A 52,304-nucleotide genomic window follows, 5' to 3' on the forward strand; every position below is an offset into this window, starting at 1 on the left:
GTGCTCATAGTCCGGGTGCTGGATGTGATGTTCCCCAGTCTCACCTGCTGGCTCCTGTCAGTCAGGAAGTCTGTGATCCACTGACAGGTGGAGGCTGGCACAGTGAGCTGGGTGAGTTTGGTGCTGAGGATGTTCGGGATGATGGTGTTGAACGCCGAGCTGAAGTCCACAAACAGGATCCTAGCATATGTCCCTGGAGAGTCGAGGTGTTGCAGGATGTGATGCAGACCCAAGCTGACAGCATCATCCACTGACCTGTTAGCCCTGTAGGCAAACTGCAGGGGGTCCAGCAGGGGGACTGTAATGTTCTTAAGGTGGGCCAACACCAGTCTTTCAAAGGACTTCATGACTACAGATGTCAGGACGACGGACCTGCCTGTCATTTAGTCCAGAGATGGAGGGTTTTTTTGGGACCGGGAAGACTGTGGAGCGTTTGAAGCAGGAGGGAATTTCTCACAGCTCCATTGATTTGTTGAAGATCTGAGTGAAGATGGGGGTCAGCTGGTCCGCACAGATTTTCAGGCATGGTGAGACACCGTCAGGTCCAGGAGCCTTCCTGATCTTCTGCCTTTGGAAGAGGTGGCTCACGTCCTCTTCACAGATCTCGAGTGCAGGTGAGAGGTCAGAAGGAGAAGGTGACTGTTTGAAGATGGTGTTGGAGTGGGGGAGAGGTGTGACTCTGGGCTTTTCAGATCTACAGTAGAAACCAAGAGTACCAGCAGTGTTGGGGGATGGTCTCTTGTAGTTTGTGAGTGTCCGTAGGCTTCTCCACAACGAAGCGGGGTCGTTGGCTGCAAAGCTGTTATTTAGCTTTTCAGCATAGCACCTCTTTGCAGCTTTGACCTCTTTAGTCATCGTGTTCCTGGCCTGGTTGTACAAGACTCTGTTCCCACTTCTGAAGGCCTCCTTCTTGGTCTGACGAAGCTGCCTGAGTTTCGCTGTGAACCAGATTTTTAGTTGTTGTATGTGCGGAAGGTTTAAGTCGGCACACACATGTCCTCACAAAAACTGATGTAAGATGTCACAGTGTCAGTTAGTTCGTCCAGGTCAGTGGCTGCAGCCTCAAAAACACTCCAGTTAGTACAGTCAAAGCAGGCCTGTAACTCCAGCTTTGACTCGTTGGTCCATCTTTTCACAGTCTTTACAACAGGTTTAGCAGATTTTAGTTTTTGCCTGTGTGTCGGGATAAGATGAACCAGACAGTGATCAGAGAGTCCCAAGGCTGCACGGGGAACAGAGCGATAGGCGTCCTTTAATGTTGTGTAGCAGTGGTCCAGTGTGTTAGTGTCCCTGGTGGGACACATATGCTGTCTGTATTTTGGAAGTTCATGACTGAGGTTTGCTTTGTTAAAGTACCCAAGAACTATGAGCAGGGAGTCTGGATTTTTTTTCTCCACGTTAGTTATCTGGTCGGCCAGGTGTAGTAACGCCTGACTACTGACACAGGCCATATGTAAACGGCGACCAGAACAAACGAGGAAAACTCCCACTTTATAAATAATGTCTCTAGGTGAGGCCTGCATGATTTCTTCAACACTGTGACATCTGCGCACCAACCTTCCTTTATATAGAAACAGAGTCCGCCTCCTGTTTTTCCTGTGAGCTCCGTTTCGCAATCCGCGTAGATGAGATTAAATCCCGGTAGATGAAGTGCGCTGTCCGGGATGCGCTCAGTGAGCCAGGATTCGGTGAAATAGAGGGCAGCAGATCTGCAGAAGTCCGAGTTAGTTCTGTTGAGTAGCAGCAGTTCGTCCATTTTGTTGACCAGAGAGCAGACATTCGCCAGGTGAATTGAAGGGAGCGCAGTGCTAAATACCCGCTTTCTCTGCTTAACCAGTGCGCCTTCACGTTTTCTCCTGCGCGTTTCCGAAGGATCCCAAACAGAGCTGCTGCTCCTCCAACTAATAACTCCGGGAAAGTTCCAGGGTCAATAAAGAGCGGTGGAATAGTATGAGCAGTTGAAAGTCCAATGTTTAAGAGCTCTTAACGCTGCTGTCCGGACGGCAGAAAACAGCGTTAATTAACAAAAACACAAAAAGCACTACGGAGCCTAATCCCGATGCGGCCGTTTCCATTATATTCCATTACAACTAGAACTGCAAGCAGTTATAAGCGGGGTCCAAGCGTTTTGCACAGCCCCTCAGGGGGGCATGCCAAATAAGGTCCTCAAGTTTTGTGTTGATCGGCCTTTCCAAGCCTGAGATATGTTATACTTCCTGTTTTTAGCGTTTTTGTAAATATTTGTTAGCTTGTTAGCAATTGGGCCATTTTTTGTCGGATCAAAATTCCCTCTACAAACTTTGTTCGGCTCGGTCCAGAGATGGTCTGTGCCAAGTTTTGTGCCGATCGGACTTGCGGGTTCGGAGGAGTTAATTAAAATAGGTTTTCCAGTTTTCGCAATTTCGTGAAATGAAAACGTCATCACACAGAAGCGTGTCCTATACCATTGGAATCGGCAGCATCCCCCAAACATGTAGACAATGAATGTGCAATGTAGTGAGCCGTAGTTATTTGGTGTCAAATTTGGTGTCGATCGGCCATTCCAAAGCGAAGATATGACATAATTTCCTGTTAGTAGCATTTGCTAGCATATAATTGCGAAATTTTTTTCCGGATCAAAATTTCCTCTGCTAACTTTCATCAGCTTGGTCCAGAGATTATCCGTGCCAAGTTTGGTGTCGATCGGACTTGCGGCTTCGGTGGAGAATTAAAATAAGTTTTTCAGTTTTTGCGATCTAGCGAAAAGGCGGAAATGGGCGTGGCCTATACCATGAGATTCAGCTCGGTCCCCCGAATGCGTGGATATAAGGTTTTTGATATCCGCCTTCATAGGCGGGAGCTCCAAGCCCATACGCGTTGACCTTACTTAGCGCCCCCTAGAGGTAGAAGTGTGCGGATTTTTGCGCCTGAGTTACGTGCAGTGAACTGGACCTACCCTAGGAGTTTCGCGTCCCTAGCAGTTACCATCTAGACCGCAGTATGAGTTTTATGCTCGGAAGAATAAAAAACAAGAACGAAAACAATAGGGTTCCCAACCGCGATGCCTTGCATTGGCAGGTTCCCAGCCCCATTCAGGCTTGGACCCCTAATAAAAACGAGAACAAAACAATAGGGTTCCCAGCCACTTCGCGGTACTGGGCACCGCGATGCCTTACATTCGCGGGTTCCCAGCCCCACTCGGGCTTGGACCCCTAAAAATAAAAATAATAAAAATCCGAGCAATTACAATAAGGTTCCCAGCTCCGCTGGAAAAAGTCTAATAGACATATGTAGAAAAAATGCTTTGCAGATTATGAAGTGTTCAACCATTGTGCATGTAGTGACTTACGCAATGAACTTATGACAAGATAGACAGAGAACCAGTATACTGTAATACATTGTGATCAACATGACATACAGTAAGCAAATGATAATGTAGGAAACAGCAGACAATTGTACATAATCATCTGCATAAATGTGTCAAAGACATTTTTAAAAGACTGAGAAATTGCTGTGCACTAGTGACTAGATGATGTGGAGGTTGAACAAGTAGAATTTTAATTCTGATCTGAGAAAGTGACTGAGAACAACTGTATTCTATAATGAAATACTGATTTATGTCAAATTTCGAAGATAAAAGTTCTTCAAATTTACGTAGTGCTTCCTGTTAGTGTTTTGAAGGTCAGTGTGTTATGAGTGACAATGAATACTTTCTGAGTGAGAATTGTTGCCAGTGTTTTGGTTGAACGAGTTTATTTTGACACTTCTATGAAGTGTTTTGGTGGTTTGAGTGATTTTTGGAGGGGAGATTAACTGTATGGCCAAGATGCACATTGGTAACGCAGACTGTGTGAAGAGTTTTAAAAATGTAGCTTCGGTTTTGACCGTTGCATCTTAGCAATTGAAAAAAACTGTAAAAAAAATTATACCTGAGTTCTCATTACAAACTAGAATCTGGTCAATGGCTGTAATATTCTGGTGTGCGCAGACCTTGAAGGTGTAAATGATTTCTCCCTAACAGGTGCAACAGAAGATCCAAACAGTCTGTAGGCTCCCACACAGGACTGAGAAGAGCCCTGATCAAGAAGTGGAAACACCTGTGTGGGTGGACTGTGGCTGTGCAGGGGCTCTAACGCCAGACTGTGCAAAAGTGTCTTGTTCTCTCAGTAGTGAGGAGTGAAGTGAGATTTTTAATCATCATTTTGCGTTATCACGGACAGATGTGGTGTCTCATGACTATAAATTAATCATCTATAAAGTGTGACACACTGTATTGCAGGACTGTACAAATGTGTTTTCTCATTGTTTTACTTTAGTAATAAAACCACTGATACGTGTGGCGTGCTAGTAGTACAGGTAGAGAAGAGTCAGTCAGTGATATCTATCTATAATGTTGCATTAGCTTACATTAGCCACCTGAAGCTAAACCCCTGAGTGTCTCGTGAGGAACATACAGTAGGTGTATTGTTGTGTAGTGTGTTTTAAACAGTTAAAGTTAAAGGGGTAATATAGTTTTCAGTGGCCACTAGCGGTGCGGTTTTAAGATTGCAACCAGGTGTGTGCTTGTACGTGTGCTTGTTTGAACTCAGGGTGTGAATTATACTATGACAAACAGGGGGGTCAACTTTTTTCCCCAGGTCATAAAGGAAATCCAGAACAGCGCAGAAGCATGCTTCAGTAAACTAAAATTTAAAACTTACAATATCCTTATGTGTGCATTCTGTAGATGATGATAAATCAAATTCATCACACCAGTTCATGATTTTCTATTCTAGAGCAAAGCTGCCAACAAGTCAGACACACACACACACACACACGCACACACACACACACACACACACACACACACACACACACACACAAAATCAGGATTAATCCACCAGGGGGCCCCGGTGTTCACCTCTCAAAACACCCAGTACAGAGCAGACATTGTAAGGTTTACTAAATTATATTAAAGGCTGTAGCAGGAAAGAAAAGCAGTAAGTTTAACTGAGACAACCATTATACTTGAATATCTGCAGTACGGCTCCGACAACCCAAAGATTTATTCAGTTTACTGTCAAATAAACCAAAAAATATTCACATCTAAGAAGCTGGAACCAATTATCGATTATCAAAATAGCTGCAGCTGTAATGTGCCACTGGTCGTGAGATTGTCAAAAAGCTTTCATTGATTTTAGAAAATGATCGAGCCACCACCCTCGAGGCCTGTAGGGCCACTTCAAGACAAACTACTTTTCTCCTTCAGCCTATTACGATCAGTGATGGAGTCCGATAGGAACAGTTACTGCAGCTTTGGTCATGTCACATTAAAGACAGCATCTGAATCTGATGACAGCTGTTGTGTTGATGATCAATTAAATCTGCTCAAACCACACCCACACAGTCCCGATGAAGCTTTGACTGAGTTTCTTAATATTAAAGTCTTAAAATATATTACAGAAATATTCAGCTGATGTTGGCTGCATTATCCATTTCCTCATTCCACCATACACCATGACACACAGTTCAGATCTGTGTATCTCTTCTTTTCTTTGTCAGTAGAAAGGATCTTTAAAAAACCTCCTGCAGGTCCATCTCCTCCAGTGTCCTGTCTACACCTCAGCTCTGGCTCTAGTTTGCTGATCTCTGATGCTATCCAGGGATGACGCTGACAGACAAACCTGCTCAGGAAACGCAAAGCCACAGTGTTTCTGCCACAGCGACACGTTCTGTCCAACATGAGCAACGTCTGCCAACGACGGGAGTACAGGCAGAAGGGAGACAGAACAGACAGGCTGGTTCAGTTCAGTGAGTTATTGTTCATAGAAGAGCTTTCAGGAAGGTACAGGTAGCCCCCCCCACCCCCACTTCACCGTTGCATAACAACTGCTGATTTGAATAAGTCCCTGAGTTGTGCCAACAGATCTAATCTAAGAAAAGCAACCTGACTACGAAGTCATAGATTGCACAAGACCATTTTTAACGATTATATCAGTTATAAATAAAAACACTCCTGCTGGCCGTGATCTTCACACTGTCATTAACTACAGGCACTCAAACTCAGCAGACGGGAGGAGAAAGAAAAGTGAACCCACTGTGCTAGTGATACAATGGTGCACAGAACGGGTCGAACAGGATGATGCACAGGATGTGGTGTAACGGTGAGGAAGATACAAGCAGTTAGAAGAAGAAGTCAGAGGGAAAGTTTACAGTTATAGCAACAGTGTCACCTGGACATTACAGCCTTATGTGAGTGATCAAGGAAGAGAGATGGAACTGGTCACAAGTTGGTCCAGGTTCCACGACTAAAACACTAAGATGTTCCCAAGGAATTAGTCCAAAGGCAGGACAGACTATGGGATGATTGATCAGTTCTCCTACTGGACTTTTTACAGGCATCTAAAACATCCGACTCTTAGGAAGGGGTCGAGGTCTCTCTCTCTCTCTCTCTCTCTTCTTTCTCTGGATAAATGCGTCTATGTTTATGGGTGGATCTAAGCATAGTTCTATGTACAATTGTGCTCAAAAGTTTGCATACCCTTGGAGAATTGGTAACATATATACCATGTGTAAAAACACAGCTTCTGTGCAGAATAAAGCAAATTGTCTGCCAGTATTATCTGATAACATGCAGCATCCATCTTGCCGTCAATTTTCACAAGATTCCCTTAGCCTTTAGATCTCACCCCCAAAACATCACTGAGCCACCACCATGCTTCACAGTGGGGATGGTATTCTGTTCACTATGGCCCTCTCCAAACATAGTGCTTATGGTTGTGACCATAAAGCTCTATTTTGGCCTCGTCACTCCAGATTACATTGTGCCAGAAGCTGTGAGGCTGTGAGCTGTGAGGTGTCAAGGTGTTGTCAGGCATATTGTAACCGGGATTTTTTGTGGCATTGGCGCAGTAAAGGCTTCTTTCTGGCAACTCGTCATGCAGCTCATTTTTGTTCAACCACATCGTCTTTTTCCAGAGCAGCCTGTATTTGTCCTGACGTTACCTGTGGCTTTTTCTTTGTATCCTGAACAATTCTTCTCGCAGTTTTGGCTGAAATCTTGCTTGGTATCGAGAGAATTTTCCACTTCTTAAAAATTGATTGAACAGTACTGACTGACTTTTGATATCTTTTTATATCCTTTTCCACCTTCTAAAAGCTCCAATGCCTTGTTATGCAGGTCTTTTGAATGATCCGTATTTAGATAGCGCCTTTCTAGGCTTCACTCAAAGCACTGTTACTCTACATCACATTCACACACAGAGCCTAAGTGCTCAAACAGAAACTAACATTCACACACATTCATACTGGTGGGACATCCACCAGGGGCAATTCGAGCCACAGCTGCCTTTGACAGTTCTTTTCTGCTCCTCATGGCTCAGTATCTAGCCTGCTCAGTGTATCCACGTGAGAGCTAACAAACTTTATACACAGACACTAATTGCAATTTAAAAAAGCCAAAGGTGTGGGAAATTAACCTTTAATTGCCATTTTCTGTAACAAGGCCAAACATTCAAGGGTATGTAAACTTTTGACCGGGGCCATTTGGGTGATTTCTGTTATCATTATTATTTCATTCAAACAACTATGTAATAACAAATGTCTTCATATGATCACTATCCTTAAGTCAAAAACTTATGAGCACAACTGTAGGTCTACAAAGATCTGATTGGTTGATTGTTTCTCCAACATCCATTAACGAGCCCGAGACCAGACAAGGTCAAACCAACATGTTTCAATAAGAGTGCTTATCTCGTTCCATCTGGGCTGGGGAGAAGGCCTGTGAAAAAACTATGTGATGTCAGGCTCATGGAGACTAAAATCTTGCTCCACATGATTCAAAGGCTGAATGTGATTTACGTGGAGGCTGGTGTTACTTACTTACATGCTCATCTGCTTTAAATGTCGTAAAGTAGATGCGTAGATGGAAGGATCTTTGCATGTTAATCCAGTCCATGCAAACACGTGTGCAAGTGCCCAAACACCTGCACACAGCTTTAATAAATAAAGCTCGCAGAGCTTCAGTCACCTGATATCTGCTAAACTTCAGTGTGAAGATAAATAAAGTATGAATCAGGATGTAAGAGAGAAGCCGGTTTAAACTACAGTCATTTATTTATTACATTTGTTATGAAAAAATAGTGAAATACTCAGTGATCAGCTCCATTGCTCACAACAAGCAGTTGTTAACACTGTGTTAACACTGCTGATGGTGTGTTGGTGTGGCTTTATAAAACATGTTTGTTCCGTGACATTAACACCAAGCTGAATATTAGAAGTGATGTGAGTAAAGAACTCCACCCAGGTCAAAATGTTTTACTTCCTTTTTTCGGCTGTCTACATGACACGACTGCAGCCTGTAATCTCTTCACAGCTGTGACATATCTGACCTGAATAGGTTAAGGCAGCAAAAACCACTTGGTGTCGGTAACACTAAACATTTACTTTGTTTCACACTGGGCTTGAACCCCGTTCTCCTGAGCGAGTCCAGGGCTTGACCAGTCCTGCCTCCTTACATGGACTGTCTTTTTATAATATGTCACCCGACTTCATCCTTTGCTTGGTCTGTTAGAGTCAGAGCTATGCTAAATTGTTCAGGGGGCCACATTTTCAAAAAGCTAGGGCCCTGCCTGAGCTATTATTATCATTGTGTATGTTCACGGCTCACCACACAGCACCACATTCTCTATTAAAACTTTAATTTCACTACCTTGCAAACTAAAAAAGAAAATCACAAGCCCTCCTTCCGGAAATTAGACAAAGTGCTTCATGTCATTTTCTTTGCAACACAAGCTGTGATGAAGCCCCAACACATCAGCCGTTCAGCAGATCATCTGCTCAGTTCTTTTATCGAGCTTCATCTCAGCATTTCCTGTAAACATTTAACACCTTCTCTCTTGTTTTCTGTCTTCTTCTCTTATCCAATGAACTATTTCACTTTAAACAGACACATCACACATTACAAACACAGATCAGCCTCCTGCACACCTGAAGGCTGTACTGACAGAGAGAGCGCTGATTTTAATGGCGTCCATGTGAAAGAAGCTGGATTTGCAAACGACAACAGCAGCATGCAAAGGAGCGCTTGTTTGTGTCATTTTCTTTCTGGTTTTAAATTGTATTTATCTGTAAACAGGACTGATCACTGGTCTGTCTATGTTTATTAAACATCTTTTATTTAATGTATAACAACAACACTGGACTTCAATGTTTTAAGTTTGATTTGGTTTCTCTTGTTCAGATTTCCCACCTTTGTCCCTGTTGCGCATCCAGCTATTCAAGGATCAGGACCTGTCTTTGAATCATGTCTCCTTCTATGTTTTATGTGCTACATGTATTGGAGGTTTGTCTTCTCCTTGGAGACCTTGAGGCTGTTGTTGGCCTGCAAAGCCCACTGAGACATTAAATGTGATATTAGCTCAGCTAATAATAGCCACAAATAAACTTGACTTGACTTGACCCAGCAGCCTCAGAATGACTGGCCCAGAGAGAAGTTAGCTTCAGGCAGGATGAGACACATCCAGCCTGTTCAGATATTTACTTTACTTTATTTTTATTTAACCTTTATTTAACCAGGTGATCAGTTAGATTAAATATATTTTGCAAGAGAGACTTGGCCAAGAAGCAGCATAACACAAAGGACATGTTTCAAACGTATAAAAGACAGAACATAAAGAAATACACACAAGCCTCCCAGTTCACTGAAAAAGGCAAAAAACAATTTTATAAACAAAGACCAATATTCACCTGCCTTCACAACGCACAGTGATACACAACATCCACTGTCTTTATGTGTTGGACACTCATCTATAACAGATCACCATAATCTAATATGAAAAGTTGGGGCGGCAGTAGCTCAGTCCGTAAGGATTAGGCTGGGAACTGGAGGGACGCCGGTTCGAGTTGCGGAGTGCGGACTGGTAGCTGGAGAGGTGCCAGTTCACTTCCTGGGCACTGCCGAAGGAGGCCTTGAGCAAGCCCCTGAACCCCCAACTGCTCGGGCCGCCGCACTGGGTGGCAGTCCCCTCACTCTGACATCTCTCTGTGTGTTAGTATGGGTTGTGTTTATGTGTGTGTCTTTCTGACCTGTGTGTAAATTACTAACATAATCCCTCGCGGGATTAAATAAAGTATATCTTATTATTATTTTCTATGGTCTGACTGCGAACACAAGCAGACTCTGGATATATTCAGCAGGTAGACACAGACTGACTGGTTTCAGAAGCTGATGAACAGGTTGTACAACACACACACACACTGTGTTGTCTACGTCACTGTACTTTGGTTTAACATTGAAAGAGGAAATCCCAGTCTGAGACTGAAGTCCGTCAACCGCACACTCAAACATGCGCACTTCCTCATGTACGTGCACTTGTTGCTTCACCGTTACTATTAACAGCTCGACACACAGCCTGCTGGGAGGAGAACGCTTTTAGCCAGGTGTTCATTGATGAAGGACTAAATCCAAGTTATGATAGAGTCTTAACGTCAGCACTGGATCAGCTCAGACTAATGGACCAGACATCCCAGCCAGCGCAGGTGGTGAGTGTAATCCTTAACCTGCACTTTGTTCTCAGCTCCTTGTTTGTCTAAGTTCAGCAGTGACTAACCTGCTTTTTTCATGTTCACCTCACCTTCGATCAGAAATGAAAGTGCAAATATTCTGTGCAGTTGGTGGCAGTTAGGAAAGCAGAAAGACAAAGTGCAGAGTGAAATGTAAAGCTCATATTTCCTGTGAATATCACATGACAGGAGGAATAGAGAACTTTGATCTTGACAACCTCACTTTTACTTCCTGTGGTGAGAATTACATTACAACGTGCACACCATTATGATGTTCGCTGTGGGTGGAGGAGGGGAGGGTAATGTTTTTAACTCAAGGGTAAGCATATGTAGACACATGAAGCCACAAAATATTGGTAACCTTAAGTATGGGCTATTGCAACTACCTGCACACCTGCAAATGAGCCGCAGACAGACTTCCCTTTATTAAAAACATTCATAACCTTTGTGATTTATTAGGAAGTGAGCATTTAGTATTATGATCATGTTTAGGTCATATTTTAACACCGGCCAAAGGCATCTTTCACATTATTGTATTGCTGATGATGATTTATTAACCACTCATACAGCCATTTTATAAAGCCTGTAGACTCTTTTCAAAAGCTGCCTTATTAGAGAACAGTACTATATAAAAAACTACCCCACTGCTAATGTTTCACATGTTATCAGCCAAACAAAGCTAGCATCTGCCCCAGGACCCCCAGCAGCCCCAGTACCAGGATCACTGTGTGTCATTTGGTTTGTAGTAATTTCATTATTTGCATTTTCGGAACCTGGTTAATTCCTTCACAACTTCTCACTCCCTAGTCGTCACATATGGACGCATGGTCAAGACCCATTGGCGTCAGTTTGTAACGCACTGGGGACCCCCTTAGCGTCACAGTTCAACACAATGTTAAATGTAGGATATTTAACAATAAGACTGAGTAAGGAGGTTGTTGGGGTGGACAGTGGGCCAGAAACCTGACTTGTTTGCTGTGTGAAACAAAAAGTAAAAATCTGTTTTTTTCAAGTTATGTAGGTTTAATTAGGTTGCGTAAGTAATGTTACTTAACTTACATAAGTTACCTAACGAACGAAACGTAATTATTTTAACCCAAACCATGACCCTTTCCTAAACCTAACCAAATTTCACAACGTTAATCTCTAGATTTATTTTGACAGTCTAACCAGATGTTGCACGGAGCCCTACAAATCCGAAGACTACGCTAAAGGGTACCCAGGTCGTTGTAAAGCTACGCCATGGGGTCTTGACCAAGCGTCCATATGTGACGAGTTGGGAGTGAGAATGTGTTGTTGAGGCACCATCATGCAGAAGGGCCCTGATAGAAGATGAACAAATCCCCCAAAAAGACTTTAGTTTTTGAGTTACAAGTAGTTTTGGTTGTATAAAAATATTTTACATTTACTCATTTGGCAGACACTTTTATCCAAAGCGTCTTACATTTGAGGAACAACATACAAGCATCAACAGAGCATCAAATACAGATCTACAACTGACAATACATACTAGAAACATACTATATTTTGCTGCAAAATTAGTTTTTTTTGGTTGATGTTTGATGCTCCCCAAATCCGCAAATTCTGAAAACATAGTCTTTTCCAGGGGGGACGGCGTCTGCCTTAACATATGTGTCTCTGGAAATAATGACCAGAGTGTCACCACATGTGGACTGGATGTTCACAGACAGGCACTGCATACAAAAAGCAAATATTTGATCAATACATTTGTCCTTCTTTGAAATTTAAACTCTTAAACGCACATGAATTATAGACAGGAATCGAATAGAAATAGAAATAGAATAGAAATTAATTAAATAAGAAATTAAGAAGGCATTGTCAGCTCAGTTCAGTGTGAGATTGATCAAAAATGACCTGCTAATCAGTGGATTAACTGATTAACTGTGAACTCCTTCTGAATGGTCTCTTGCAGGTCGACTGTTCACAACACATCACTGTAAACACGCTGTTTGATTACTTTATCCCATCATCTGTTGCCATAACTTGGTAACTGTTTAGTATTATAACATGTAATGCTGGTCTGAGTCCAGAAGTTCTCCCACTTCCTGTACACTGTGTGTGTCTTAGTTTGTAGTTGAATTTGTGGTAACTTGATAAAGCAAACTGGATTTTAACTCTGTCAGCTTTATATAAATAAATAATAAATAATCTTTATGGGAGATGTGCTGCAGCGCATTTACTCAACTACTGTACTGGGATTAAGTACAGATTTGAGGTAATTGTATTTACTTAATACTTTTTATTTCTACTCTCCTCTATACAGCCCCCACCCTCTGGAACTCCATCCCCACAGAGATCCGAAATGTTCCCTCTCTGGACACTTTCAAAAATCTACTAAAAACCCACCTCTTTGCCACGGCATTCAGTCTAGATTGACCTTCTTTTGTTGTTCTGTTGTTTGTTGTGTCTCTGTAGTTATGTGTAAAGCGTCCTTGGGTCCCGTGAAAGGCGCTAAAAAAATATAAGTTATTATTATTATTACTCCACTACATTTCAGTGGAAAATATTATTCTTTTTCCTCCATGACAGCTGTACTATATACAGTATGTACTGTATATTCTGGTTACGTTGCAAATTTTGCATATATATGCAGCTTTTACGAGAAAAATATGTAGCTGGTATATTTCAACTAATTTCAATGCAAATTACTGCAACTTGCCTTGGGCCTTGTTGTTTCGAGAAGCAGACACTTTTTTAAACATTTCTATTAAAACAAGTTGATGTTTTCAGACTGCAAAATAAGATTTATAGGATTTAGTGACAGACAGAAATGTTTGGAGGGTTAGTCTAAAGTATTTCACCAACTACAATAAAAATGCTCTTGTGTAAAAAAAATCCTATAACATGACAAAAGTCATGACAGCTTCTGTTCTACATCTACTTTAAGTATCAAGTACGATTTTTAATGCAGGACGTTTACTTGTAACAGTGTACTTTTGCATTGTATTACTTTTACTGAAGTAAATGATTTGCATACTCCTTCACCTTTTGTGAACCTGGAGCATTCAAGCCCCCTGAGGGTCTGTTGTCAGTTACAGATGAAGTACTTGAAGCGCAAACCACATCATTTATTACTCACAGGCATGGTCACTACAGCCGCCTGAAGCCGTCTGTCCTTTGAAGTAGTCCTATCTGAATGATAAGTCTTATCTGAATGACAAGCCAGAGGGGGGACAAGTGTTCACAGGCCTGAAAGCCCCCCAACGGACGCTAGCCACAGGGCTGAAAGGGCATTTGCATTTTGGTGGTCTGATGTGGTTTTTGGAGAACACAGCAGGGTCAGATTTCATGTAGAACTTGATTGTAGTGTCTTATTCTAATGATTGCTGCTGTATAAAGACTGGAGGGAGGGTAAACAACCTGGCTCTGTCCAAAGTTCAGTCCACCAACACCTCTAAAGCATCTGCATCATGTTTGTTTAATCTCAACACAAACAACGTACAGCTGGAGCTATGTGCTGGAACTATTTCAGCCGGCTTCAGTCACTATCAACCCAAGGAGGTTATCAGCTTTGGTACCATCAAACCAAAACATGAACTCACCGACAGAGATGCTGCACTGAAGTGGATACACTGCTGTTTGTCAAGAAATAGTTCCTAAAAGTTTACAATTCATTTTTGGTCCGATTAGACGGTGTGTTTTTGGCTGGCTGTTTCCCCCTGCTTGTATGTAACCATAGCCTGTATAAAAGAAGTGGGCGTAGCCAGCTCACTGTCTGATCATGCTTTCTGTGTCAGTCACTATGGCATCACTTCTCTATGAACAGCTGTGACTTGATGTAGGGGTCGCTCTCTTCTTGGTGTTTCCTTCACTGCTCATGCTCACTACCTGTTTGCTCTTTAATTTATTCAAAACAAACAAGAAACACAAAACTTGATGCTTCCTGTGCCAGAGGAGTTTTCCCAGAACAGTTCATTGACTGACTAAAGTGCAAATGATAAAGCTTTCAGAAACAACTTTAACAAATGAATATTCCAAATACTCAATGTTACGCTCCCCTGACCCTGCCTTCATGCATTCCACTTGTACACTGGTGGTTTATATTGCTGGGGAGTTTTCCCATAGGGCATCGTCATGTGCTGTCATTTTGGTTAGCTATAAATAGTGGCCATGTCTTCCCATGCAGATCCAACAATGCTCACGGTCCATGCGGTATGAGCCTCCAGTTGAGTATTAAAACAAGGGTCAGTGCTATAAAAGTAGCAACAACAACAACAACAGCAGTGGCTTAGTGGTAGTAAAGGGATGGTAAACTGGTACTAGCTAGCTTCAGTGACAACAGAGCAGACAAACTATTAGAGCCGAGTAAAGACCAGACAGTGTGAGCATGTACGCCTCAGACCAACATGCTGTTTACAGAAAATCTCCTTAGCGTTTAAAAAAGAAGTGGAAACGGACAGTATTACAGCTGAAACTCTACAAGAATTTAAAGCTGCGCTGATTATTTTCTATTTATCACCAAAATCCATATGGTTCGTACTCTAGGACCACGATTATCCACAGAACAAATCGAAGATCATGTAATGACCTGAATGGACCAAAATAGGAAACTTCCATCAATAATGACTACTTTCAGTAGCCATGTAATAGGAAATGTCATATCCATATATCACAAAACAACACCGTCAGTTTCAGCAGATGCCCCTTGTCCTACAGAAGGGATGGGAGATCAGAAAAATCCTTTTACACTATTTCTTGTTTAATTTGCAGGACTTACAAAGGTCATATATAAAGGTCACAATTTTGGCCTTAAGGGTCAGGGGAAAACACTGAAGCCTCTTTACCACCCCATTGGGCAAATCTGGTATCTTTTTTGGTACCAACTCCGTTGAGGTTCCAAGCGAGCTGAGGCGATACAAAAAGGTGACATGAAAACCCTGCAGACTGCTGATTGGTTAGAGAGAATCAGCCCATATTAGAATAACCTAGCTAGCAGCTGCTGTGTTTACAGCTGAGCTGCTTCTGCTAACGTTAACTTAGTTTAGTTGCTCAGTTTGTTTTTAGTTTAGGATTCCTTCAGTGTTGACTGTTCAGGTTTCTACCGGGAGCTGAATTACCTTCAATGTTGTCTCCTCTCCAAAACAAACAGGCCCACTCATTAAAATTTTAAAAGCAGTTTCATCCTAAAGAATTTTTGTCTCTTCAGCGGACACTGTCCGTCTGCGAGCCGACTTCTTGACAGGAAAATGGCTGTTGGCTGGGAAAGCGGTGTGCGGCATCCTTATGATGTAAAAGAAAAAAACATTCTTCCTCTGTACACCATGAACATCCACAGGAAATGTAATGTCAGTAAAGCTATTAAAAATCTTTGTCAAACTGAAGAGTTCATCCTCTGGGGACCAACAACATTTATAGTTAAGACACACTGGACCAAACGTGAAAATTGTGCACTAGATGAAAGGTCAGCAGCGTCACCAGAATCATTAGGAATCATAGTTTTATATTTAAATGGGTCTTTCTTCCTTTTCTCTCAGAATCCAGAGAACCACCTGTCTCCAAACACAAGGAGGAGTTTCAGCTTCTCCTCTCTCCGCATAAAAAGTAAGATACTGGATCATTATTACACATTCACATTGTTTTCACTTAATTAAAGATGACACCTGCATCTCTATCAGCCTGTTATTTACTGACCACTCTTCTCTGCAGAACGGCACAACAGCAATGATGAGGGTGGATTTACACGACGCAGAGGGCTGCTGTCTTTTTCATCAGTACGAGAGACATCCAGAAAAGGTAAACAACATATAATAAACTATATACTTTCATTAGACCCTCTCTTACAAGCTTAAATCTGCTAAGGTGATACCAATAATCACATACAACTCCTAGAGTCAGTCCTGGATGAAGACGAGGCCTCGCAGGACCATGTGAAGAAGACAGGTATGTATGAAGGTCAAAAAGCTAAATGCAGTATAGCGTTCTTTAAAGGCAGAGCACTGTATCAGCTGTTTCACTCATGCTCTGCAACTGCTGACCCATCCATCAGCTGCTTTGCTCCCAGCTGATCAGTAATGTCCAATCATATTGATCCAGGTGTAGAGTGTGGCTATCATAATACTTTTAAGGTGTGTTCTCACAGAATGCAAAGGGAAGTTTAGACACAGTCAGTGGAGGTGAAAAACAGCTTCGGTCTAAACACACCTTTCATCTGCCGATGCACCCACGCTAAATGCTGTTCGCTGCTGCAGCTGTCTCCACCCGCCTCCTCATGTGCTCCGAATGTTGAGCAGTTTAAAGAATTAATGTTCATGCATTTGTTAGGCGGATTAGTTCTCCAGCACAGTCTTTGTTGCTACTTTGATGCTTTGACAGTTTCCCTGAGAAATAAACCTTACCACCATTTGCTTTAAATGGTCAGTTCCTCAGTTTGATGGACGTCAGATGTATTTTTAAAAGTGCCCTATACCTTTCTGCGTTGTGTTGCTGATTCGCTTGTTCCTGCAGCTAAGTCTGTTTAGCCTGGCCTGAGCTCCGAACCCGCTTGAGTGGTAAAAACCTACCCGGTCTCCCAAAAATTACAGTTATATACTACTCAAGATGTTTTAAAAGAAAGACAATGCTGCCTGTGTTAAAACAACAAAATGTTTAAACTGAAAGTCCATTGTTTCCCTCACAGTGTTGGTAGGGGTAACTGACGCATTTATTCTTTAATGATATCAACTGTAAACAGTCAGCTGTGGCTTCAAGTACGAGAAAGGGTTTGTTTTCTTTGTCAATATTTAACCAGAGACAAGATCAAACACCTCCACACAACTTCTATGAGGTGAAGAACAACTGGAAAAACGAAATGATGCAGGCAGCAGTAAAAACTTTTTAGTAGTACGTAGACCTAATTTTTGAGAGACGGGGTTGTGGTGTTTGATTTTCAAATAAATGGGCCGAATCTTTTCTCGCTCTTGAATACAGGAACACGCAGAAGCAGTGCGCCACAGTTCTGTGGTTCTGACACAGATGGAGGTAAATTTCTATTTTCCACTAAATCCCTTTAAACCAAACTGAGCTGACGAGACACAGATAGGACAATAAAAGAGCCTATAGGCCAGTAACAGTTTAAAGATGTACTGACATATTGATTTTGAAAAAAACTTTGAAAGAAGATTGGACCGCAAGGAATAATAAGGAATAAATCTTTGAAATCAAATACAGGTTTTCACATGTCCCTACATTTCTACACACCATGCAGTATTTTAAATGTCAGTGATATTATCAGCCTATATATCAAAACAAGATCCAGATCCTAAACAATCAGCATTTGTTTCCCAGTGCAAAATGGTGCTGTGGCCAAATAAAGGACTGTCATGAGAAGTATTACCAGGCCTGTGAAACCAGTTGTATTATGTCTTCCTCTGAAGTCTGTTGTGTAATATATTGTACATACTGTATATGCTCACCTGGCAAACCGAGAAGGCTAAGATTGTACAACGTGGACCAGAAACTGACTGCATATATTCAGGCAGTACTGGAAAGTCTGAAATGTGAAATACAGGCCTGGTATAAGAATCTATCTGTACAGTCTAAATCCAAACTCACAAAGACTGCCATAGTAATAATAACGGGGAGGGAAGAACACAGACCTCCAAACTATTCATGAGCAGTCAGTTAAGGAGCACAGAGTCCTAGACCATGTCCTTCACTATGAGTATGAGCTTTTACCATCAGGCAGAATATACAGAGTCCTCAAATGTAAAAATGAATTTGTGCCCTTTTCCATCAGCCCTCTTTATATAGAATAAGAATAAGAGTCTGTTACACACTTAAATGTGCAATATACTGCTACCTTTCTGTGTAATACTTTTAGGCCTGCAACAGAGGTGTTTGAGCAATATGGTGACATGTGCAAGGTTGGCAACTGGGTAAAATGTTTTTCAGATGTCTGTTTATTTGTTGATTGTGTTTTTTATTGTTTGTAATGCATGCAGCATCACAGAGCCCAAAACAAATTTTCCTATTCACTCTCAAGTCATCACATATGGACGCATTATCAAAAAGGCGTCAGTTTGTAACGCACTGGGGGGACTTTTTGTGTCATAGTTTAACGCGCTGGGGGAAGCCCTGTAGCGTAACTTTTGAATGCTAAAGGTAGGTATAGGATATATAACAGAGAAGTCCAAATAAGGAGGTGGTTGGGGTGGACAGTGAGCCAGAAACCAGACTTTCACACAGGAGAGGGGTGTTCGTTTCCAGTGTGAAATAAAAAAATTCAACATTAAGTGTTTTTATTTAAGTTATGTAGGTTACATAGGATACACAAGTAACATAACTTAAGTAAGTGAAGTCCAGTAAGTAACTTTTAAGCCAAACCACGATCTTTTCCTAAACCTAACCAAGTAGTTTTGTTGCTAACTAGACCTACGTGTAAAAAAAACGAAGCGTACCCAGGGTTTTACAAAGCGACGCCAGCTGGGAGTGAGAATGCGTTGCCTCATGGGGACAATAAAGTATATCGTATGATATATGGCTGCCAGCTTTCTGAACGGCTCTGAATTTCCTGTTCATTCACTCTACTGACGTTTCAGAGAATACTTATTAACAAGAGTTTTAAGTTTAACAACTCAGAACTCAAAACCTGTAGTACAAGTACAAGTGAACACCGCTCAGAGATGGAGTTCCTACTTGGGCACTCATCAAATCCACCATTTCCCCCGACTTCATGAAGAAGCAGACGTCACTCAATAATAGCAGCACCCATAGAAGCACATGTAAACCATAAACTGAAAAGCAACATAAAGTAGGCCTATATTTTCCTGTGTTTAATTAAGATAATACATATTATAATTTTAAGAATAGCTGGTTACTGTAAACAGTCTCTGAAAGTCATCTGCACAAACGTTATTCAGGAAAATGTTTACAATGAGAAAACAGTAGAAATACACAATTTTCTGACTTTTGCAGATCAACAATAACCATTCATTTAGCTGACGCTTTTATCCAAAGTGACTTACAATTGCTATACATGTCAGAGGTTCCACACCTCTGGAGCAGCTAGGGGTTAAGTATTTTGCTCAGGGACATATTGGTGTATCACTGTGAACTTGAACCTGGGTCAATCATACCAAAGGCTTATCCACTATTCCATCACCACCTCGACTGAGATTACCGACTAATGTGTCGAGACAGGAACACAGTTAATATGTTGCAATGTCACTCGTTTTCATTAACACCAATGGCCAGTACTACAAAGGGAGTTCAACCTACTCAGAGTTAACTCATGTTCAGTATTTCTCCAGAGGAATGCACGTTGGTACTGTCAGGAAATTATGAATGTAAAGACAAGTTAACGGCTAAATCTAATATCGTGGAGGGTGACAAAGCCAGGAAGGCTTGTTGGCATCACATGGAGTAAATTTGTAGCCTAATTATCTTCACAATGTTCTTATTGTAGTTCTGTATTCTGTATTTTATGGGCTCTTCTTTTATGTGTAATATGATTAAGATGTAATTGGGTACAACTGCACAGAAGGTCCATTGTAATAGAAAAGAAGGAGCCAGCGGAGAGGGGTGATAATCCGAGACAGAATTTAATTTCCAAGATTAATCTACAAGTAAAAAACTTGAATATTCTCTGACATTATAGTCACACATTTATGAGAGAAACTTCACTTTGCAAGGCTGCAACATCACACACACGTCTGCCGTGTATTATGCATGCACTGGAATATTAAACTTTGCAATCGGATTTAGCAGTGGGGAAATACTCCTGAGTTTAGCCCACAGTCACTACCATGCACCTTAGAGACTTTGCCTTGGATTGGGCGTATTCAGAAGAAAACAGAGTGATTTTTGATTTTTTTATGACATTAATTTCGGGGAATTTCTGATTTTTCTTCTTGTAGGCTAAATTTCACACTTTCATAGGATTTTTTTTTTTCTCGGTTATTAACCCCGACCCTGGCTCCCTATTTTTTGGACACGTAAAATAGTTTATCTAAATACGTGAAAACACTTAGGAGAATTCAATTATAGACTACAGACGGGCTACATCTAAGAAACTATCCCGTTAATTAATTAAGATACCTCTCTAAAATCACTGAGGCTGCAGGACTCGCTGTCTGAACCTAATGCTCATGTGTTCAGAACTTCAATGCAATCCCAGTGGAACAAATCAGGATGAAATCTAAACATTTTATGAAGTGGTGTGTATTAATATCCTACTTCTCATCATTAAAACTGAGTACAGATGTGGAGTGTAGTCCCCGTGCAGGGTAACCTCGAGTTAACCATGAACAAAACCTGCTCGGAGCAGTTTAGAGATGCAGCGTAAATTGCCATGGCAACAGACCCCGGGTAACACCTATCCACTTTTTGTAGTACGGGTTAATCGGGAAGTTACACCCGACGTAACGAAGTTACTCCTGAAGTTACCTGGATAAGCCAGGTACCCCGCTTCGTAGTACAGGCCACAATTCACTGCTGACTTGACAAAGAAACATCAGTTTTTTACGGTCAGCCGTGATTTTTGTTTACGTTTGCCGTCATGCACATCATGGAACGCTAATGGTAGTCGTAAATTTCCACTGGGTAAGTCCAGCTGTGACCGAAACTCAGCATAAGCCAACCTTGTCCCATAAGTCACAAAAATGACTTCCGACCTAATGACATGTAGGATGTCTCCATGACATTGTGAATAAAACATGTTTTTAAGGCTGACATCATACAGACTTGTGGCTTCTACAGGAGCATAATCGTTTCACAGTTTCAGCTTGGGGTCAGCCCACCTTGGATGGTTATGATGTTATCGCTAATAAAAAAAAAAACGTATATATTGAGTTGCATTATGGGAATTGTAGGAACCAGCGTTTCTGGAGCTTAACCACAGATGCTAAAAAACAAGTGGACGTAGCCACCGTGACGTCACCCGTTTCTTTGTAGACTTAACATTTTGAAGCCTCCAGTTTGACAGATTGGTCGTCGCCATTTTGTTTTTTTGGAACCAGACGTGACCATATTTGGACGAGAGGGTGGAGCTAGCTAGCTTGGTAAGCAAGGTGCATCTGTAATTCACTTGAACTTTTTTGTGATATTACCTGGGATGCAAAATTTCGCTAGCAGGCTTAAAACAAAATGTAAAGTCAGGCTATACCTGCTGCATACATTTTTACAATTGTCTAATAAGCCCCCCAGTTTTATGAAAGTGTAAAATTACTCATTACTGTCGTGCCTCTATAATCCATCTATATCCAGATAATTTCGTTTGTTACTAGAACTACAGTGAACAACAAGTTAGCTGGGAGATATGCTAGATATTATTAACCCTCTGATAACAGATGTGATCGAAGGCTTCTTGACAGATGTGTGAACTTTGAAGTTCTTAGTAAACCTTTTGTAGTTCTAATAGGTGAAAATATTTCTCTATCTGCAAGCTGAAAGTACTAGTGAACAATCAGTGTTTTCAGAGTGGAAGAGGTGAGTCTGACTCAGCTCTCTGATGGCTAAAAGCTGCTGGTTGTTGCTTCAGTGTTACACTGTGCTGAGTTTCTGTTGTTGCTGAGCTGTAACATCTATTCGATGAACTTTCTTGGCGGGAGTCTGATGTTCTGATGTCTTTAAACCAGCCATGACCGATACAACGTAAACATGCTGATTTAATAGCAACGAAGAAGGTACTAGCCGTTTGTCGCACGTGACGTGAACGCAGCAAGGGAGCGGTAGAGGACCGCTTAGCGCGCGCACAGCAGTTTGCCGGAACCCCATAAGGATGCGGTGTGTGTGCGGGAATGGACCCGATGAAGTTCCGCTGCGGTGCTGCTGAGAGGGACAGGACTGATAACTCACGGGGTGTTTTGCCGCGGAGCAGTGATGAGTGAAGCGGTACCGAGGAGGAAGAAGGCGCGAGCGATCCTGAAGAGTAGATGGAGTGAGTAACGTTAACGTTACGTGAGTGACGGACACAGATCAACAATGTGAACAGTATTAATCGGTTACACGCGGATAAAAAAAGAGTTAACTGTTAAACAGGTGATTTGTTTACCATAACGTGCGATGTTTACCTTTCTCGAGCAAGTTGTTGTGCCCACACGTGTATCAGGTTAAGGAAGTACTGCCCAGCCAACGGTGTGTTTTTGTAGTTAAAGTGAAATAAAGTGCAGCACGGGACATATAAAGCATCCGAATTGATTAGTAGACTCCAGTGATATGTTTTGTGTCTCTGTATCTCAAACGACTGGGAGGGGAACAGTAAATCAACTTTTTACTAAATGCAGTTTGGTGTTATATTTCCTTTAAAGTGGAGTCATATTCCCGTAAAACAACATTTTTAACCAGACTGTTAAAGGTGTCGACAGGATTTTAGTCTGTGACAAGTGCACGTACTAAACTTCAACATGTTGCCAAACTTCATATCTGTAAACCTGCCGTTGATGTCAACTCTTAACTTTGCCACTGTAGGATTTACTGTGACATTTCTTTGAAGCCTCGGGAGCTGAACTGACAGAGACATTTCTGAGTTGTTGCAGTTTAGGAAGCAAACTCCAAGTGAGATTCTGCATAATGAGCCAGGACAACAAAAGGATGAAATTTAGAAGCTAAGAACTGCTTTATTATGAATATAACTGGACAAATAGAAAAAAAAACATTGAGTGGGATTTTGGGGTATATAAATAAACTGGCTTGACTTAAACAGATGTGTAGACAGATTTGAAGTTTGCTGTTTGCAGGTTTTCTGAAAGAAAAACAACACATGTAGAGGATTCAGGCAGTGTTTAGTGATTGCGCCATTCCTTTTCTTGTAGGCTTCGCAGTGTTTTGACACGTTCAGAGCCTCACGGCGTGAAGCTGTTAACCAGGGCTGTTATTTACACCCACATCATAGCTGAACAGCAGCAGGGCCAAGAGCGTGTAGGCTCATGTAGTTTATATCAAGAGTATAACAAAGATTCTACAACCTGAGAGAGTTTCTGCTGTGTATGTTGTGTGTTTCTGTGTAGCCAGCTGAGTTGTGTAACTGCGAGGCGTTGGGTGGGTAAACACTGCCGTTGCTATTGACACAGTGCAAAACCTCGTACTGTCAGAGGTCATGGGTTGCAGACTTGAGGCTTCAGCTGTTGTCAGGAACCAGGGAGGCGAGCCAGATTGAAAGTGAAACTGGACAAAGTCCAGCGGGAGTCCTGTTATGTCTGCTCGGTCTGCAGGTCACCAAGGATACGTCCAGCTGATCTTCTGTGTCAGCTCACTTGGCTTTGTAACGCATGATAGATGTGAAACCAAACGTCGCAGCAGTGACGACCACAAGAATGCAGTTTGTGGTGAAGTGTTACTAGTTTAGTCTTAAAGTGAATCTCTTGGGATTAGCACTCCGGTTTCTGTGTCTCGTCTTTACCAACAGAGTTCAACACAGTGATTCATTAAACAGGATCTCTTTTTCCACTCAGGACAAGTTCAACCCATATTTGTCCTTGCCGGGCTGATCTGGGTTGGTCCCTTTTATAGTAAACGGGCAGAACTGCAGCGTGTCGTGTCAGGACACTTAGAAATGTGCTTTTGTTGCAGCATTAAAGGTACAAATGACTGTTTATGTGGTTGTGATGGGTTTTGTTATATGTGCCCAGTGTTTGGAGGTGGATGTTTGTCTTTGCTCCTCAAATCTTTGGAAAATTATTATTTAAAACCTTCAACAGCAAACATACAGAGGGGCACTCCTTCTGACAGATAAGTGATTTAAGAGAATTTATCAATCTTCTCGTATTCAGAATTTTTCATGCATGGAATAGAGTGGTGTTCCAGACTAGAGCTGCAGCGATAAATCAACTAATTGATTAGTTCTCAACTATTAAATTAATCAGCAACAATTGTGATAATCAATTAATCATTTTGAGTCTAAATTCTCTGATTCCAGCTTTTTAAATGTGAATATTTTCTGGCTTCTTTCCTCCCCTGTAACAGTAAACTGAATATATTTGGGTTGTGGACAAAACAAGACATTTGAGGACGTTATCTTGGGCTTTGGGAAACACTGATCGACATTTTATGGACCAAACAACTAATCGATTAATCGAGAAACATGATCAACAGATTAATTGATAAGTAAATAAGTGTTAGTTACAGCGTTAGTCTAGACCTTTCTTAGGAGTCATATACAGATAGCCTGCCGTTCACCCCTGGAGGAAAACACCGATTGAATTGTAATGCCAAATCAATTGTTTTGTGACAGCAGGTTATCAATAGTTAGATGAGAAAGCAGAGAAATAGTTCCACACATGAACCCATGGAAAACCAGATTCGACTTTATTGTAAAGGGTCTTTGTACAGGTTGAAGAAAGGAGATAAAACGAGTTGATCAGGAGCAGCTAGGTGCATTGTGTTGCGTCTGGACAGAGCTATGGTATCTGTTGCCTGTCTCCAGTCTTCATGCTACAAGGCTAATGGCTGGTTACCTGCAACATCCCCAGTTCGATTCTGGCTGGGGGAACTTAGTTGCATGTCTCCCTCCCATCTCTCTGTCCACATTTCTTGTTGGCCTCTTGACTAAACTCTTTCAATTAAAGGCACAAATGCCCCTTAAAAAATGATGTGCAAGGAAAACGTAATGCAGAAAGTCTGAGAGGTTTGGGATAACACAAATATGAGACATAAATCCAAGGGACTATTTCTGTGGTAGAACGTAGTTCTTGTGTGAGATTGTCTGCAGCCACTGGTGTAAAGTAATAATGTATGAATACATGATAATAATAATAATACAGATGTTAAAATTGCAGAACTGTTCTGCATCTCCAAACAGTTTGGATTTTATGTCCAGCTGAAGAAAGATGAATCTGAGACTTTTAGGACATATTTCCTAGTTTGTAAAACCGGAAAGTAAGTAGTCTAGTAAAGAGAAGTCTACATTTAAGACCGCTTCTTCCTAGTGTGGTTTATTTACCATCTGAAAGATAAATTTGAGTGAATCTTCACTTTGAAAGCTGTTTTTTCCCACAAGTCCTGAATACAGCAGTAAAAATTGTTCCCTCAGAGTTGGAAGTAAACAGATGATTCAGCAGGCGCTGCAGTAAACACAGGGATTAATAAGGAAGACCTGTGTTGCAAAACCTCCTTCTTCATTGGGCAACAGGCATATGGTAACAATCCAAATGATGCACTCGGGGAGCGTTAATCTGCTAAAGATCCACAACAACCAGAGCCACGCAGAGGAACACACAGGTTACAGGTACTGAGCTTCAGTATGTGACAGCAGTCCGGCCTGGATTCAGGAGACCCAGCTAGTTTTCAGGCCTCAGACTTCACCAGCGTTTCAATCAGCACAGTGCTCTGTATAAACGCTCCTCAGAAGAGTCCCTCAAAGCACTCTTTAGCACAGTTTATTTTAGCTCACTGGCTTCTTAAACTTTAAATTCATTGTCACAGTTTTAGAGACAAGATACCTTCAGCTGCACATTAAAGTGAATTTGACCCATGGCTACAGCCTGACGTTTAAATAACACCTGGACATTTATTAGGAAGGTATTTAAACAGTAGTGCTATCACATGGGCATCATTACGTCTCTTGTACAACTTAACTTTAGGTCCTAGGAAATGCTGATACTTGTTTTATTGCTGAACAATAAATTACCTTATCTCATGTATCATACTGCGCCTACTTTCATACTAAAGTAGTTCAACATCTGTTGCATCTTACACATGAAGTCTCGATGTATACGATATATAAAGGAAACTCACATTTCAGAGTGATGAACAAGCTTTCAAACCAGACTTCTCAGATCCTTCCTGGCTGAAAATGACGCGTGGATGCAGACAGAAGACGAAATGAGTAATGTAGGTAACAGTGTGTACAGCAGTAAACATGCTTGTGTCAGGACCGTTTATTCACCTGACTTTCCTCTGTGTTGTCCAGGTGAGCAGCCCAAAGGTAACCTCATCTCTGATGTCACTGGGAGACACAGTAAGTACAGCAGCCGGAGTAACAAGGGCTCTTGTCTACAAGTTAATTGTGTTACCTTGGATAGTCAAATTAAAGTTTCATAATGTTTAATAGTATTAAAAGCATCCACCTGTAGGCTTGAAAGGTGGATCTAACACTTCTTCCTCCTCTTCTGGATGTTGGACCAGAATACTGTGCAGGTTCTTCTAAGCTAGCAGGAGAATCTAATGTTGTTGTGTGACTGAGTATTGAGCAGCTGGTTCGTTTCTCCTGCAGGTATCCCACCAGGTGAAGATGATGGTGGACAACAAGGGGCCCTTAAGAGGTTTAGTGCCATGTGGTCCTCCTTCCGCAAAGGCAAAAGAGATAGTGAGTATTAACTAACCGCATCACAGAAACATGATTCACTTGGACCTTAGTGCTGAATATTTGGGAACATTGTGAGGAGGGGTCCCTAAAGCCTCCCCTGCTTCCTGGTCTCTGTTCCTCTAAATGGGACCATAATTTACTAAATGAACATCATGCTGTGTTGAAGAAGACTTGAAACTAGCGACTGAGACCATAAACTCATTAGGAAAGTGTTTACTGAGGGAATAAATCAGCAGCCTCATTTTCTCATAGACTTCTATTCAATCACACTTCTTTTAGTGGAGTCGCCCCCTGCTGGCTGTTAGAGAGAATGCAGGTTTAAGTTACTTCAGCACTGGCTTCACTTTTCAGAGAGTTGTTTTGAAAAGATCAGAACTGACCTTACAAACAGACACCAGGTGCTCTCATTTGGTGAACAGCGAGACAGTGGCGTCTCCTCCTCGCTGTAACGCCACAGGAAGCGCTGGTTAAATATATTTTTGTTGCTTCTAGAGTACACAAACCACTCAATCTACTGGAGTGTTTTTACCCAAACTCAGCTGAGAGTTAGCCACAGACTCTGTTCCAATAAACAGGTTTTTCAGGAGGAACATATTTTTGTATTGATCTGGCTTTGTAAAGCAAACAAAGCCTAAAGACCATCAAAGCACACAGAGGCAGAGTATTCATGCAGTGTTAGAGGGTTTGCAGGCCTGAAACACAGAGACACAAGGCTGCTGAGCTGAGGACAAACTCTTGCTGGTTGCTTTTATTTTAGACAAAGGAGGAGGAATGCAGCAGAGAACACAAGAGCAGGCAGCAGAGAAGGAGATAAGTGGACTCTGAACACAGCAGCAGAGGCGTCTGTAGACTGTGTTGGACTGTAAATAAATTATCCAGCACAATGACAGACCCAAAGAGACGAGAAATATAACTACAGTGTATTCAACACTTCCTTTCACCAACCATACTGTAACACAACTACAAGCTGTGACGTGCTAACAACATACAATAATTCAAATTTATTTACTCAGCTCCAGAAACAGAAGGCATCTCACTGCACTTTTAGAGCAGGTCTACACCATACATTTTTTACACAGACGCAACAGTTCCCGCTGTGAGCAGCACTTGGCCACAATGGGAAGGAAAAACTCCCTTTAATAGGCAAAAACATGGGGCAGAACCAAGACTCTGGGGCTGCCAAGAGAACACAGCAGCAGCACAAATATCAATACAAGTAATAGTAATGATGATATCAGTAGGACTAGTAATAATAACTGTAGCAGTGAACTGGAGCAGGAACATGGTGGCAGCAGGAAGCTTGCAATCACAGATCCAGATGCATGCATTAATGGTATGAGGTTGCATACTGAGAGAAAGAAAGAGGAGGAGAGGGAGAGAAAGAGGAGGAGAGCAGAGGTCAGTGCATCATGGGAGGTCTCCCGGCAATCTAGACCTATCTATAGCAGCATAACTAAGGGATTGTTCAGGACTCACCTGAGCCAGTCCCAACTATAAACTTTATCATAAGATGGATAAGTTGTCACAGTGAGGATGCCAGGTTTACCAGTACAGAGACCAGAACACTGGGTGGATACACTGTTGGACAAGAAATAGATCCAGCAAGTTAGCTACCTCTTAAAGCACAAATTGATATTTTTTGTCTGTTTGCAGATTAAACAGACTCAGCATGTTAGTCAGTGAGCTTTAGAGCTGCTGGTGTGTTTTAGATCTCTAGACAGAGCCAGGCTAGCAGTTTCCCCCGTTCCCAGTCTTTAAGCTAGGCTAACCACACCCTGACTGCAGCTCTGTACTGAAGACTGAGAACCATCTGACCCTCAGAAGGTGTTCCTTAATCAAACAACACAAACAGTAAATAAGGGAGGGTGGGGGTTTGTCGTGTCCTTCATCAAAGGAATACTTTAGATTTACCATCTCATTTGAAGCTAGGGTTCTTTTTCCAGTGCACTTCTGTGAGCAGGGAAGAAGTGCTGATCTACAGAGGCCTGGAAACCTTTCCAGCTGGATCACAGTGGGAACCCCCAGTGCTAAAGCACAATATGTTTCTGTGCAGGAGTCAGAGATGCTGAGCCTACAGAGCCGCCGGCCCCGGTTGTGGCAGACACATCCAGGCAGCACCGCTTCGGCAGCGGGCAGTACTTCTTCGAATATCTGGTGGTGGTCAGCCTCAAGAGAACCAAGGACGGCAGCGGCTACGAACCTCAGATCACCTACCAGTTTCCCAAGGTCAGTCTGACGGTGGAACGGATATCCAGCAGGTCAGTGCTGTCCACCTGAGACAGAGCACTATCTGCTTGTAACTCAGTCCAAGAATAACCAAATTATCATCTTATCGGTCTATTAATCTGCTGGAGATGGTTAAACGAGTGTAAAATAACTTGAACTGAGGTTTCTTGCAGGAGAGTTTGTCCCCACTGTGAAGCAGGAAACACTCATGTTCATGTTATGTGATGAAAGAACAGAGGTTTGTGTGTGTTGTGACTTTCAGAGGGACGGGATGGCGAGGTTTCAGAAGGAGGAGGAGGAGAAGACGCTGAAGGCAATCACTCTCTTCTGTTTCCCAGAGGGCATCAACTGGGCTCCTCTGACTGAGTACCACAGGTACAGCTGCTCCGCCTCTTTACACTTGTGTTCAGGTGCATCAGTACTTGTTCTGAGTTTTCGCATCATCTGTTTCCAGTGAGACCTTCTCCTTCGTTCTGACGGAGATTGACGGCAGCAGGAGAAATGGCTACTGCAGGAGGTTACTGGTCAGTGTGCAGACTGAAGCTGTCTTCACATTTAGAGGACTCCTCACTCTGTTTATGAAATGTCCTCTCTGTTTGCTCTGCAGCCTCGAGGGAAAGGAGCTCGACCACCTGAGGCTTACTGCATCATAAGCTCGCTGGCTTGTTTCGGCCTCTTCTCCAAGGTGAGTTCACCTGAGTGTTTCTAGAAGAGGAAGTCTGTTTCAGAGTCTTTTATATTTCTTAACCTGACTACACTAAGCTCTGCTTCTCTATTAACATTAGAAAAATATCAAACTGTCTTTTAGAAACTAGTTTTGTGTTTGTGGACTTCATGTCAGCATTTACGACTGTTCCTTCATTAATCACCTGGTTGATCACCTGTGATAAATACCTGGCAGGTGCACACTTGGTCAATAAAACTAGCTTGTAACTTGGTTGGCTTCATATTGAAGTGAAACCTAAATATCAAAAGGAAAATCCTACGACATATTTATTGATAAATATTGTATGTGAGAGGAGCTCTGTGGTTACCTCAGTGTGTCCAGGGCGTCTCATCTGTTTGGATTAGACACACCTGTTGTCCGGTGGTTTTCTGTTGTTTAGTGTTTAGTGACGTGTGTCACTGGCTGTAAACGCAGCCTGAAGGTCGACTGGAGCCGAACGTTGCTGTGAATAACTGATTGGCTGAATTAAAGCTTTACAGTCCTCTGGAAGTTTCTGGGAATTTGGGGGTTTCAGTAACATGGCGGAAGTTTGAATTTAAATGTGACTACTTAAAGGCCATAAAAATATAAATCAATGATTCAGTTTCCTGGCAGTGTGGATTAGAAACAGCCTTAAGACCTTCATGTTGGGAAATAACGTTTGCAGACTAAATAGATAGTTTCTTTTCTTCATATTTAAATATCTTTTAAAGTAGGAAAACTTCTTGCACACTGCTCCTGTTAGTAAGTTTAGATCGGTGTTTTCACTGACTCAAAAGTCTATTTATGAAAACATTTGATTATATTTTAGTAAGATGTCTCCCTATTTTCTGATCTGCTCCTTTATTTTAATTTCACATCTCCTGTTTTGCTAAATTCTAATAAATAATTCTATAAAGACTGAGATGTGTTGTATTATATTTACTGGTGCTGCATTGTGACTGTGTGTGTGTGTGTGTGTGTGTGTGTGTGTGTGTGTGTGTGTGTGTGTGTGCGTGTGTGCGCAGATATTTGACGAGGTGGAGAAGCGGCGGCAGATCTCCATGGCCATGATCTACCCATTCATGCAGAAGCTGAGGGAGGCTTCGTTCCCAGCTCCAGGACACACTGTGGAGATTAAGAGCTTCATTCCTGAGTCGGGCACTGAGGTCAGATCAAACCCCCGCTTCTTCTGCTCACATATAGTTTGATGATGCAGATATTTTACTGCAACGAAAGACTCAGATCAACAGAGGCAGAAGTTCAAAACGATTTCTGATGCAACACAAAATGTACAATGTCATGCATCTTAAGGGCGGCTGTGGCTCAGGAGATAGAGCGGGTTGGCCGCTAATCGTAACGTCGGCGGTTCAATCCCTGGCTCCCCCTGGTTGCGTGTCAAAGTGTCCTTGGGCAAGATACTGAACCCCGATTTGCCCATGGTGGCTATTCCGCCACTTAGGCTCAGTGTATGAATGTCTATAACTGGTGAATGCAGATGTAGTGTAAAAGTGCTTTGAGTATATAATAGTTATAAATTTCTTTAATCTCAGAACGTGGCAACATCTCAAACAAGAAGTTCCGATGCACAAAGACACGTGAGCAGTCAGGTGGTCAGACAGGTTGGAAACAAACCTCTGAGTTAGACAAACTTTTTAGAGAAAGTGTAGTTGAACAGTAAAACTATGACCCGACCTGTCTCGGTTTACAGTCCCACCTCCTGCTTCTTCTGACCAAGCCAACGCACCTGACTTTCAGTTCCTGATTGTCTCACCGTGTTATTAGCGAGTTATTTTGGTGAGTATAGAGCCGTCATAACTGATGGACAGTCCCCTTAAATGGAGTTGAATTCGGTTCAAAGAGATCAAAGGTATAAAACTTCTTAAATCTGGTCTCTTGGCTGCAGTAATGTTTGTTCCCTATCCCTATTTTATACTTAAAATAAAATTATAAATATATATATATATTATGTGGCTGGTATGATAGGGAAATGTGCAACTAAAATACAGCAGATTATTAACATGCAATAAATAGTTTTGTTTTAGACTTTAGCTTGAAAAATATCTTAAAAAGAAACTGTGAGTAGTCGCATTTATAAGCTGTGATGAGCCGGGACTTCCTACAGGAATAACTTTCAGTCTGTTCCTCTTGTGTCACTGAGTGAAGTCATATGTCTTTAATGCAGGCAGATTACATGTGTGTCTCAGAGAGCAGCTAGGATCTCCCTCTGCAGTAATAAAGTCTCAACATCTGCCCGTCAACCTGGACCTGCGCCAAGCTGCTTTAAAGAAATATGACCACATTCAGGAACACAAGAGGAAACAACGGGCAGCCCAGTTTATATATTGCAAACCTTCCGGAGACAGCTGCCCTTTCAGACTCAAAGAATTGACTTAAACTGAGCTAAAATATAGCCTAACCACATAAAACCACACATTACAACAACAAGGCCAAACACTAAACACCACATGACCATGCTCCTTTCTCTGGTAGCCCAGTGAGCTCCTCCAGCTGGGTGTGTCTGTGTGGAGCGCTGTCTGAACCTGTCATGTTACCTCACAGTAGAAACACCACCAGTCCGCATGTTCCAACAGCTCAGTCATCTCAGGTATTCACTGACGCTGTCCACCGTTTGTGTTGCAGCTACCATGACCAGACAAAGACCCGCTTCTCCTGCTGTGTAAAGTTCACAATGAGACCTGAACGTGTTGATTTTCGATAACTATATTGCATTTGCACACGCAAACCTCATCATGAAGTGTTTGCATGGACAGACTTCTCAGGCTCTCTGTGAGATGGTACAGCCATTAAAGGCCTTTGGATTGTCAACCAGAAATACAACTGCAGGAAATTGCAAAATATCTTATAGGAAAACATCCTTCGGCCATACTTCCTTTTCAATCAAGGGAGCTAAGATCTGGAACAAGCTGCCTATTGAGCTAAAAACAGAACAAAATCATCAAGAATTTAAAACTAAACTGAAGAAGTTTTTAAAAGATAATCAGTCGTGTGGTCGTGTGTAGGGATGGGGGGTGGAGGGAGGGATCGGTGGGTGGTATACATGTATGTGCTCAATTGTTTTACTGTTACTATGCTTAATGTTTGTTGTATATGTAATGTTAAAAGCCCTTCTAGGGACGGGCATTGGAAATGCTGTGATGTTGTGCGTTGGAAAATTGTTATACAATTCTCTATGTTTATAACATCTGTCCCTATCAAATAAACCTATAAAGAAATCACAGGAAGGAGCTGCTCTGTATATAAACACTGATTTAAAGTGGAGGAAGTAAATCATAAAAAGCACCAACACTAACCTGCACCTCCTCCCTCCCTTTAAACAAGTGGTTTATTAGCACCAGACGGTGGCGGCGTGGGAAGCCAGTGGCTCGTTAGCCGTGTGTTGACATGTTTGTGATGTGGTGACTCTCACTCACCAGATCATCAGTCTGACACGACCGCTGGATTCCTGGCTCGAACACGTAGACTTCGCCACGCTCTTCCGCTGCCTGACAGACGAGGAGGTGTTATTGGTGTTTGCCGCCGCCGTCCTGGAGAGACGGATCATCTTCATCGCTGATGAATTGGGGTATTACACACTCACCTGTGCGCTATTATTTACACAATACACAAAGTAGGAATACAACAACAAACACAAACCACAGTTTATACAAGAGAGCACACAGGTTTACCTCAACCCCTCCGTCAGAGAGCAGCTAAAGAAGGAAACCAGCTCCAGACAGGTAAAACCTGCAGTAAGCAGATTAAACACACTGCAGAGGATGCTGGGAGTCCACCTGAGCTCTGTGTGGCTCTGCCTGGAAACAAGTGGCAAAGATCATCAGTGGTTCACACGTTTATGTTTATCACACTGAGATTACCCAACCAGCTGATCATAGCTAATGTTCAAACTGAGTGAAATCCTCATCCAAGATGGTTCCTAAACATTTGTACTGCTGCTCCTGATTGGTCAACTGACAGAAGATTATTCATTAAATCATTTTGAAAATTGATTTTGATACGCACTTGCGATTGTTTTAAATGATTGTTTGTGAATCTTTTGGGTTTTGGACTGTTGACAAAGCAAAACGTCTGCTGTCACCGTGGGCTCCGGGAAACTGAGGGACATTTATCACCATTTTCTTTCATTTCATTCACAAGACTAAAATCAATTAATCAATGATTAAAACGAATTGATAGTTGCAGATCTGGTACTTCTGCTGCCACATCCCGAGTTGTTTTGCCATCTGTTTTGGCATTTTGACATTTTTTAGGTTTTACAGCAGGTTGAAGACGTTTACAGCTGATGATTAATGTGTTAATTACTGTACACTGACATCACGTTATCTTTGCTAAGTAGCTAGTAAATGTAGAGATTTTCTCATCACAAGATAATATTCCTGAAAGGCAGTATAAAGTGTGATGTATTAGAAATAAACACTATGTTGTTCAGCTAGTTCGTACCCACGCTTTATTTATCTAGCAGCAGAACGAACCAGGCATTTATTTTATGTAGTCTATGTAGTCTTAACTTCACCTGTTCTGTTTAATTCAAACTCACTTTCTCAAACTCAGCTTCCAGCAGATAAAAGGTCATGATCTTTAAATGTAAAAACCCTCCAGGAAGTGTTTCACTGGGTATAATATCTGCGTTGATCAGAAGTGTTACGGTGTACTCACTAGTCTGGAAAAAGGATCAGAGTTTTGAGTAGGCTGATCTCCAGATGTGGCGTTGTTGCTGAATGAACCTGTGCTTATAATACCTTTGCAGCTTTAAATCACAAGTGATCAGACACTGAAGTGATCATAAATCAGACGTCGTCTCTCTCGTCTCTCTCGTCTCTCTGCAGCACGTTATCCCAGATCATTCATGCAGTAGCGGCCCTCCTTTATCCCTTCACCTGGCAGCACACCCTCATCTCCATTGTTCCGGAGATCCTCATCGATGTGGTGATGGCGCCCACCCCCTACCTGCTGGGGGTCCAGAAACACCTGCTGGACCAGGTCACGGACCAGACTGATGTGAGTTATCCTGGAAGACTCAGAGGTGGGGTTTGTGTATCTGAATGAGCTCACTAGTGAACCCCTCTTTGTCTGTAACGCAGCTGCTGGTGGTCGACTTGTCTGAGGCGAAGAAGGAGACCTTCATCACTTCAGTAAGTGTCGTATCAATAAATAAGTCCACAGGACACATTTTGTCAGTTAAAACATTTGTGTAAAATTTCCCTTTTCCAGATCGGTGATGAAAGCTCTATTCTGCCGCCGAAGCTCCAAGCTGAAATCCTCGAGGCTCTGACTACCAGACAGAAAGCATCAAGTGAGGAAGCTGCAGAATCAAATTCAGGCGTGTCAGGAGTCTGGCTCCATCACCACTAATGTTTTCTGTCCTGTCCCTCAGCGGTGGAGGAGCTGAACCGGGTGGTGTCGGAAGCCTTCCTGTATTTCTTTGTGAAAACAGTGGGCCATTACGCTTCCTATGTGAAATTCGGTGGTGCCGGGGGGCCCGTGTTCGAAAAGAGGAGCTTCTACAAGGCCATCGAGTCCAAGACCACTCGACACTTTGTCAAGAAGTTCATCGAGACGCAGATGTTTGACCTGTTCATCCAGGAGGTGGAGCATCAGCAGCAAGGACCGCAGCAGGGTGAGGACACAATAATCCACCTCCAAGACCTGATCCAGGTCCAGATACATCTGCAGGGCTGCAGTCAGATTACTCTGCAGGGCCTCACTGCACCTCTTAGAGCTCAGAGATTTAAATATGGATGAATCAGATGAATAATTACGTCCCAGACCAGTCAGATTTAGAAGATTGAGAGGTCTGATGAAGGAGGAACAGCTGACCCACATCCAGCCATTACAATAAATCTAATCAGGTTTAAAGTATGTTAATGTCGTACACTGTGTAACTCAAAACAGTCAGTATGAAGACTAAAACACATGATGGACACTATTGTCCCACAATGCAATGCACAAAGGAAGTATGTGTAAACTACTGTTACACCTTTTGGGAAACATCCAGCTGTCTCTCTGTGAAGTTTTGTTTCATTTCCTGTTACAAGAATCAAACATACTTACATGTTTACATACTAACAGCAAAAACACTGTACTACAAATATTAGTACTTAGTACACACTGTACACACAGTGGACATGTGGTAATGTTTCCAGAGCATCCACTGTGTTTTTCCAGGTAATCAGAAGCAAAGACCAGTGTAGTGCAGTCAGCTGTTACACATTGATAATAGACAGTTTTAAGAATCACTCATTCATAACTGAAACGAACAGGATTCCCTGAACATGGGGAATCAACAGCACTCTCTGGTGGAGCAACTCTGTAATGATGACACTTCCTCAGACAAAAAGGATTGTTGACTGTAAGTGTTATAGCCAACAATATATCTGCAACAACCTAATACCGGCTCAGCTGCCTACGCCTGACTTGGCTAAACATTACTTCAGGCAAATTTTATTTGTGTATCACAAGGAGAAAACAGAAAACTCAATTACTTGATCAAAGGCTTATTAAATCAAGTTTTGTTCCCATTTTGATTCATATATGGAGTAACTGTATTTAAACCATATGGCCAAAAGTATTTGGACACTTAGCCCAGTGCACTTGACTAGCCTGGTATGAGATGGTGAACAACAGTTTCATTTTCAGGTGTCCAAATACCTTTGGCTATATGCTCTATTTGGAATTTCAATGTTTCATTGGCTTCTTGATGTCATCCACTGACTCCGTGCATTGCAATATTTTGTTGTTTAATTCCCAGGTTATTTACATGTGTAAGCCACCTCCAGGTACTTGTAAGTGCCAAAACAATGTCTCCAAACACTGAGTGGCTGGCTTTGATAGCACAGCTGCTTTGCCCGTTGCAGCTTTGACCAACTTTGCTCGTGGGGTTTAAGCAGTTGACATTTTGGACCTGAGAGGCAGGTCGTTGGGAAGAGCATGTGGTGGAGTCACGGCGTCCATAATAAGCACTGTAGAGAAATATAACCTGTCCTCTAGGACAGTGCAGGTTTGCTGAAGACTCCTCACATGCTACGCTGAAGATTGCTGCTGGGAGGCAGGTGTAGGTGGTCTCCAGATATCTGTGGATGCCATGGCAGAGATCAGAAGCACGGAAGATGTTTGGGTTTATATCACACACCCTCTTGCCATTACATCTTTTCCCCATATCCAAGGTGACCTGTAGAGAACACTTTGTGTTGGCAGGCTGCTGTGGAGGTCTGCCCTTACTGCAGGTCGTCATCTTGGCTGCATGTCCATACAGAGCGGTCTGCACACTGAACGCTCCATTTGCAAAGCTCAGGCGTTGGACGGCGTCATCACATGTGATCACCTGCACTGGGGTCACAGTAGCCCTAGAAAGTCCTGCTCTCATAAGCAAACACGTTGCTGCTAGCATTACACAGTGTGGTGCTGGGTCTGGAGCAGAGCATGGTGTCAGAAGATCTGGTTTGAGTTGAAGTGAACAGCCTGGGCTTTTATTTGCTTCAGTCACTGAACTCACCCTGCTTATATCTGGGACAGCCTTTTAATTCTTTTCACACAAAACTCTCACTCAGCAAAGACAGAAAATAAGCTGCTATCAAACTGTTTATTTCAAAAAAATTCAGATTTAACTGTATTGACCTCACGAAGTGTAGCGTGTCCATACTGACAAAACTAAACATAATTGTATGTGCGATTATAAGCAGCTTAGAACAAACCAGGCTTCTAATTGAGACCTGCATTTATTTGTCAAAATTTATAGCCACACCAGGCCAGTAAAATGGACAGGCACTCTCTCCCTCCCTCTCTCTCTTTCTACTGTGTCTGCACAGACACAAGTAGCATGCAGTAACTCAGAAGAGAGCTCGCAATCTGGTGGATTTCAGGTGTAAGAAAGGGAATTTGTGAGCAGATGATAGTGAGGTAGAGAAGAAAGCCACATGTTCAAATATGGCTTTTTGAGGAGCTTTTTCATTCACCGCAGCTCCATCTTCAGCAGAACTTTGACAACAGCTGCTTTAGAGTGATGTCAAAGTCGCATCAATTCTGTGTTCAGACTCAGATCACATTTAAAAAGATCCGATCTGTATCTTCATTTGGACCACATATGGAAGTGGCCCAAACCGAACTGGAAGTAAAAAGGGGTCACATATGGGCAAAAAAATATGATTTGGGTCACTTTAGCCTGCAGTCTGGACGTAGCCTAAGATAAAAGCTGAAACAGATGGCATCTCAGTTTTGAACTTTGTTTTACCAAAACAAAGGCATGAATATTTAGCCCAAACGATGTGTTCCCTTCCCTTCTTTCGAACTCATCCAGCACAATAACTCGCAGCATCCCTTCCTCCATCACTGAACTCATTAGACAAAACACACTAAGCTACTCAAGGTTCCTGCTCTTTGTTAGCATCCAACAGTTACAGCTGGAAGGGGTTTTTATTAGCAGACGTACTATCATCAGCAGTATGTAGTTTAATAAGTCTGAGTCTTGTCACTTGAGCTCATGCTGAAACACCTTAATGTTATTTGACGGTGAACTGATTTGAGCTCCTGTCCTTTTGTCCTGCAGGAATATTTCACAAGAAGATCGTTGAATACCAGGAGAAGAAGAAGAAGAAAGACAAGGCGAAGAAACACTAGCTCTCAGCGTGGAATCCTGGGTGTACATAGGAAAAGATGTGAATGTTGCGTTGTGTGTTTGTTTTAAAATAATTATGTACAAACATTTGAATTACTGTATGGTTATGTTGCTGCTACTCTGTGAAACACTGGCAGTTTCCCGTGATGGTTGTCAGACTGAGGCCGATGAGCAGGAAAATCATTTCAAATAAAGACTAGTTTTTTAAGTCCACGTGCCTACAGTCTGTGATCTTTAGGAAACTGGGTTTCTATCCACCTGTCCCTCTCTTTTATTCCCTTTTTTCATTTCTTATCTGTGACAAATAACTGAAACCTCCCTTTCATTAACAAAAATACAGGAACTTTGGCAGAGCAGTCCAAATATATATAACTGTGTCTTAGTTCCCTGTTCTGTATGAATTTAGACTGTTATCTATTGGCAAAATACGAACTGATACAAATACAAAAGGGTCAAAATCTCTGCGTGCTAAATTTATTGAGGACAGCTTTCCCTTTTTGTCATGTTACAGTGTCGGATGTTGTAATGTTGTGAGGTAAAAGTACGCTCCGTGAGCAGAAAGCTCCAGACTGCTCTGAATACTAGCTTTCTTACAGTTCATCTGCTCCAGGCTCAGCACGACCATGAAGGACAGGAACGCCATCCACCGGCTCAGTCTGCCTCAGACTGTTCTACCCAGGACTTTGAGGTTTTGGAGGTTGTTCAGTATGTTTCACATAAAGTGCTTTTTCTGTAGTGAGTTAGTTTCTTGATGGATAGATGGCTTTACTTGTTGCTGTAGCTGCCGTTAGCTACAGCATTTCTGCAGGTTTCACCTAGTAATATTACTAACCGCAGCTTCTCTGTGGTCAACACCGTCCTTTCTTTATACTTTAATTTAACTATCAAGATGTACAGTACAGGACAGAGCTGTAACCTGACAACTTAATGCTGATCTAATCTAGTCACTAAGGTTGCACTTCCCCACAGCTGAAAAATAAATCCGTTTTATATCTGTGGTACAATCTGAAAGAAACTTGCAGCAATAACACGACTGCATGTTGGTATTTGTGAATTATATGTGAACTAGCGAAAGAAAAACGAGAGCTACGAATGTAACTACGGTTCTATGAATTCTGGATGACAGTACAGATGTCATGCAGAGAGACCCCTCCCAGGGCCGCCCAGGATGTGGACACACTCCGAGTAGAGTGACACTTAACCTTACTAGGTGCAGGCAGGCCTTGCGACCTATAAGCGTGGAGAATCACATCCACAATCCAATTGGAAAGTCTCTGCTTTGGTAGAGCTTCACCCTTTCTACAACCCCCATAGCAAACAAAAAGGTTGATAGACTTGCGTACCTTGGCAGTGGCCTCCACATAAGCCTTTAGGGCCCGAACTGGACACAGTAGCTGTGACAGCTCTTTCGCGCCTTCAGATGAGCCTGGTGGACTGAACGCAGTCAACTCAATGGCCTGGTTTACATGCGAGGAAGGCCCCGACTTTGGCAAGAAGTACGGATTCGGTAGGAGAGTAACTCCTGACTCATCTGGGTACCAATGCAGGCACCTCGGGCTCACTGATAGGGCATGCAGTTCTCCCTCTCACTTTGCTGATGTGACAGCAAGCAGAAATGCTGTCTTAGCAGACAACCACCTCAACTCTGTAACCTCTGCAACCTCAGAAGCACTGGGAACCATGGCCTCCCCGGTCAGGGGCCACTAGCAGTAGTTTGTGGCCTCCCTGTCGGACCCTCTCCAGTGTCACACGAATGAGTAGAATTGGAGGAAAGGCACGCTGGCCACGCATGAGCTAAGGCATCCAGCCCTAAAGGACCGGTCCTCTCCCTTAGAGAGTCCCAGAGGGGACAATGCGTTGACATTTCTGAGGCAAAGACATCCACTTCTGCTTTGCCATATTGGCGCCAAATCATTTCCACCACCTCTGGGTGAAGTCGCCAGCCTCCCTGTGGCGGCACCTGGCGGGACAGCACATCTGCCGCACTGTTCTGTGTGCCTGTAAGATGTATGGCCCTGAGGCTCAGAAAGTGGGGAAACACCCACGTCAATAGCTGCTGTGATACTCTCAGACCCTGCCTGGACCTGGTGCTCCCCTGATAATTGACATGATACACCTCCGAGGTGCTGTCTGTCCGGATGAGAATATGCCGGCCTTTTAGCGCTGGGAGAAAGTGCCGCAGTGCCGGATGTATTGCTTTGAGCTCAAGCACATTATGTGCTCTAACCTCTGCTGGCTGCTCCATCGACCCCTGATGGTTCTGCGTTGTCAGACCGCACCCTAGCCTGATAAAGAGGCATCCGTCTCCAGAAACTCCCTGCGGCAGGGAATCACTCCCAGAGGAACCTCCTCGGCGAGAGACACTTTTCTCCGCCAGGGCGCCAAGGCCCGGCAACAAAGACTGGACACTCTGATGCCCCTGCCCCTTATCCAGATTTGAAGGGGACATAAGGACAGAAGACAAAGAGGGACGACCATGGACGCTGCTGTCAGCATGCCCAGCAGCCTGAGATAAAGGCCATATTTCCAAACCCTGCACCTCTGAAAGCAACCTAGAAGCTGCCGGATATCATGCACCCTCTTTGGGGTAAGGGATGCTCTCATTAACTGAGAGTTGAGTGCCATACCCAGGTAATTTACCCTCTGACTGGGAGTAAGATTGCTCTTAGTGTAGTTCACCGTAAGGCCCAGCTGGTTCACATGGCCAAGGAGTGTATCTGTGTCCCTGACCGCCTGCTCTGCAGTCGGGGAAATGATTAGCCAATTGTCCAGGTAATGCATGAGAGTCAACCCTGCAGCTTGAATTGGAGAAAGGGCAGCTGCCATGCAACTCGTGAATATACGAGAGGCCAGCGAGAGACCGAACGGCATCACCTTGAGTTGGTAAGACTGTCCTCGAAAGGCGAACCTCAGGAACTGCCCGTGGTGTGGTGAAATAGGCATGTGAAAATAGGCATCCTTGAGGTGTATTGACACAAACCAGGGCCCCTGCTTCACTGACTAGATGATATCTGCCATCCGTAACATTCGGAACGGAAGCACCTTTAAAAACTTGTTCAGCCCCCTCAGGTCCAGGATTGGGCAAAACCCGCCATCCTTCTTTGGAATTAAAAAATACACTGAATAGAACCCACCGAGCCGTGTATGCCCTTCTACAGGCTGACGACGGCGCCGTGGTTCTCAGGTCTGAGCACCCCTGGCCCCTGGGGGGGCGACCACCTGGGGCCGGTCCTCTTGGCACCTGAAAGGCTGGCCGGGCAGGAGTACGCCGGCGCTGATCATGGTGCCCAGAGTAGCAAGACGCTCTAGGGTATGCACCTGGGTGAGCAGGCGGATGAGTGTAACTGGGACTAAAGGGCACAAGAGCTCTCTGTCGCAGAAATGAACTTGGGCGCTGCCTCAGGCCAGCAAACCGCTGCCTGGCTTGATCTGCGTGCACACTGCGCTCTAGTGCCTGCTGAGCCGCTGGTCCAAACATTTGACCCGTCACCACAGGAAGGGAACAAAGGGTGTGACGACACCCCTCCGACAGAGTGGACTGCGCCAGCCAGACCTGGCAGCGGGCCAGTGTCACTGTCAACATCAACCTTTCAATCTCCCTAGACATGAATGCAAAGGACTGAAGGGATGCATCACTAAGAGTCTGGGCCGAGAAACCCACACCAGACTCCTGCAGGGTCTGAGACAGAGCCAGGATGAGGTGAGAAAAGGAATTACCAATACGGCCCATGCGTGCAGCTATGCTATAACTCCTGGCGAGGAGATCATCAGTCAGTCTACACTGAGGACGAGGGCAAAGTGCATCCTGTCTGAGAGCCTCACCAGACGACACAATCAATGAGGCAATGGTAGGCTTGACTGAGGCCATACGGTCTAAACCATAGTTATCTGCATCCTGCATGGAAGCCAAGTTCCTGCAATCACTAGTGTGATGAGAGAGTAACTTTGGGACTGACCAGCACCTTTGGAGCTCTTCAATATAGGTCTTAGAAGGAGGGACTGAGAAAGCAGAGGGCTGCGGCATCTGCCTGAAAAAAGCACTTGAAGGTGCTGGCGCCACAGGAGCGTCATCCAGCTCCAGGCGCGCTAAATCCGCAAAGCGGCGGCCGGGGATGGAGGTTAACGAGGAGCAGGTGTGGGTAGCCAGCCGGGCTCCGGAGTGGAGAGGGGGAGAGCACACAGAGAGAGAGAGAGAGAGAGAGAAGGCACAGGAGAAACCAGAATGCGAGGGAAAGGAGAAACAGCTCACCAACAGCTGGGCTGTCACCGCGACAATGGCAGAATTTCTTTAAGGTCCCAGGGAGGTCAGGACCAGCTCTGGCGGTTACGTAGGTATGTGTGCTCATGATCCGGTCAAAGCCCTTTCTGACATGTCAATGCCAATAATAACGGGATAAGGAAGGGAAGCTTGTAAAGCACATACTAACACATTTTCTCATTTTCAAAAATTTATGGGGGTCTGTGCCCCAGTAGAGATTTATGCCTAGCAACGCCCCTTTTTAGTTCAGCTAGTAGAACTACATTAGTTAGGCCAATTGACAGAAATTGAATTGGCAACTGTTTTGGTATTCATTTTTCATGTAAAAACATTTCATATAGCCTGAATAAGTTACACATTCATGCCAATAAAGCTAATTTGAATTGAATTGATTCTGTTTCTTCTCCTCATCCAAAATATTTGAATGATTGTGAGGACAAACAAATAAATAACTCCCTTGACAAAGTCGTGTTGCCCCTCTCTCCAAATGCTGATGCCAACAAAATCCTCAGAGTAAGTGTCCGCTGGGTACATTATGTGGTCACTTCCTACTGTCATATGGCTGAGTGCTGTGACTAAAAAAACTTGGTTTTGGGACCCAAATGCAGGACACCACCAAATGTATCTCCTTTTTATTCCGGTCTCTGAAGGAGAACAAAGTTGTGTCGTACAGCTCTGGTTTTCCACACACAGCTACGATTAGTCTTTCCTCCATTTTGATTTCTTATAAGACGTACGTCCGCGTACGTCACTTCCTCTGTTGGAGACATCCGGACAGTCTCACTGCTGAAAGGCTTTTGCAACACAACATCATGCGAATTTCTTGCTCAAGCTGAAAAATTTTAACTCGAGCAGACTAGTGAATGTTGCAACAAACGCATCTTTAGCACCACCCGGAGCGAATTCGCGTCTTGCATTGAGTTTGTATGTAATCAAGCCGCACAAAACGCTGGATTCACTTTCAGTGTGAACACACTGTAAGTGTTCCTCTGCTGGACAGATTCTTTAACCAGCAGGACACATGGCCGGATTTCTGGTTGAGCAGGGAGGCCATGGAAGGGCTACTGGACCTCCTCATCAGGAACAGATACACAGATGGGTTGCCATAATTGAGACCCTGGTATTTCTCTTCTGGCTGCCAAGTGGGGCCTCATACAGGGTGGTCTCTTCATTGACACCTACATGGGCCCCCTGGGAGGCTTCATTGACACCTATGTGGGCTGGCCTGCGTTGGTCAACGACTCCATAGTGCTCTGCTGTAGCCCACTGAACAGGATTATACTCAACCCTACTTCAGGGCACTTTATCCTCAGAGGGTACCCGTGCATCCAACACCCACTCCCCGTCATCACTCCCTACAAGAGGCAAATCCATTAATGGACGATGCGGTGGACAGTGGAGAGATCCATCTACAAAGACACTGGAGACCACCCCAGATGATGTCTAGGGTCTTTACTGTGGCAGCCCATCCAGGGACTATGAATAAAAGTAAATATGTTGTAAATCAGACCACGACAATAAAATCATTTATTTAATGAAAACAGACGGCCCTGGTACGGGGGCAACGGGGCTCAGGGAGCAACCTCTGATTTCATTTTTTAATTTTCGCCGCTTGAATTCCAAAAATCCACCTATTTTGTGGCTCCGAGTCCCAGCGGGCGCTGTCTTGATTATTGCACAATACCCGTGCTCTGCCTGCCGTCTCTCTGCTTTTTCTGCAGAGCATGAGAAGTGCCGCTTTAATACACACGGTCCTTTTGTCCATTTTCTGGCCGACCCGTTGAAGATACATAGACATCCGTTCTCAATCAGAGAACAGGCCTGTATAGCACGGGTGTGCTTTTGGTGACAGGAATGTTGATAAATATTTTTATCAATATTTCACTGTTTTATTTGGAACTTGGTTGTATGGACAGAAATAGGGTTTTAAAGATATCTCCCAATAAAAGTCAACATTTAAACAGTAAATGGTATATTTTGAAAATATTGTAAGACAACTGTTGTATTTTAGTTTATTTTCATGAAATTTACAGTTAGAATTGCATTCTAGGTGTATTAAATGATATTCAGTTGCATTATAAGCTTCCTTATGATGGTTTTAAAGGTTTATTGCATTAAAATATAGCTTTCTTTACCAGGTGATGAAAATATCATATTTTTTCTGTGTTGCATCTCCATGTAGTCTGTACTGGTAAAATAAATATGTTAATGTACAACGGATTTATATTCCTTAGCTTCTGATCTTTCAAAGGAGACCAGAATTATGCATCTAGGCCAAATGGAGGAGTTATTCCTGATTCATTTTGGGTATGTTATTTTAGGTGTTTTTCCTGGAAAAAGGTGTCTGTTTTCAACAGGTTTACAAATACTTAATTTTAATTGATTAATAGATATTTTAAGAATTATTTCTCTCAAGAAAATAGAACAGCCTGTCCATCCTCTCTTTGCTCTCCTCTGCTTTTGTGCAACCTCATGTCTTTGAAAAGCTCAAGAAGCTCATCTTCTCTCTCTCTCAATTCAAATTCGCTTTATTGGCATGAATGTTAATAGAACAGTATTGCCTAAGCTTCAAGCTATATACAAAAGAACAATTCAATTCATACAGTTAAATAAAATAAATTAAATTCTGTCTTGGCTCTGGCTTGCTTCATCCACTACTGTCCTCAGTTACGACAGGCGGGGGTGGTGGAATGCCTCTGTCCCAACAGCAGCAGGGGGTTTCTCTCTCACACCCTCTCCTAACCCTGGACACTTGCAATAAGGCAGAGGAAATCAGTCATGGCAGATAACAACAGCAGCACAACAAATTTCAGCAATTTTGTATTAACTTGCATGACTAAAACAAATATACAAGGTAAAAATTTACTGTCATATTACAACAGGGTTATAAGATAAGATGGAGTTTGTAGTTCCCTTTATGAGATACAGAATATATAATTCCAATTTCAAAATCACATGTACATACTTTGTATTTCCTTTTCTTTTTTAAATTGTCCCACTTGGCTTGGAGGGAAGTCACCTTATCCATTTTCTTTAAAGCAGTCCTAATCACTGAGAAACCAAGGAAAAGGTAACTTGGGAAGACTGAAAAAGGTGACATAGCATAGACACAAAACACAACAAAGGGTTGCCCTATCTACTAGCTTTCTTCTTATTATGGGCTTTGTAAAGGATGAGGGCTAATTTAACTGTAACTTAAGTACAACATGATCAAATGTAGATATTACAAATGGGCTATTGTTGGTTTACCTCTAAGCTATGTTAGCCGAATATTTAGGCCTGGTGAAGAGGCGGTCACTCTCCTACCTCAGTTGTATGAAAACCAGAGTTTGCTTCCTAAAACAAAACGAAAGGTTCAAGTAAGTTTTGCTTCACACAACAAAAACAAAAAGCAGCATAAATAGCAAGATTACTTAGATAGGTTAACCGTGAAATCTATCCCAACGTTTGCAACGGTTACTGGACTTTGAAAGTGACATTTAACATTAACTGTCTGAAAACCAAGCAGGGTTCACAATCTGTCTAAATTAGTCCACGTGTTCTATTTATGTACGTAATATAAAGTATACATTATCTATAATATGGCCACAATCTCGGTAAGATGTAGGCCTAGACAAGTTTATTTATAGCACATTTTAACAACAAGGCAATTCAAAGTGCTTTACATAAAACATAATAGCATTATAGAAAAAAAAAAAGACATTGAGACTCTGAAGCTCTTGTTAAGTAAAGGCATTACTTTTAAAGGTTGTAACTTGCGCCCGGCCGAGTTGCATTTAGTGCAGCGGCTCCAAGTAGGTAACGTTAGTTGGCCAGCAACATCAGTTAGCATCACAAGTCCCGTAACCCTATTATATAAACAAAATATGCGCTTTAAGACCTCTTGGTTTTTTAGCATTTGTATCATTAAATCTAATACTTACATGTAGCAGAGATGGGGACTCGAGTGCGACTTTAGTCGCACACACAGTGACTTAAGATTCGACTTGAGACTCATCCTCAAAAGACTTCAGACTCGACTTGGACTCGAGGTGCAGGACTCGTGAACAATATTTATTTTTAGGAAATGTCTGATGAGCTTGCTGTTATTCCCTTCCTTGCGTTACCTATAACCTGCCAACATAACACCTAGTATCAGCTGTGTGTGGCCACATGTGAGAGAGGACAACAAACACCACAGCTGCTGCGCTATTCATCATAAACTTTGGCTTTAAAACTTCATCCAACAAGACCCAAACAAATGGCTACATGGTTGTGCTCTGTAAGTTAAAAACAGATTACAGGTTTATTGTTGACCATGTAACGTCACAATTTTATTTAGTTAACGTTACACTGGGTTTAAGAGTCTGCGTGTTGACTTACAGTATTTAATAAGCCATCAATAATTGCATTTCACATGGTTGTGCTCTGTAAGTGAAAAACAGGTTACAGTTACAGAATCCCTTATAGCTATTCAGTTTTATAAGCAACCTGGTTTGAACGCAGCAGGTGATACAGCATTCATAATAACCACTAGAGACTTGAGACTTGACTTGGACTCTAGCTCAAAGACTTGAGACTTGACTTGGACTCTAGCTCAAAGACTTGAGACTTGACTTGGACTCTAGCTCAAAGACTTGAGACTTGATTTGGACACTTGCTCAAAGACTTGAGACTTGACTTGGACTCTAGCTCAGAGACTTGAGACTTGACTTGGACTCAAGCTCAAAGACTTGAGACTTGACTTGGACTCTTGCTCAAAGACTTGAGACTTGACTTGGACTCTAGCTCAGAGACTTGAGACTTGACTTGGACTCAAGCTCAAAGACTTGAGACTTGATTTGGACACTTGCTCAAAGACTTGAGACTTGACTTGGACTCTAGCTCAGAGACTTGAGACTTGACTTGGACTCAAGCTCAAAGACTTGAGACTTGACTTGGACTCTTGCTCAAAGACTTGAGACTTGACTTGGACTCTTGCTCAGAGACTTGAGACTTGACTTGGACTCTTGCTCAAAGACTTGAGACTTGACTTGGACTCTAGCTCAAAGACTTGAGCATCTCTGACATTTAGAAGTAATATCCGGGATTAACGGGTTTAACTTCACAGCTGATGCCATCCTTTATGCTGGGAAAATCAACCAGAGCGCAATGAATCTTGGGATACCTTGGGCTGCGAAAGATCTAGCTATTAGATCATCCAAACTGAGAAACAGAAGGCTGCATTTCAAATAGCTGCATTTGAAATAGGACAGCTTAGTCACATCGACTGGCACATTCGGTCTTCAGATGCAGCCTTCAAAGATCCCTGAGCTGAGATTCAGTTCACCTATGGCTGCAGGTTGGGCAGTCCTCTTATTTTCACTACTCACAGACTCAACCTCACAGCATTCCTCATCACTGAGCATGAAGACTTTGTTCCTTCATTTGATTGCTTATCTCTGCATCTCTGTTTTCATTTTTACTTTTCTGGTTTCTTTCAGGCGGTTGGCAACTTGCATTAGTGATTTTTCCCTCATCGCACCATTCTCTTGATTTGCTGCAGCTTTTTTTTAAAGCGAAGGCAATGATGTCGTCAATGGAGCCAAAGTTGTTGACATGAGCTGCAAGATGCAAGAATGAGTGTACACTGTAGACAAGAAATCTTTGGCCATACAAAATTCCTCCTTTTTTAACGAAGTACCTCAGGAGATCATGTACAAATGGACTGTGAATCACAGCCAGTTGCGGTGACACTAATGTGCACATAGCTGTACTGAAGGTAGCACACTTCAGGAAGTCCAGTTGCAGTTCAAGTCCAGTTGCCCTTGATTTTTAACCTTTCTTTGATAACTATGTACTGGGTGACTAGGAACCTTCACAGATTGTCAGAATTACGGTGCCTCCTTGCTGATAGACCCATAGCGAACCAAATGTTCTTCCAGGCATTACTATTCATATTTATATTGTGGTTGTCCGGGGATGTCATCTGATATTGCTGATATAGCTCATCAAGCGTTAAATGCTCAATGCTCCCATTGCAAAGAATGGAATGAAAACGCTGGCAGCAGGAAAAAACGCTTTTGTGGACACAGGCCCTTATTAGCGCTCTAGTTGGCACCCTGGAAATGATAACAAACAAAAAGTCTCTCCTTAGGAGTCATACATTCTGAGCAGTGTTAGCAGGGGGTAACGCATTACAAAGTAACTAAGGCCAAATAACTAAGGCCAAATGACTAGTGTCAGCAAAGAGGCACCGTAATTCTGACAGTCTGTGAAGGTTCTTAGTGACTTTGTAATGCGTTACTGTAATGCAGTAATGTAAGGCATTGCTGTTGATAACTTCAGTAATCACATTACAGTTACTAATAACAAACACATTGCGTTACTTGCGTACTGGTTCTTGAACTATCCGCAACGGGAGAAGAAAAATAAATCAAACGTCCCTTTTCATGAGTGTTTGCGTAACACTTTTCCGCACACTTTTGAATTCAGCGCCAGTTCATGAGGACGCAGAAATTGCAGAGCTGCTAAAGAAGTCTTTCAAGGGTTTGAGGTATTACTTCACATTGTTTTGCGAAAGGACAGCGAGTCCTCCATACACGCCAAAGTTAGTCATGGAGGTCCACAAGGATCTGTCCTCGGACCAATCCTGTTCACTTTATATATGCTTCCTTTAGGCAATATTATCAGGAAATATTCCATAAACTTTCATTGTTATGCAGATGATACTCAGTTATATCTATCGATCAAACCAGATGAAACTAATCAGTTAGCTAGACTTCAAATGTGCCTTCAGGATGTTAAAACCTGGATGACCTGTAATTTTCTAATGTTAAACTCAGTTAAAACTGAAGTTATTGTTCTGGGGCCTAAGCACCTCCGTGACGCATTATCTAAAGATATAATTTCCCTTGATGGCATCGCCCTGGCCTCCAGCACCACTGTGAGGAATCTTGGAGTTATCTTTGATCAGGACATGTCGTTTAAGTCTCACATTAAGCAAATTTCAAGGTCCGCCTTTTTTCACCTACATAATATTGCGAAAATCAGGAACATCCTGTCTAAAAATGATGCAGAAAAACTAGTACATGCATTTGTTATTTCTAGGCTGGATTAATGCAATTCCTTATTATCAGGCTGCTCGAAAAAGTCCATTAAGACTCTTCAGCTGATTCAGAATGCTGCAGCTTGTGTTCTGACAGGAACCAGGAAAAGAGATCATAAGAGGTCCTCTCTCCTCTACTTTCTCTTCCTCTGTATGCAAACTCATCCCATTAATGCATGTTACTAACACAACTTCTCCCCTTTCTGGTAGTCTTGTGCTTTCTCGTCCCTCTCCTCTCTCCTCCTATCACTTCCTGCAGGTGTTTCTGGCTCTGGAGCTGTGGTGTCTGGATCTGTGGTTGTGAGTCACCTGCTGCCCCCGTGTTCCTGCTCGACACCCTCTACTGCAATTATTGTTACTAGTCCTATTGTTATTATTGTTATTATAATCATTAACATTACGATTATTATCATAAACATTACTGTATATATCTGTACCAGTTTTCATTCAGTCTATAGCAACATCACCTTTACTGTCTGTACCTCTGTGTGTATATTGTGAAGGCTGCTTCCCTCCCCTCTCTCCCCTTCCATCCCTCTCTCTCTTTCTCTCTGTTCCTCTCTTGCCCTCTCTCTCTCTCTGTCTTGCCCCCTCTCTCTCTCTCTCTCTCTCTCCTTCACCCCCAACCGGTCGAGGCAGATGGCCGCCCACCCTGAGCCATGGTTCTGCTTGAGGTTTCTGCCTCTTAAAAGGAAGTTTTTCCTTGCCTCTGTCGCCTAGTGCTGCTCTTGGTGGGAACTGTTGGGCTTCTGTAAATAACATCATAGAGTACGGTCTAGACCTGCTCGTTTATGAAAAGCGCTGTGAGATAACTGTTGTTATGATTTGGTGCTATATAAATAAAATTGAATTGAATTGAATTGAATTGAATCGATACCCTTTAGTGCGCCTGTGTCAAGGCTCTTTAGTCTGGGCAGTCTTGTGCTGACTCCGAGGAGGAACAGGTTGTCTTACCAACGATTTCAGAGACATCTGCCCATGCAGAGTGTGAACTACAGGGGAGCCAGGGTGAGCTTAGCTCCCCTTAATGAGACAGCTCCCCTAAAAGCGTGATTTGTGATATTTTGGGTTGACAGCAATTGACATTAATCTCTGTATTTCTCTATCATCATGGATCATGTGGAGCATTGTTGGGTCAGATGTACGACCAGGCTGGGCCAGTTAGGCCTGGTCCCCACCTTCACCAACTTATTAAAACTTCGTCAAAAAATACTAAATACTAAAAAATATTAAATCCCCACAATAGTCAAAAAACTTGCAGACAAGAACTTCTCTGGAGGCGGTCAAGAGTCGGTGCAAACAGAGTTTATTCCAAAACAGGACAAATAAACCCGTAGACTTGTAGACTTTCTACATCTTTATATTACTGGATAAGAAGTTCATCATTTACATTTCAACTTCAGTCTCACCGTGTTTTTTAAAGGTTGCGCATGCTTAATTTGACACATAATTGTATTTTTTAAACAATTAATATAAGAATAACATAAGTAAAGTTGCATTTCCCATTAATGCTTGGTTTCTTACAGCATTCTTGATGTAATGCTGGCTGCTTTCCGCTTTCTGCTTATCATCTGTCTGTCGTCTTTTTGCAAAGCATCTGTCGGTTTTTTGGTCATCCTCTGTCGTGTTTTTGCAAAGCATTAATTCCTTCAGCAAGTTCACTCAAAGCTCACATAGGTCATAAGCAAATTCACTCAAAGCTCATACTGGCTTTAATTAACAGAGGTTGGAAGTTGACAATCAAACCCCCTTAATAAGTAATTAAGCATCATGCACATCAAGCACATTCTAACACGTGTTTCGGCAATAAAGCTGGAAAAAAACTGGTGAACAACAAAAATGTAGTGACGCTTGAAGAAGCAGCTGCTTCTACAAAGTAAAAGGCACAAGGTTGTTGTCATTAAACAGCACAGGCTGCATAATGAAACAAAATTTGTAGTTCCTTCATGCTACACACACAACATATAGTTAAGTGTAGGCCTATATTAAAATATGGTAACAAATAAAATAAAACAATATATACAGTTATTTATATAGCCTATATGTATACGTATACACCCAAACATTCTACAGTGCATTTTTTGAAATTGCCTCTGGGGTGAATGAAACCAGCAGCAACCAGATGATAATATGAATGTTGTGGTGGCAGCCCGGCTGACGGTGAGTGTCCTGGTCTTCTGCTTTTTTCCTTGGTTTCCTGTTCTCTGCCCGCCTCTCTGTGTTTTCTCCCCCGTGTGCTCTCTCTCCCTCTGCTCCTGAGCCCAGCCAACTACCTGCACCTGCAACTCATCAGCCACCTCGTCAGCCTGCCACACCTGCCAGTAATCAACCTCATCCCAGCCTGTATTTCAACCCCGGTTTTCCACACCATCCTTGCTTGATCGTCGTTGCTCCATACCCGGTGCCATCCCCACGTTCAGGCTTTCATGTTTCTTGTTTTTTCACGTTTACCCTGTACCTTGTTGCTGTCTTCCCTAACCTTGTCCCTCTGTCTGTTTCCCTCCCAGGTACACTCACCCTCGTCCTCCGTTTGGCTGGGCTCATCCACTGGCCCACTCCTCTTTGGACTTCCCTCACGGCGTCCTCCCTGTTCCCCCGCCTCTCCACGCTTCCTCGGCCCCTGTGTTCCCCGGCTCTCTGGCCCCCTGTCTCCTTGGTTCCCCGTGCCTGTACTTC

General features: G+C 42.8%; 1 protein-coding gene and 1 pseudogene across 1 annotated transcript; one reads left to right on the forward strand and one right to left on the reverse strand.

Annotated features, from left to right (window-relative positions):
• The first annotated feature begins 10,364 nt into the window (after nucleotides 1-10,364).
• On the forward strand, nucleotides 10,365-38,515 carry dennd2da (DENN/MADD domain containing 2Da). The gene is made up of 18 exons (XM_046056887.1): nucleotides 10,365-10,500; nucleotides 16,017-16,083; nucleotides 16,189-16,275; nucleotides 16,372-16,422; nucleotides 17,449-17,499; nucleotides 26,366-26,413; nucleotides 26,669-26,761; nucleotides 28,815-28,987; nucleotides 29,250-29,362; nucleotides 29,442-29,511; nucleotides 29,595-29,672; nucleotides 30,701-30,841; nucleotides 33,110-33,258; nucleotides 34,520-34,691; nucleotides 34,775-34,825; nucleotides 34,905-34,986; nucleotides 35,068-35,310; nucleotides 38,236-38,515. The coding sequence occupies exons 1-18, from the start codon at nucleotides 10,471-10,473 to the stop codon at nucleotides 38,304-38,306; spliced, it is 1,770 nt and encodes a 589-aa protein (XP_045912843.1). The 5' UTR covers nucleotides 10,365-10,470; the 3' UTR covers nucleotides 38,307-38,515.
• Nucleotides 36,443-37,114, reverse strand: LOC123975420 (annotated as a pseudogene).
• Nucleotides 38,516-52,304: the final 13,789 nt, after the last annotated feature.

The sequence above is a fragment of the Micropterus dolomieu genome, linkage group LG08 (genome assembly GCF_021292245.1).
Source record: "Micropterus dolomieu isolate WLL.071019.BEF.003 ecotype Adirondacks linkage group LG08, ASM2129224v1, whole genome shotgun sequence".
In the NCBI taxonomy this organism is placed as follows: Eukaryota; Metazoa; Chordata; class Actinopteri; order Centrarchiformes; family Centrarchidae; genus Micropterus; species Micropterus dolomieu.

Excerpts from the sequence above, each read along its gene's own strand:
- dennd2da (XM_046056887.1), top strand. The coding sequence starts at position 10,471 with ATGGACCAGACATCCCAGCCAGCGCAGGTG. Across the intron at positions 26,414-26,668 it reads TGATGTCACTGGGAGACACA|GTATCCCACCAGGTGAAGAT; the intron begins GTAAGTACAGCA and ends TTTCTCCTGCAG. Across the intron at positions 29,512-29,594 it reads GCTACTGCAGGAGGTTACTG|CCTCGAGGGAAAGGAGCTCG; the intron begins GTCAGTGTGCAG and ends TTTGCTCTGCAG.